This window comes from Ornithodoros turicata, chromosome 1 (assembly GCF_037126465.1).
Source record: "Ornithodoros turicata isolate Travis chromosome 1, ASM3712646v1, whole genome shotgun sequence".
NCBI lineage: Eukaryota > Metazoa > Arthropoda > Arachnida > Ixodida > Argasidae > Ornithodoros > Ornithodoros turicata.
The window spans coordinates 96,695,195-96,767,283 of NC_088201.1; the positions used below are offsets into that span (position 1 = coordinate 96,695,195).

General features: G+C 45.4%; 1 protein-coding gene and 5 long non-coding RNA genes across 6 annotated transcripts in view; 1 reads left to right on the forward strand and 5 right to left on the reverse strand.

Moving 5' to 3' along the window:
* Window positions 1–12,756: 12,756 nt before the first annotated feature.
* Window positions 12,757–20,161, reverse strand: LOC135366801 (uncharacterized). Its single transcript, XM_064599723.1, has 4 exons — window positions 20,108–20,161; window positions 18,996–19,201; window positions 16,415–16,574; window positions 12,757–13,346 (listed from the first exon to the last, which is right to left on the reverse strand). The coding sequence occupies exons 1-4, from the start codon at window positions 20,118–20,120 to the stop codon at window positions 13,204–13,206; spliced, it is 522 nt and encodes a 173-aa protein (XP_064455793.1). The 5' UTR covers window positions 20,121–20,161; the 3' UTR covers window positions 12,757–13,203.
* A 154-nt stretch (window positions 20,162–20,315) lies between these two features.
* Window positions 20,316–22,870, reverse strand: LOC135366813 (uncharacterized). Its single transcript, XR_010414290.1, has 3 exons — window positions 22,852–22,870; window positions 21,054–21,185; window positions 20,316–20,391 (listed from the first exon to the last, which is right to left on the reverse strand). It is a non-coding gene; the product is annotated as an uncharacterized LOC135366813 (long non-coding RNA).
* On the reverse strand, window positions 22,861–26,133 carry LOC135366809 (uncharacterized). Its single transcript, XR_010414289.1, has 4 exons — window positions 26,052–26,133; window positions 23,663–24,068; window positions 22,990–23,133; window positions 22,861–22,929 (listed from the first exon to the last, which is right to left on the reverse strand). It is a non-coding gene; the product is annotated as an uncharacterized LOC135366809 (long non-coding RNA).
* Window positions 26,134–65,093: 38,960 nt separating this feature from the next.
* LOC135366832 (uncharacterized) lies at window positions 65,094–65,928 on the forward strand. Its single transcript, XR_010414292.1, has 4 exons — window positions 65,094–65,185; window positions 65,468–65,500; window positions 65,766–65,822; window positions 65,900–65,928. It is a non-coding gene; the product is annotated as an uncharacterized LOC135366832 (long non-coding RNA).
* Window positions 65,929–66,694: 766 nt separating this feature from the next.
* LOC135366839 (uncharacterized) lies at window positions 66,695–68,019 on the reverse strand. The gene is made up of 2 exons (XR_010414295.1): window positions 67,670–68,019; window positions 66,695–67,370 (listed from the first exon to the last, which is right to left on the reverse strand). It is a non-coding gene; the product is annotated as an uncharacterized LOC135366839 (long non-coding RNA).
* Window positions 68,020–71,091: 3,072 nt separating this feature from the next.
* Window positions 71,092–72,089, reverse strand: part of LOC135366843 (uncharacterized) — a 1,340-nt gene continuing 342 nt past the window's right edge. Inside the window, exon 3 of the long non-coding RNA XR_010414297.1 lies at window positions 71,092–71,553. This is a non-coding gene — a long non-coding RNA (uncharacterized LOC135366843). The remainder of the gene's footprint in view (window positions 71,554–72,089) is intronic.

Genomic DNA, 72,089 nt, shown 5'->3' on the forward strand with positions numbered 1-72,089 from the left:
CAATATTGGTGTAGAAATACACCAATACACAAAGGGTGTATTTTCTTCGAGGGTGTTGCTATACACCTTAAAGGGAGTCAGTTAAAATACCATGGAATTACACCCAAAAGGGAGTTTTTCACTTTACAGTGTGTACTTATCAAGGAAAAGTAAGGTGTAAACAGTATTGGATTTCTTTGGCAGATAATTAAACAGTGCTACCCCTGTAACGCTAATGCAGGTAAAATGGTTAAAAAGCAAGCAACCTGGTGACTAAGTTACATGATGAAGAAACTTGAGACAGGGTAGAAGACGAAAAACACCCTAGTAGAACCAGTTTTCTTTTTTGTGATTATTGTTCAGTGCGGCCCCTTGGGGAACAGCACATCCAGGGGCGGATCCGGGAGGGGTGGGTCCGCTGTGGGCTAGTGCCAGGTGCATGCTGGAATTGGTGCCTTGAGCCCCACATTACAGTCAGGAATCGAGCGGGGTGTCAGGACATCCGGACCCCACTCCACTGAATCCACCCCTGAGTACATTCCTGCCGCCTGGTGGTGATAGCTACCAATTTTCAGCATCTGTTTTTATTGCAAACCTTTTAACCTGCCATAAACATGCAAATTTCATAAAATGTATAGAGTTGACACTCGTTATTAGGGTGCTTGTTAGTATTGTAGAGGAGGTGATGTCCCTCTACAGGAGTCCCGACCGGCGGTGATGGTATGCCACGGAGAGGCGATGACGGTGGCCTGTCTCCATGGTCGCGCCGGTGGAACTGAGGCAGGTGCTCCAGGCGCGTGGCCATCTTCGTCGTTGTCCACGGCCCACTACAGTGCTCCCCCCTCAGACGCGGAGCGGCGATAAGAAAGATAGAAGAATCACTTCGGTACCGGAGGGAGAGTGCAAGAGTGACCGTGGATGACGCGCACTGCTCGACATGTCCACGGGCGGCACAGCACACGTTGCAGGCAGAGGTCGATGAGTGAGGCGGGAGCGGCAGCGATGAGGTTGGCTAGAGATGAACGTCGAAGACGTGGTCTTGCGTGGAAGTCGTGGCCTGGGGCGCCGCGACCGGCACGGGAGCGAGATCTCGTAGGGGAGATTCCAGGAAGAGCGAGGCTGCGTTAGCCGTGTCGGCTGCCGAGACGCCGGCTGAAAACGTGCCGTGGCGTCGGCTGCCGCGACTGCAGAAACCGGTAGGCGAGCACGTTGCTCTGGTGTCGCGGCCGGCAGGGGATGAGCGTGGAGATGCATGAAATGAAGCAGTGCGTCGTTAGTGTGCCGGAGGCCGTGGATAGCGCAGATCGGTCCCTGGAAGCCGTGAAGCGATGGTCGGTGGGCGGATGCGATGATCAGTGAGCGGTCGGGTCGTTGCGGGTCGGTCGGTCGAGCGGTGCGGGTCGGAAGCGGGACTGGAGCGGTCCGCGTGTTCATCGAGAGGCGAGCAGAGGTCGTGATGTCGTTGTAATGAGTCGAGTAATGGCGGTGGCTTCCAGGGATAGCGTGCCGTGGTAGTGCTAGTCGATGGTGTCGTCAGAAATTTGGGATGGTGAAGGGCCGAATTGCTCCGAACTTGATGATCAAGTTCGGGTCACCAAATGTAGAGGAGGTGATGTCCCTCTACAGGAGTCCCGACCTGCGGTGATGGTATGCCACGGAGAGGCGTGACGGTGGCCTGTCTCCATGGCCGCGTCGGTGGAACTGAGGCAGGTGCTCCAGGCGCGTGGCCATCTTCGTCGTTGTCCACGGCCTACTACAGTATGACATCCTTGCTTTATGACCAAATGACAGAATCAAAGTTCGACTGCTTCCGGTTGAACCCGATGACTACCCGCAAAACTGTCCGTACGCTAGGCATCTCAGTGCAGCAACAGACTAATCTTTCACAAAATATGCAGCTGACCTCTTCTTCTAACGCACTTCTAAAACTCCGCATAAATGGTACGACAGACGTTAATTCTATAATGAAACCCGATTCTTCCCCGAATTCAGTCCGATAACAATTTTGCCACCTGAATTTGCATGAGTTTATGACATGAAGCTGTCAGTCCGGTTTTTGCTCCCGAATTTGAAAAATAAAAAAAATTAGACCCGAAAGCTTCAGGGTGTAAACATAGCCCCTGTGTAAATGCGCCTGGTTATTATCAAAACTCGCTAATCCTACTACGACCAAAATTGTTTTGCCTAGACGGACAAGTTGTATTCTTCCGTCGTTGCTACGACTGACTGCCGCGTACCGTGTCACTCTTTTGACCTATAGATGTGCCCATACAAGCTGGACTGTTTATATATCTGCCATAACAATAAGATCCAAAGGACTTTCAAAATAACAAAGCATATTAGAAAGAAGACTACGCAGGACCTAGGCACATAAATAACGCATGTCTATGTACCTACGGTGAGGCAATGAACTCGTACCGTTCACAAATTACCAAGTTTCCCTCATGATGCATTTCCTCAAATTGAGGCAGCATTGACGAGAAATAAAACCTGTGCATTCTTCTGTGATCCAGCTTCATGTAGTCATTGTCATAAGGAACAATCACGAGCACAGTACTTTTTTGTGACCAAACGTAAAAATAGCACAGCTCCCTTTGCGTACATAGCATCTGGTATTGAACTTGCTGATAGTATCCATTACGTCCATTTTTTTTTTAACATGTAGCCCTCCCCATCTCTCTGCACATCGTATTTCCCACCTTCGATAAGTTTTTTGCAGTCCTCAACCACTGGACATTTTATTTCTAGGATTGCATGCTCTGATGGAATTATACCATCTGGAGAGGCTGACAGCCAGGGGTGGTCTGGACACACAACCGTACCTGGGGGTGCGACGTTGAAACCGGTCTCTTCCACAAATGCTGCACGTACAACAGGCTCATATTTTGCGCCGTACGCTGTGTTAATGTTCCCACGATAGGTTGGGCAAACCAGTGCGCAGACTGCTTTGTCTGTTGCAGTTTTCTCACTTTTTGGCACCCGCTTTACATTGGATGCTGTCAGCCGCAACCGCCTTGACAGGTGCCGCAACCTTGAAACTTGCGTTCTTGTTTCTTCTTCAAGCCTTTGTGCACCCACAGGAGACAGTTCAATGTATTTGCTATAAAACGCCTGGCAAGGAGGGCAACCTGCAGGAAGTGTCTCGGGAACAGTGTGGTCATTATGCGGTTGGGGATGGCTTCTGTCCAACAACTGGTTAAGGTGCCGTGAGGGTAACCTGCATTAGTGTTCCTGTGTGCAAACAAAGATGTCTGCTGCTAAATTTCAATGCATCAACTTGCTTGTGTGCAATTATTATCCAGCCTACAGGCCATTGCATCTTTACTCCCTACTATATGTATACAGTAAACAGGAAACTGAAGTGACTCGCCAACAAATATTGCGCACTTCTATCCCAAATGTATGCTTAGGCAACAATGATTTCCTGTGTGTCAGCAGCATCACATATATGTTTCCTGCTAGCTGTAACTTTTTTTTTAATTCAGTGTTAGAAGCCGTGAAGCAACTGCGGCTATGAGCGGATGACAGATGTGGACGGATGGAGACAGGACAGCAGGGAGGAGTGGGGAGACAAGGGGGTTATTATGCGTCCTGGGCCGACTTTCACCGACCTGAGGCGGGAACTGTGCCGACATTAATGCCTGAAAGTGTGAGGGACACACAGGAAAAACCCCAGATAGCACAGCCAGCGGTGGGATTCAAACCCGCACCGCCTCCCAGTGTTAACTGTAATTGATATATTGCTGGTTAAGTAGTGACTTATGCATAGCTAACACACCCTTTGGTAAATGGGGCAGGAAACACAGAAGCGACACAGCGCAAAGCCTCACTAGTGTCCAAGACAATCCAACAAAGCAAAAAAAAATTGCTATGCACCAGAACGAATATTACGGTGAACCCCCTTAGGCCCAGATTGGATAAGTTGAAATCTATGCTAAACTAAATTAGCTCTCCTGTTACGTATACACTTTAGCTTGAATATTTCTGTATGCAAACTAACCTGAACCTAGGACCCACCATGGATCTTGAAGAGATCGGGAAATGGAGAGCTTTCATGAAGCGCTCTCAGTTCGTCGTCATCTTTGAAGCAGCGAATTTTCTGCTCAGTTACAGGAACGCTTGGCTCGTCCACGTGCGCCCTTTTCATCCTGAAGGATATTTCTTCCAGCCAGAGGCGGAGAGTTTTCATTTTCCCGGGGGGGGGGGGGGCAAGGGCGCACCGCGAAGTAATTACTCTGGCGGGGGGGGGGGGGGGGGTTCTTCGCTCTTTTGACCCGGGCGCGCCGGGCCCCAAAGGTTGGTGTCAGTCTCTTAGCGGGACTTCCCGGGGGAGGCGGCGCCCCCCCCCCAGTTCATGTTCCGGGGGCGAAGGGCTCCCGCGCCCCCCCGCAGTCGGTGCCTATGCTTCCAGCAGTGCTGGCTGTACATTCCTTTTTGTTCCACGGTTCCACTGGGCCGAAGTGTCCGTACATTCCACCCCACAAAGTCTGTGTTCACAGGCTATATCGATTTTCCACAAGGCAGCCCCCACATGGTTACAAACTCTGGCACGTCACGCCATACATGAACAACCTCCTGTGACGACTTCCCCACTGTTCTTGGCACATACCCATACCTTATGTGGCTGTTTATTAACAGCTTCAGATGGGGTCACTGTTCCTTTTATGAGTGCCATGTCCGCACTGACTTTATGCGCAAATAACGTTCCCACTCAACCGCTTTGAAGGTAATTGTAAGAGTCCAGGCTCTTGTAGGCCTTGGCACTTTGCATGTCGCACGCTTTGCTCTCCACAAGGTAGAGAACAATGCCCGGTCCACGGACACAGGGCCACAGTTTTGTGTTTTCAGTCCAGTCCGATATTTTATCTGGATGTGTGTAGAAATTCCCTCCTGCAGTAAAAAAAAGTATCATATGTTCAGAGAGGATAGACACTCAATATGCCATCATGCATCCTATTTTCTGAGCATGGCAGAATCAAAATAAATGTGATAGAGCTCTAAAAACACACACGTTAAGCTGGCTGTTTTAATTATAAGCCAAACTAATCTTACCCACTCTTCTACTTTGTAGGTCTAAGTCGTAATAAAGTCTCACTGAAAAAGAAGCACAACCATGCGTTTTCCTAACGTGATTTATGCCATTTACTTTCACTCATTTATGACAGGGAATGTGTAAGAAGGGTCGGGACAACAAAGAAAAATGGGACGTTCCCCAGCTGTGCTTGAGGAACACTGTGGACGTCACTACATGCAGCTCAGGCCATCAGGATCGTAATTAAATGGTTCACAAGCTCCGTCCAAGCAAAAGTCGTGTCAGATAAGCTCAACGGGTAGAGCATCGGATAGGTAATTCTGAAGGTTGCAGGATCGCACCACGTTCCTGCCTGACCTTTCAACCACTGCCATTTTTCCAGTTGCAAACTTTGCCTGTTTGAAGACAAAAGGGATTGAAAGGGGATTGAAATGGTGCCAAATTAAACTCTTCTGCGAGGTAAAGTAATCCAACTGCGAGTGCCATTTTAGGCTTTTAGAGAGCAAGAATAAACTCCTGGGCGGGCAACATAAAACGTGCGGGAGGAAGTAAAATTTAGTGCTGCGGTAGCGGACTTCTCGCAGCAGCGTTAAGCTCCTTCAAATGTGTCTAAAGATGAGAGAATAACAAAATACACATCCACGTGAGTGTACTGAAGGAGTCCGCAGAGTTTGCACACGGGAGGAAGTGTAACATTGGCTTCAACACCCTTCCAACTCCTTTATTTTTCATAGCAATACAAAGATCTCACCAAGCACAGGAGCGTTGCGCGGCAAAACCGAAACCATGTGCGAAAAACCTGTACTTACCACCAATATATATGGTGTCAGCAGTTTATTGCGTGTCCACTGCGTCGTCCGATGCCATTTGAATGCAACAGTGGCAATTTTACAGTCGATGCATAGTTATCAAATTAGATATTTGAAGAAATTGGCCCGCCATCCGTGACGCGCCTGCCTTCCCTACGGACGAAAGTGGAGCGGCACAGTCCAACGCTTGGCGGCGCTTCCGAGTACGGCAATATGGCGGCGCCCACTCGGAAAAGGTGTATATGCTGGCCTCTCAAGGGAAATTATCACCTTCGTCATCTGCAGTGCGTGCCATTAAAGGGACTATCGCATCCGGGAACGTATGTATGATACCGATAGGATAATGTTCGTCACCGTTTCAGAGTCAAGTTTGCCAAATTTCTCTTCCGAAAACAACTTAAATATTAAGTAATCGAGTTTTAAAGGTCCGCATTCCATCTGCAGCCAACAAGATGATGACGTAAGCCAGGCACACGAATAGGAGCGCAGCGCAGGCGATTGTCTCCGAGATCGTCTGCTTGGCGTTCGCATCGCACTATACTAAGTGAAAACTCCTCGGTAAATACGCAGGCTTTCGCTTACCAGTGTGAGTGCAGACGTAACCATGTTACGTGAAACAAGGCGTTACGCTCCTGACTGTACGAACACGTTCGACACTAACCAGAAACAACGTTCCGCGAGCCGGTAACAGAGAAGACGCCGTTCCCTAGCATTCCGCCTCGCTCGCCCGCCCGGCCGCCTGTCTGTCGGTTGCCAAGGCTACCAAGGTCCCTCCGGCCGCTCCGTGATTGGTATTCTCCATGTCATAGGGCGCGCAGTGATTGGCCTCGTCCGTGTGACGTTTCCGGAGAGGGAACCCCGGAATGCGTCGTCTGCTCTTGCGAAGTTTTATATCAAACTACACAGGAACAACGCTGCCAATTCGCGTCGGGTTTTCGGCGTTATTATCAGTGATGAACGCGGAGTAAAACGGCACTACAGTTTCGGAATCGACTGAGATGGATGCGATAGTCCCTTTAAAGCCAAACTATTCTGCAATATAGTTAACATGTACACAGTATCCTAGCGAAAATCGCATTTCAACTATCGTCATTCAGGTGGCCTGATACTTGTCAAAATTGCTATAGCGGAGTTCCTTTAGAACACCACAAAAAGGTACTTCTAAGCTTATGAAAAGAAAGAAACTCTCAACCATATATATTTGTGAACAAAGTACAGGCCAACGTCTACCGTTTTTTGTTAGCAGTGTCCCCGAAGCGGATCTTCCTTTCAAAGCAACGTATATGTGTATGTACGTATCACAGGACGCACACTTACCTTGAGTACATAGTGGTAGGACACGCAGCTATATGACTTGCAGTCGTCGCATTCATTACACCTCAGTACGCTGAAAAACGTTCTTGTTGGAAGAAATATAATTCGCGGTCCCATAGACCGTTAACAAGTCTCCGCACGACAAGCAGAGACAAACGCACACAAAGCTCAAACGCTCAAACTCAACGGCCTCGATATCAGTGTTGCTAGACTGCGAAATGACAAGGAGGAAAACTGTCCAAGAATATGCAGATGCGTCGCGCTTAACTCCCGCTATGGAGTCAAGCGCAGGTTGAAGGGAGTTGTTAAAGCATCAAAACATAGAAACGCACAAACAGGGAGTTTCAAGGGTGTTTGGTAAGAGCTCACCCGCAGCAGGGGGTGTAAAATTGCTTAATACTTTCGACTCCCTTTGTTTTTAGAGTGTGCTCAGGTATAAGTACTCAACTCATATCTGCTTCAGAAAAGCATCTACATAGATACAGTAGAATGGATAAGCCACTCTGAGTGCTTGGGGCATCATTTTTCGGCATAGCAGCTGCACAAGTTCAATTGTGAAGGGACAACCAGACGCCTACACAAGCAGCAAAGAGATATGGACATGTTCTCTGTCATGCTGGATCTTTGAATGTGTGTGCCTGTGTAGCCAATATACTGTTGTTCTACTGTGAAATCTTCCACATGAGAAATCATCAGTGAATGCAAAGTTGCTTCGGCATATCACTCGAACTTCTGAAACGATGTTCATGTCATGTTTGTGTTTGGCGCAGCTACAGCAGACTGCATATTTGTGATTTGGAAATACCTATCCCAAAAAATAAAGCACTTTGTGTAACAGAAACAGCCAACGCATCCGTATTTTATTATTTATTTCACTCGACGCCAACGAAAATCCACAGCCACCGAGAACCGCCAAAGCGGGGGAGAGGGAGAGAACAGATGAGAAAGGGAAAGCATCGCCGGCGTCACAGGTCACCCAGGGAGACAAAAAAAAAAAAAAAGAAGCAAAGCAAAAATCTACTCAACTGTCATCCAACGATAGGCCCAAAGCTAGAGGTCAGGTGAGTTTTTCCCAACAATAGAAATATACTACACGTTCATCCCCCTGGTTCGGCCGACCGGTCGGATCAGCCTCCACAGCTCCCCACCTTCTCGCATGGAGGAAGCAAACACAGGAGCGGCCCTTCCAACTTTTTGCCATTGGGACGGGCGTGCCAGCCTTCGCATTGCATTCTGGGATGCTCCTGTCTACCATGTGACCGCTCACGTGACCCCAAGAGCATGCGCAGGCCAGCTGCCAAAGGAGACGACGGGAGTCGTGATTTTCTTGCAGTTCAGATATCTGAACGTTCCCAGGCAGCACAGCGCGACGACCCAACGTGGGTGCGCCGGCGGCGACCGACCCGACCGGGTCGGCTCCCGACCATGGTTCGGCATACGGTTTGCAACACGGGGATGTTAATGGTCCGTTGTCGGCAGCCTGTATTGTATCCCAACGATTCCCCGAGGTGCAGCCAATGCACACTTACGGGTACATCCTTCCCCCACACGAGAATTAATTTGCGCGATTTTTAACAACAAAATCAATATGCCATTGTAGAAAACTCTTTATTGCATCATAGTCACCAGCTACATGGGTTCTTTATGGCATCACTTCACCAGCAATGAAAAAATGAGTGTTACATTGAAAGAATACAATCACCAGTCCCGCATATGTACTATTTACTTCACAAATATTCACTTAACAGAGGTTGTATGGAACAGAGATAGAAGTTGGAAGTCGTTGAAAGTTAAGTTAGACTGTTGAAAGATGGAAGTCACTGAAAAGGTTAGCCAGAACATAATTGTCTCAAGTTATACTGTGCAAGAACTGTAGGCTGGCTTCAAGTCAGCTCAGACATGGAGGTCCCATGGACCTCCTGGATTTTCTTATGTATATATATATATATAAATTGAGAAGCTCATCGTACATGATGATCAACATGGGTAAAATTAATCATTTCCACCGAATACTTTCCGTGCAAAAAAATCCAGAAATCCAGCCCTGAATTTGAGTGTTGTAGTTTTGCTGTGTTTGTACGTGTATACCTCCTGAGTTTTAAAAGATAACGTAGTGAAATTTTTTTATGCTTCTGTATACCTACAGGCCAGCAGTCCGAGCGCAAATTTTGGCGCACAGGTGCAACACTGTGTTGTATAAAATGTGGCGAGCATGCTCTCTCACGCAGTTTTCTTCCAACTTCGACGGTTCTTGCTCTGGCTCTAGATGTCTCCGACACGTTCGTACGCAGAGTAGGGGCGCGTTTTAACGCGCTAATCACCAGTATGCACCTTTTGAAGCTGAATTTTTTGCGTTAAATGAAATGCCGAACATCGAGCCATGTCCTGGCAAAATATAAATGAAATTAAGAGGGACCTTTTTGAGAAATATACGCCCAAAATCCATGTTTTTTCGAAATATGCCTAAACACATGCCTATTTCAGCAATACCGCTAGGAGGAATATGCAGGATAGATATATCAGATGAAAGAGCATTAAAAGCTGAGTGAGCTGACACCAAGTATGGCAATCAGGGACATCTATAGCCAGAGAAATCGCGCGTCGAAATTCGGACAAAACTGCGCGACAGGGCATGTTCGCCATTTTTTATAGCAGACAGCGTTGCACCTGCGCGCCAAAATTTGCGCTCCGACAGCTGGCCTGTAGGCATAATAAAGCATCAAAAAATTTCACGACAATATCTTTTAACACCCGGAGATATACGATTTCAAGACGTTTCAAAATACCCAGGGAGCACATGATGGGCTAGTAGACATCTAAATGACGTCTAAAAAAAGAGATAACGAATGTCTATAGAATGTCTAGCCACTAGACCAAATGTCAAGTATCCGTCCACTAGACGTCAAATAACACGTCTAACGTTACGCCACCTAGCCATCTAGCCCTAGACATCCGATGTTTATGTACCTAGCCGAGATTTAGACATTCTTTTCACCTGGATGTCTGGAACAGGGTCAGACACTTAACCATGTATTAGACATGAAGTCTACAGCTAGACCAATTTTATCCCTCCATTCAGGCGATAGGTCTAGGGTTATACATTTCCTGTACCTTAATTTAGCCACCCTTAGACCTCTTTAGACCATGACTAGTCCTGCTACCGTCCTGGCATGCATTCATGCAGAAATGTGATATAATTGATAGCAACATGGATCTCAGCATGAACATTTATTCACAGTAAACCACACACGAAGTCTATTGTACACAACTCAGTATAAAACTGGATTGACTTTGCTGCCAAGCAGCACAACCAAGGCACATCTTGAGGACGTCCATAAGATATCACCAACCGGATCATCAGACGTCCATAAAATATCCCGAATAGTCCGACTGACGTACTACGGGACATCATTCGTACTGTCATTGCAACAGCCTGGGACTTGGTTTGGGCAATCCTCGTGACGTCGTTTATGACATTTTCAGGACGATTTTCTGGGTGTTTCAGGATGTTTTCCTGGGCATTCCAGGACGTTAATGTAGTATGCCCCCTCCCCCCTATGCTATATATACACCTTATAATGCAAGCTGCTCCATCACACATGCCTGTTCACAGTGACTAGAAATTTTATTCAGTATTCTATGCTTCCATACAAAAGTTAACAAGGGTTACTCATAAGGCAAGCCTGCCCAGACACTTCAGTACACAAAAAATAGAACTGCTTCCATCTTATCAGGATATCACAGGGTAGTGTAAAGGATAGCACAAACACTAACTGCCACCAAGCAATGTTGAGGCATATTGCCGAAGCACATTTCCCATAAACTGTATAATGCAATGACAACTACTGCCTAAGCGACAAGAAACAATGGCACTCTTGATACCTCATTGCATTTGATGCTATCTGTTTCATCACAGCTTGTGAAATACTTCAGAGGTCCTACTCTTGTCAATACACTTGAATGTCAGGCACTTCAGTAGACAAAAATAGAACTGCTCCCATCTTAACATCAGGATATCACAGGGTAGTGTAAAGGGTAGCACAAACACTAACTGCCACCAAGCAATGTGGAGGCATATTTTAGGCAGGCAATAGTACCGAAGCGCATTTCCCATGAATTGTATAATGCAATGAAAACTATACTGCCTAAGCGACAGGAAACAATTGCACTTTTGATACCTCATTGCGTATGATGCAGTCTGTTTTATCACAGCTTGTGAAGTACTTCAGAGGTCCTACTCTTGTCAATGCACCATACACGAGGAGGAGGAGGAGGAGTGTCGTTGGGAGGAACCCGAGAGGTCTGCCTGCCTGATTAGGCGGCATGTTTCTCGGGAAGGGAAAGGTGGTGGAGAGGAGGAGAGGAAAGGGTGAAGAGGAAGACCGAGCGGAATCCGCTCGGGGGGAGGATAGCTGCGTCCATGGGCCGACTTCAGGGAACTGTGCCGGCATACGCCTATTACGCATCTGAGGGAAACCCAGGAAAAACCCCAGACGGCACAGCCGGCCCGCGGATTCGAACCGCGGACCTCCCAGTCTCCAAGCGCACGCGTTACCGCTGCGCCACCGGAGCTGGTGCACCATACACATTGTGCTTATTTCAAGCATTCTGAACGCAGTTACCTCAAAATACCATACATGGGATGAAATAAGTCAGTAAGTCTAAATGTTCATCACAAAGTAGTCAAAAAATTGAAGATTGAACTGCACATGGTAGTCATCAGGAACGAGGCCTAGCAGGCTAATGAACTGTTATACTTTAAGTAACAACTAAATTAATTATTGCATGTACGGGGCATGTTTTATAATGCTACTTATGTCAGTCTGAATATTCAGTGCAGCTAGAGGAAACACCCTGTACAGCTGCATTAAAAGCACTTTGAACACGTTTCGTTTAACAAAGCCTCGCAAAATATATGCTCCATAAATGTTCAAAAATATCACAGGTAAAATGGCTTAGGAGTAGCCGCAATAGAGGTAAAAGATAAATATGTTGAAAAAGTCCTCAAGCTAAGTTCACTTAAGAAGCTCAATGAAAAAAAGAAAAACACCAGCCAATGTTCGCGCCAGAGGGTCACGACATTTCCAAGCCTACTGGCTCCTCCTTGTGGGCCACGATTCGAAGCTAGGGAGAATTGCTCACACTTATACATGAGTGGTCATTGTTTTCTATTTTCACTTTCTATGCGGAGGTTTTTGAGCTACAGTCTGTGTAGTGTTCCTATTGACAGTTGAATGTTTGCGTGTTGAATGTGCCACAACTCAATGAGCAGTCGCCGATACTGGCATTCCCAAAATCAATGACGTGGTTTCCACCTGACAGTGTTAAGCTAAGGCGCTTTGCTTCATGTCATACTTCCTGGCGTTGTTTATGTAATCTTTGCGAGAAGTTCTTAGCATACCCGATATAAGCAGCAGCACATTCTGCACATGGAGTCTCAATGGAATCGTGGAACAGATAATGCTGTGGGCTACAGCACAAAAACAGTGTGACATGAAACGAAGTGCATTAGCTGAACACTGTCGAACGAAAGATAATGTTATTGATTTCAGGAACGCCAATATCACTGAGCTTGAGACGAACCTCAGGCTGCGGCTGCTCACTGGGTCCTGGCACGTTCAATCGACCCTTGGTTGCACTGCCTGTCTATGTTAATGGCCTGGGCCATGTGATAGAAAAAACGGTGAATACTCTTGTATGAAAGTCTCTCTGGCTTCAAATGTCACCCCTGAGAAAGGAGCCAGTAGACTTAGAAACGGCAGTACCTCTCTTGATTGAACTTTAGTTGGTGTTAGTCTTTTTCCTCCCATTGAGTTTATCCCAACCAGACACATTTGTGCCAAACATGTTCACCTTCAAGTCGTTACACTTATGAAGTTCTCCACACTGGCTTAGGTGAAACTGTCTCGTTTCAAACTGTGTGCTTCAAAATCAGTTCAAACTCTCAAACATCGCAAAGGAATGTGGCCAGACTAGAAGTAAAACCAGACGTTGATACAACTAAAACCTAAAAATGAATGCCATGTACGAAAAACTGCACTTTCACAGGTACGTTTTTTTGTAGCTCACTCAGTCCTGTTGTGAAGGTGCATGGTCAGTCAGTGCTCGCTTACTGGTGCAGCGTTCTTTTGCGTGACGGAGCCACGTCTTGATCACGCTCTCCACTTCATATCTAGTGGCTGCAGAGAGCCTGATGTTCTTCCTCACGGCACCTGAAAAATGACAACCAGTTCAACGCCTAAAACGAAGACCAATAGCTAAAACACCTGGAATTCTATTGCGTAAAATAATTCCGCAAACTCAAGTTAAGAACTGTGCATGTGTTCACAAGCAAGAAACAAGACATATGCCCACATCTGCAACCAAAGACATATAGCAAGTATGCTTTCAGCATCTTTTCACGAAGCGCAGGAGCATCAACACTGTCTGCTCTTCAGAGGGGAGGTGCCACGCGGATGCTTGTCCATAGCCTCCTATTTACTTCCATGCCTGCCCAGTCGAGGCAGAACGGCCATTCAGCGCACTATGCGGCGACGGCACCACATGCCAGAGGTTGTGATGATCATATTGCTGCGCTTGCTGGCTCGTGATGATTGACTTGATACCTCAAATTAAACGAACAGCCTAGAAATTTACCGGTTTACATCTATAGTGACAGACTTGCAAGCAGTTGAGAGTATAGGTTGACACCAGACAGACAGAACAAGCTGGCAGGCAGACGACACTGCAGTCACACGTGAAACAGAAACATCACGCGCCAGAAAACAGAGCGATATGATCATCATACCCTGTGTATGTGGCGCCACCACAGTGGTCAGCCGGTTTGCGTGGGTTCCGCTTCGACTGGGCAGGCATTGAAGTATACAGGAGGCTATGGCTTGTCAAACTGCGGGTTTCCAAGCAAACGATGTGGCTGTCCTCCGCTAGCAACTGCTCCATTTCCTAAAAGACGAGTGGCCTGCCATCGTCCAGCGAATAATGCAATTAAGCAAGCATTCAAACATGTCCCATTATATGCGAGCAGTAAAAATTTGAGTGAGAAGTGGAGAAGCATACGAAGAACTGTGCCTCTGTTACTGGTGGTGGTTTGAAAGATAAATATAGCCCTGATTTGGGAACCCAATTGTGCTGACACACATTACCTTCGTGTTCTGGATTAACTGGTGGGTAATTTCATGCAGAATCAGGCAGGGCGGCCCGGTCGACCTCTCGAATTTCTTTCTTTCAACCATATATTAAAGCCTTGTCCCTAGGAGGCATATTGGCGCTTAAAGTAGTTGAAAATAATTGGTGGTTATTTTTTTATGAATCATAATTCTGATATGGGCATTTCGACCATTGCGCTTCCTACGAAGTTTGAATTTTTTTTTTTTCACATTATCAGGGGTGGATAGCATTGCTTCCTAAGTTCCGAGGATTCTAACGTTTGTCTTTGAGGAGATCTTGAAGCTGCCTCATCAGTAAAATATGGCATATTTTGAGAACATCACTGGTCCTCTCCCAGTTGTGATACCCAAAGTAATCTACAACATTGTGTTCATCTCGAAGTGCCCTTTATCATAGCAAGTACATCGTATTGTGATTTGGGGCAAGTCTTTTTGTGAGGGGTGTCTATCAAAAATGCGTACATTCGACAGCGCGCATCCCATATATTCCCACTCGTGACATCGTTCATTTTACTCACAAATGTTCTTCATGACGACTTAAAACACAAAAATTTAGCTTCAGAGAGAGTTGAAGTTACATTCGTAACTCAACATCATTCACAGCATAACTTCGACCATCTCTAAAGCAATTGTTGATGTGCTGTTTTGAGTCGTCATGTGGAACGTTTGTGAGTAACACGAACAATGTCATGAGTGGGGAAATAGGGGATGCGTTCTGTCGAATTTATGCAGTTTCGGTAGATACCGTCACAAAAAACTGTTGAGTACGTCGCACCAAACCCCAATACGATGTACTTGATATGATAAGAAAGGGCATTTTGAGACGAACACAATGATGTAGATTACTTTTGGTTATCACAACTGGGAGACGACTAGTCAGGTTCCCAAAATGTACCATATTTTACACATCAGGCAACTTTGTGATTTTTATCTCCTCAAAGGCAAACCTTAGAATATTCGAGACTTAGGATACAAAGCTGCCCCTACCTGACAGTACGTGGAAATTCAGCTGGATATATAGCATAGTTATGAAGACACTCGTTGTTAAACTTTGTAGGAAGCGCAATGGTCGAAATGCCCACATCTGAATGATGATTTATTAAAAATAACCACCAATTATTTTCAACTACTCTCAGCCCCAATATGCCTCCTAGGGACAAGGCTTTAATATATGTTTGAAAGAAAAAAAAGTGGAGAGGTAGATTGGTCCACCCTGCCTGGTTCGGCGGTAAATCACACTGGTACAGCATGTGACATTGCTTGTCTGGAATCGACTGCTTGTGGTTTATCCTGTCTGAAACCTACAGGTGGTGCAAGAAAAATTCTCCTGACTAATAGACACGTACGGCATGCTTCCCAGTAAGTGTATATTAGCCGAAAGAAACAATCTTGCTATGCCTGGAGATTCCAGGCCAGATAAACAGCAAACTGTCGATTCCAGACAAGTATGTTGCAAGCCCTACACTACTATGAAATCTGACACAGCAAGGCTGGCAGACTTATTTTCAGCATGCTTCTGGACAGTTTCAGATCAACTGACACTGCGAAAGCAGTGTGCCGCACCAGTACCTCAAAATAACGCCTGTCTTATTTGGCTTCCTTTAAGTGTATCTTTTTTGCATTGTGCATGCGAAAAGAAAAGAAAAGCCATTTGGAGAACAGACAGCAGCAGGACTAGACCGCTTCATAAGTGTGGACGTTGTTTACAGGTGATCATCCATTTCTCTCGCTAAACGGAGGACAGGGCCACCAAAAACGTCAATGCAGACATCAGCAGTATCGATCAGTATTCGATTTTTGGCACAGCGGAACGTGAACTCAACAGCAACAAAGTCCAAGTAACGCGAACCCAAACCCGTATTTTTTGCTGTTCTACAATCTGATTTGAACAAGGATCAAAGGAACCCTGAACTTTAATTTAACAGTTAATTCTGCTTCACTAAAGGTACTGATTGTCAGTAAAACATTCATCACATCAACTAACGTTTGCAAAACAAAATTCACTTCAGTTTTAGCGACCCCTGATCTGGGTTCCACGACCTAACTGGGCCTAACTTTTCTAAAACCACTGGTATTCCTTATGTTGCATGTACTCCATGGAGTAATATACTCACGGATGATAAGCTGTGGAAGTTTCAGCTGTTCAAATTTCCGCTTGCCCTTCTGACCTAACCAGCTGAATTCAGCTGCAACGTAGTCTGTCAGGAGATACTCAAGTATCTTTCTCGTTGATTGCCTCACTTCGCTGCCCCCAAGCTGAGCAAGCTCTTCAACCTGAAAGTAGAAAATGTTTCAAAGGCTCTAACACAAAAAAAATTATTACTGACTTAACACAACACAAAACTGAGACTTTACGTGTCCTATGCAAAAGACTGTGTTCTTGCGGGCTACATTTTCTGCATATATTTAGGGCCTGACTTTTTTCGGGTTTTATTTTTCAGGAAAATGTAGTAAATATCGGGTAATATTTTGCTTCAATAATTTGGCTGTAATTGGGCTTAACTGAACCCGATTCAGCCCAATTCATGTTGAATCGGACAGAACCAGGCATAAGTCTGATTTAGTCAGCATAATACCAGTAGACAGAGTCCATGCATGTAGACGCAGCAGGGTCTCTTGTTTGACCATTTGTATGTGCATATTTATGAATTTACAAAGGTTTCCAAAGTTCTGTGTTAGCTGTGATGACTTCAGATCCCCCTGGTCCAGCAGTTTTTGGTGAAATATCAGGTAAAACCCTGTTCTTGCAAATTTGATTCGGGGGTAAATATCGGGCGTAGTCTGGTGTACCCCCAAGAAGTCAGGCCCTACATATATATTTAGGTTTGCCTTTGTTAAGCTGGAGACGTCTTATGAATGATCTGTTGTTATTGTATAAGCAGGTCCATAGCCATATTATCTGCTCTCACCTACTATCTACGCTACATTTTTATTGTACTATTCGTCTTAGTAGAAAGCTCGTATTATTCTACCCACCAGTTAATGAGGAAATGATCCTTACGTTTCGTATCCTGTTTCTCTTATGGCTTTAACCAGGGTGTCGAACCGAACCCGAACCGAAATTTTCGGAACACTGCTGAACCCGAACCGGAGCAGAACCATAAAAAATAATAGCGGTAACCGGTTCGCAACAAAACGGTTCGGACATAGAAGTCAGCACAAGAGTTCCTCTTTATCCCCGAACGAAGACACATCGGTATCATCATCACGCGCCTATATCATGGATTTCACAAATTTTCACCACCTTTTATGGAACATATAAAACGGAAGCGTTGAACCGGTTTGCGAACCGGTTCGGTTTTTGGCGTGGCCGAAGCTGAACTGAACCGGAACGAAATCAAAACAACGCGAACCCGAACCGAACCCGTATTTTTTGCGGTTCGACACCCTGGCTTTAACCATCTCGACACTGATATTTCCATGAATCTTCATCAATACAAATGTTCTGCCCATTGTCTATTTTGCAACTGATTATGTCCGATTATCTCCCGATTGTTATTTTGTTTAATCCTGCATTGATATTCAGCTGCTATTTCAGCTGGTTGTACGTTCTTCATTTCTTATGAATTGCATATATTTTTGTAGTGCACTGCCCAGTGGGCTGTTGTCAGCCATTGGTAGGCACGATACAAATAAATCAAAACAAACAAACAATATGTTCTATTCACCATGAGCAGAGCCTGAAGGTTTAGGGTTCACCTGATTATTCCCTGAATTTGCACCCAACATTGAAGGTTGCCTCTTCAGGGTGAAACTTGAGTTTACCAAGAAAATTGTATTCGCTGAAACCTACAGATACTGAACTGGAAAACGTGGAACTGAAAAGATGCACACTGGCTTGTTTTGCAGCAAACACAACTATACCACACTTTGTATCAAACCATCACTGTTCATTGAATTTCTGCCAAAATTTAGCATAAAGGAAGGTTTCTACCTGGAATCTGCATCAATTTACAGCATATTCTTATTTCTCCTATTTTACACCCAAGTGCAGAAAAATTACTTCTCACAATCATTTGGCTTGTGAGATAAGCTCATGTATTGATACTAATAGTTTTTGCAGTTTCTGCATAAGTAGCAAAAATGCCTGACAGAAATAATTCACTAGTACCCACAATGCTCGTAGGATTATAGAGCTAAAAAGAAACTATGCAATCCATAGTAGTATTTTCAAAACTGTGTACACAGAACATAAGCATTTCATGCATTATTGCATCATGCAAAATGTTGGGAATTGAACACATTTTAAGAGCTATGAATGGTGCATGACTACAGCATTTACACACAGCTCGGATACAACTCCTTGTTGTATTAACGAAGAGCTAGGGAATGTTAACAGAACTGGTCCCAGGAAGAGCATACTGCTGAACTGTGGTTTGCCATGGAAAGCTAAACACATATAGCATGCTATGCTATGGTATGCTATGCTATTAGAGTCCTTCACTAATTTTTTGGGCATGCCCGATTATTCAGACAAGTTCACGGACGGGAACAGCGCCCGTGAGTTAATGTATAATAACTTTCAAAATTTCGGTCGCCGCACAGCCCCAACACTCGATATTTCGGACTTTCTTTGTCCAACCAGCAAGAGTCCCGAAGGGTCACCAGCCCACGACATGTGCATGATGCAATGCAAAGGTCAAGGTATATCACATATATTCCTTGTGACCCACTGACATCACATGATCTACATACCAAACGTGTCTCCATATGCTCATTAAGTGAGTCGTTGAAGTCCACCAGAGCTTCACAGGATGCAAATGGAGTTGGTACTAGAGGGGCTTCAGCAACAATGGGGTCTGAATGCACAAGTTGCCTAGACACTTCATGAAGGAGATCGCCTTGCTCCTGCTGTGCAAGTCGCATGATGTGAAGAATCCGCAAAACTTGTCTCTGGAAATCTAGTGCAGTATATGAAAAGAAAATTGTGAAACAGCTCTGATGTACATTACACACAAGGGAAGGAACAATCTATCCCATCAATTACTTCCACAGTTATAGCAACCAGTTAGTTCAGCACCAAATACTTATTCTTAGTTGCTGCCACTGTTCGTGTCTTTTATGGTACTATCACTAGTTTGCATCAATTGGTTAGCTCTAATTGGTAGTTGGCTACATGCACAACGTCAAGGCAATGTAAAGTAACCGGTTGCAAACAAGAAGGGCCAACACCAATAAGATAGTGTTCATGCAGTCGACTGCTGACAGTTCCGATATGCTGACACAGCTATAGCTTGGCTTTTCAGGCCTACGAAACTCACTATCACAATCATTTGATAAGGTGTGAGTTCGGGCCCTGATACGAGCTCAAGCGAAGGTCGACATGGCGTGTCGGTGAGCTCGATCATTCCACATATACGTTATTTGATGAGTGCACCAACATCCGGCATGATCGAGCTCACTGACACGCCATGTCGACCTTCACTTGAGCTCGTAGCAGGGCCCGAACTCACGCCTTATCAGATGATTGTGATCGTGAGTTTCGAAGGCCAGAAACGCCGAGCCATGGACACAGCAAGACCGGCCAGAATCAGTGCATGCACAAGCCAAAGTAGTTGACAAAAACAAAAGTGGTCAGAAATCTAATCAATAGCCCTTCTACACTTTTAGTATTGCAATCCAGAGGCACACAACTGGAAGGACGAATGGCAGCATAGTGACACCCTCATTGCCAAATTTAGTTCTACACTTCATTTTCATTGCAGAAGAGCGTGTATGTAATGCAGGGTCTAAAGTCACATGCATGAAACATTTGCTTACACTTGCGATGCCCTTTGGATTAAGCAATTACTTTGGAGGTCACATACCTGACTGTGGCATGACTTCATGCACGCTCGCTCGTTCAGCTGCTGGTTGTCCTGTTGAGAACCTACCACTTCGTGGGCTGCCGGGGTCTGCAACGTGAAATAAAGGCTTGTAACAATTTACCACAAAGCAGCTGAAATTAGCCACATCCAACAGACGCCATCCAAACACCAGTGAACAGCAGCAGGTCTCTGCTTACAGGAAGAATGTGAAGAAGCTGTTTGTCTTTCCTGCCTTTGGCACTGAATATCTGGTGGCAAGCTTGAACAGTATTCCACCATGCTACCTAAAAATGTGCAAGAGAAATAATATTAGTACTCAGCATTGATTTTAGATTCGGCAGCAATGCATGATATGCTTTAAAGGGGTTGGGACACTTTCATAGATGTGGTGCATTACATTATCGATGCATCGTACTGCACGTCCGAATCAGAATACTGAAGGAAAAAATTACTCTATGTATTTTGCTTAGACAGGTAAAAACCCAAACACACTCCCAAACAAAGTGCTGACAGGGCTGCATCAGTTTGTATTCGCGGCACACATTTTCACCATTTCTATTACTTTTTGTTGTGGAACTTCCAATGCACGTTCATAATGGTACAAAGAACAGTCACCTACTTTCATGTGAGATACTGTCTGTCTTAACACCTTTAAGGTTCAAAAAGCTAAGCCATGAAGAACACAAATCCCACCGATGAGAAAAAAAAAAAAAACTGGCAGCAGTGGGCTTCTATGATGAAAAACAGTAAGTGACACGAGCACAACAGCAGACAGGCTCATACTAGGATCAAGCCAGTCTTAGCTATCCCCATGTGTATTCACTCAGCATTTTTCGACATATCTGTTAACCAACTAGCCCAGCTCTCCATTCCCACTGCGGGCTTGCAATACCATGTTAGAACATTAAAAATTAAGCTGCAGAATGAAACTGCACCACATGCTTACCATGATCTCCATCCAGAGAACCACCAGCAGGGGTAGGGCATGGGAAGTTTGAGGGCACAGGCGGAGCATTCATGATGGTGTCTATGTCATCATCAGATTCTGGTGGCAACTGTCTTGGCTTCTTCTTTTTGGCTGCCATCATGTATTGTGCAAAAGTTATACAGGGTGTCCCAGAAAACTTGTCATTGAATCATAATAAAGAGCTACATCACCTAGAATCATGTGGTCAACGACATTTGTTCTTACTAGGTTTTTGCCACCTCCTGATGGGAATCTCATCTAACTTAAGTTTTATTATGTAAAATTTTACAAACGGACCTCTAAAGTTGGATAAGTAAAGCCCACTTTTTTACCCAACCAATGTGAAGTACCTGCCAAATGTAACCTAACTTATGCTAATTATTAGGAACCGAACTCAAAAATTTGCCAACCATAGGTCAAGCGAATGCCAAATTTACCCAAATTCATGATAAATAACAAGGGCATTGAGCAGATATACCAGCTGAAAAAAAAAAAAAAAGGAAGACGAACATCATGCATTTTGGAGCGCCCAGAGCATAGCACTCAATGAATTCTTAGGGAGCCTTGTGCAGTTCGATGGAAGGACGCTGCTAAACCCAGCCCATAAAGCGATAGTAGAAAAAAAAATTCATTTTTGAAATTGAGAGAAGAAAAGCATGATTCCGGTGGAAGCCGAATGCAATAGGCCATCCCTGTCTTATCTCTTTGTACTATGCCTGTGTGGGCTGAGCATAACCTCCTTTCATTGGGCTTAAAACAAAGGTACATAAAGACTCCGCACAAATGCTCCGAAAAGCATGGTGTTGAGCTATTTTTTCCCCCATGAAGTAGCTCTTCAATATCAGTGTCAATTACCATGAACTTGAGTAAACTTGACATGCACTTGATATTGGCAGGATTAAAAAAAGACCTTGTCAAATTTTTCAGTTCAGTTTATAAAAATTGATACAAAACTTCATGTTATACATTCATGCCAGGATGTGGCAAAAACCTAGTAAAAACAAATGCTGTTGACCACGTAACTCCAGATGGCACAGCCTTCTCAACAATGGTACATAATTCAATGTCACGTTTTCTGGGACATACGGCTAACAGTACTGTGTCATTGGTAACACTGACTATACAAATAACAGTGGGAAGAAGGCTGCTGAATTGCAGCAGCAGGAAACTAGCAAACATGCATCTTGCACATACACATGAGGCCACTTTAAAGGAACTACGAAAGCTTAATTAGAAAGAGCTTGAGAGAAACAAGTGTGTGGGGGTCGTTCCGTACGTTGCAGCTCTCAAAGACACGGCGATACATTTTCCGACGAAGCAGCAGCTCAGAGAGGAAAAAGTGCTCCAGTAATAGTAGTGACGATCAACAGCCGCATTACACTTTCAGTAGGCTTAATTGTCAGCAGTCAAATGCCATCTTAGCTCCAAGTCAAATATAATATAATAAAGTTTTCAAGCCACTTATAGATTTTCAAATTTGGTCGCATATGACCATCCGCCAATCGGCAAAATAACCAGTGTTTGACGCCACGGCCAGATTGCCTTCGTGCCCTGTCATAGCAGCTGCAGTTCACAGCATGGTTAATACAGAATATTTTTGCTACCTGAACGATTTTGTACATACTACACAGGATGAATTCTTCAATACAGACGTAAGTGGTCATGCTTTTGTGAAATATCTCTTCATGGTCCCTTTAAATATTATTATTTATAACGGTTATTTCTGACCCGTCAGCTTCCAAAACTAAGCAAATGAGTGTACACTTTGCAAAATTACCCTTCCTTGCTTCATGTGACTTCAAAAAGTCCTGGTCCACATGTTGGGATGATGAAAGGTGTGAATGCTTGTCTGTTTCTGTAAAAATGTGAATTTGTGAAGAAAGAAGAAACATTCAGAATTCAAGATGGTATTTACCTTGCATGAGCTCCTCAGAGTCGTCTTCAATAAAGCGTTTTGGTGGGAAGCGGTTCCGCTTTCTTCCATCCCCTTCACAATCAGAGTTAACATCAGAGGTGTATTGCAGGTCATTAAGTTTACTCCGGGCATCTGAATACATTGCTGAAAAACCAAGCAAACTTATAAAACTAAAGTTTAGAAAATTTGACATCCAGACTCACAGATGTAGAATACATGCACAGCTATTGTCTACAGCAACTCAACAAACCCTTCCAAACACTTCGTACATTGAATGGAAACATCTCCTTGAGTCCCAGGAGCAACGAAGGGGGGAACTACACAGGACAGACACGAAACAAGAGCCGTCCTGTGTAGTCCCCCCTCCCCCCCCCCCTTCGTTGCTCCTCAGACTCAAGATGTTTCCGCTCAATCGTATATACCAGCTCGCTTGTCTACTCTACTTATGTTCAACTTAGTACATTGCTCAGCACATGCTTGTACCACGTAGGATTGACTGGGAAAGCCAAATGAAACTAGAACATGCAATCACCTTTGCAGTGACAAAATGCACTGCTGCAAAACAATTAAACATTGTCTTTTCTTGAGAACGTGATTTTCTGAGTTGATGTTCTGTGCATGTCTAAAGCATGACAAGCTACCATGCAGACCGACATCCAGCTGAGGTACTTACAGTAAATTCCACGTACAATGACTTTGTACACATCCCATGATTCCTCAGGAGGTGCTGACTTCATGACCAACTTTTTGGCCTTGTCCGATGAAACCTTTGGCCACTTGCATGTTGTACCAGTTACCCAAGATGCAGGAACAACCTCAATTTCATTCTCTACCGTGAAGTGTGCAATTGCAAACATTGTGGCACGGACCCTCACCAAAAGCATACATCAGTGGAGGAATGGCACAACCACGTGACGGCCCTTGAAAGGCAATTTCACCAATTTTTTCACATCAGTTAGTCGCCACCATTTCAGGCCAGAGAGCTTGGAAACAATGTGGATGCCAAGGCGTGATGATTCAAATGGAAGCACATACAAATCTTCTTTGTGGCAGAATTCTCGTCCAACCACCACCACCTCCTGCGTAGAGTGCAAAGTTGCAAAGTTGAATATCACAACAATGTGACCTCCCACTACACAGCAGTTATCCCCTTCATTTATACTCAGAGTATATCCACAGTGTTTAATAGATTTATACTGTGGGCTTGTGCACCCTGTGGGAACTGGACCACTAGAGTGAGGCTGACACATCTTGTTTTGCTCGACAGCCTTTTCCTGCGACAAGGTGCTCTGGCGTTCTGTGAACCGATTGTACAGCTGCTCCAAGGGCAACTCATGTTTTCGAAGCAGTCGTTTTAAGAATTTCATATTGTTCTCAAATGGAAATGCGCTAAAGGTTTCAAGATTTCCGTGCTTCTCTACGTCTTTAGCCAAATGTATGCAGCAGTGCACATTGAATGATACCTGATGGTCACCGTAAAGTGCAGCAAACCGGCTCACAAAGAATCGCAGTAGAGTTTCCGCATACGAGCAATGGACCTGGCATAGCTCTGGGCTGGCAAGAATATATATTGCGGAGTGGAGGGTGACAAAATTGCTGTAGAGGTCATCAGGCAGGTGATCTTTGAAAACACAGGGTCCAGTGTACAAGAGTATCAACATAAACTCTGTCGCCTTCCAGCGATCCAGTTCATCCAGTGCCCTTGGCTTCCTGCTAAATTCTGACGGCATGTGCTTAATAAGAGATACGTTCATCTCTGATATCATCCCTCTATCAGCGGGCCCAACTGCATGGCGGTGACCACGCGTCCACAACATTAGCAACTTCTTCATCACGCCTAAGCAGATCAAGTGCATATAGTCAAGAGGCACTGACAATATGCAATCAATGTTAAGTTCAGTGAAAACTGAAGTCCCTCTGTGGTGTTCCATATCGTGTTGCTCACGGAAAGTTGTGTCCGTTCTTAGGGGTGCATTCATGTTTAGGAAACACATTCTGTTGGTTTTGTACTCGCCCTCAACTGTGCACTTGGGGCACCCTGAACGAGCATTGTGGCCCTTTGTCAACATGACAAACGCTCGTGCTGGTGCATCACATACGATGCTGTTAACTTCTACATCATGATGTTTGCCATTGACCCTTATTCCATCAGCACAAAGCTGTTTCGCCTCGCTGACAAAAGGCCGCAAGTACTCGTTGGGATCTGTTGGCTTCTCTGTGCCTGCATAAACTCCAACCAGAAACACTCCATTACAGGAGAGCCCTTTCACACAGCACTGGATGGGCCAAAGCTGAAGTTTCGAGCTCTTGCTTATTGGTAGTCCATCAACGTTTACAATTAAAGGCAAGACTCTAGGTACCTCTCGCAAGCGGCACAGCAGAGACTGAAGACCAGGCGCTATACCGAAATGGCAGTATTTCCCACAGCCGAGTGTTGAAACGTTAGTTGATGTACTGCGGGGAGTGTTCAACAGTGTGCGTGCATCGGAAGGGAACTCTGCATGACAGGAATGTGTTCGAAGAATTTTCAGGAGTGCAGTGACAGCTGTTTGCGGTACATTTTGCGTTACGGCCCAGCGTCTAATTTGGTCGAGTAGCGTAGTGCCTTCCGTTGAATGCGTGGGTACTTCTAACTGCGAAATTGCTTCCACAGCTGTAGTACTGAAAGTCTGGGAATCCGTAGCTGCGATACCGGCAACGGTTTGACAAGGCTCGCCAATTACAGAACATACTGACTGCGAGGTATCTTGAGATAGCGAGGCTGGCGAAGAGCAATCGTCATGTTCCGGCGCATCCTCGTTGCTCGAAGATCCTCCTAGCTCAACCGAAAGTTCTGTAGACGTCGAAGGTTCTTGTGAATGTTCAAACCCTTCAGAATAGCTTGCAATAACGCGATTACTCTCTCTGTATGCCCTGTGGTAGATGTAGCGCTTTTTATTCGCTTTAGGCATGGCTCGGCGTTGTAGAACCACTACTACGGGTGATATGCAAGCACTATTGAGAAATCCGCTATGTGCAATGGCAGTGATTGTAATCGTAAACTTTCAAAACGGCAGACGTACCAAAAAAGCAGATGATGTCGAAGATTACCCACGAAACAAAGAAACCATGCAACAACAAAGCACTCACACCGGCGGATGCAAGAACAGAAAAGCGGATGTGGATGGCGACAACGATGCGCCTTCCTGGTTCCTTTGAAGCTTTCAAGCGAAGAAGAGAGAAGAGAGAGCTAAGTTTGAGACTTTGTGTTGTGTCATCTGTTTTTCGTCTTTTTCCCAGTCTCTGGTTTTTCGTCATGGATCTTAGCCACCAGCTCGCTTGCTTTTTAACCATTTTATCTGTATCAGAGAAAGTATTTGCCGTCTTGACGCCAGCTCATCGCAATTGACATCGGCTTACAAGATGGCGGAAATCAGCAGTGTAGCATTTAGCCCATTTAGCATAGCGCATAGCAGAAAAGGAATTCACAGTAGCAGCGTGAGTGCAGGCAGTACTTCCAGGTAATGAAGGTTTTTCTTTCTTCGATTCTTCTGCGGAGTGTATACTACATTGGTGCAGCACATACTGCGATATCATAAAATGGTTAAACGGAGCAAAGTTCGGAACCAGGCTGAGAGGCATGGGCACAGGAGCCTCCCGAAACGCAATAGAGAGTCCAGTAAAGTACGCACAGGAAGCTTTTGCATTTTTTCTCGGAGTACTACGTGCAATATTTACGAAAGTTGTTTGTACTTAAGGAACAGTTTACTTGTGCTGAGTGTGTAGCGGTTTAGTATGAAGCCGTCGTTGCCTGTTATTAGTCATCCATAACGTGTAATTTCATTGTGCAGATATACGTAGCCGTGCGATTTCAGGAATGTCATATCACATATCTAAGTACTACAATGGCACTGGGCATTGCACTTTGCTTATCAGTGTACACTACATGATGCTCACAATACGGTACTTTTTGTCTTTGCTTCTTTCGCCGGTACGCAACGAAATATGTATACCAACCGGACCACCTGCTACTTCATATCGACGTTATAGCTGCACAAAGAAATAGTCTTGATAGGAACAGTGTTGAAATAGCTTTGTGACCTTGTGCTCAAGTTTTCCCTTTTAGTTTTTTTTTTTTCTTTTTAAGAGTATGTATTCTCTCTCAAGCTATGGAATTTGTTCCCGTGTATGGATTATCGTTAAATTAAGTGGTTTAACGTGTACATGGTCTTATTGTTGAATATTTCCTTGTTGGGTTTCTGATGCACAAGGTGCACATTTTTCGACAGATGTGTGACATTGACAGACCACATGCTTTTAGATGTGCACCATCTATGAGACACTCAGTCAAAACGTACAACCGGTTCTCCCGTAACACATTGAATGCTGACCTGCCCCATACAGATCACTGGCATAAAGTACACAGAGCATAGACTATAGTCAGTTAGAATTAAAATTTATTTCTCCATAATTTAGCAGCGCTATATATTTACCTTCTTCAAATTTCAGAATAAAAACAATTAATATACGCTTTGTGCTGTTTGCAGTTACCAGTATGCAGTCAAGTATGGTACATATTTGTGAATACGAAAGGCTATACAGCTACTGACGATTTTCATCGGCCGCAGGAGAAAAGGGGCCGTTGAAATGGGAATGCAAGCGGCTTCACGAGTGGTTCCAGCTGAGCCCAACAGAAAGACAGATCCAGCTCTCGGTAAATAGAGCAGCTTTCGAAGCAGAATGGCTTGCAGAAATTGAGGTTGGTCATTCACGAACGACACATCACTAATCCAGTAGTTGCATACGCAGTCGTACTGGTTATTCATCTGTCTCTATAATCACCTGCTAAAATGGCATCTATTTTGCTCTGCTACTTTTTAAAATAAAAATTATGTAACCAGTGAAAAACAAACACTCTGTATATTACTACATTACAAAGAGGGCACCTAATATATGGCATGTGTGCATGGTCTTTTTCTCTGTATTATTTTTTGTTTAGACATGTCTCTTGCTCATTCGCTGTATATTTTGTGGACTAATTTATCGTTCTTTTGAGGCAGAAGTCAACACAGCACTATGTAGACCAAATAGTTTCGACAGCCTGCTGTACCTGATGCCATGCTATTTTTACTATGTATAGAAAATCAAGATGAGGACACAGGACACTAGGAGTTGACATGTGTGCTGTGAATGGCTCTGCTTAAAGAAAGCAACATGACGGAAGATGCATACTGTCATACACTTACTCTATATCACAATCTGCAGTTCCTGGCCATGGTGGATAGTTCTTATGGCGACATTTACTTCAATGGAAAATGAAGCCACATCCGGAGTCTGTGACAATGGGTCCCACCTGTGATCACCAATCCACTGTAATTATCTGTTCATCGCCTGCAGCAATAACACACCCAGATACAGTGAACTACTTATAAGTCAAACTTGAATAAGTTGAAATAGTGATCAGTCTCTAGTCGATGAGGATACACTGTGGATATATGTTGTACATTGCTGTAGTGATTCTTAAAGTAGCACAAAAGTCATTTTTAACACCCTGTTTTCTTTCTATAAAACTGTGAAGTAGGACAGTAAAATGCACCATGAGAAGTGATTCATCCCACAAGGTCATAATTATCACAGAAATTGATTTTAAAGGCACTCCGATTACTCCGGCACAACGCAACTGTGCGCAACGTTGGTGGAGAGCAGTACCAGCTCGTAACATGGCATTAACGATACAGACTCCACGCTCGCCGATTGGTTCTGAGTGATTGTCGTCTGCTAGTCAGCTGTTCAGGGCTCTGAAGAAGCATTCCCCACAGGGAAACACCTGTGAGACAATGAAATCGTCCACGCCCGCAGTCACCTTTTCAATTCCTAATGCCTCGGGGAACAGGTGTGACAACTACAAAGAAAGCCCTCGCACACAAAAAGAAAGAAGCAGGCACTGCGTAAATGCTATGCAATCATAGGTAGTCCTTCTCCCCTTTGCTACACCCGGGGGGTAAGTCGAGAGTGAACAAGCACGACTGTTGAACAATAGATAAACTGATGATTGATGAACGACTGATGGACAAGCACGACTGTGTTTGTACACCTAGGAAAAAAAACATAGCATGCATCAAAACCTCTTGAGCTGTTAGGTAAATTGACGGATATACTTTCATCAGATGTCTTAAGCTGAAAATATTTTGGATGGCCATCTGTAGTCGTTTAAGTCCATATTCTTAGTCAAACAAATCCTGCAGATAATTGCGGGGTTGCCTTATCAGTTGACACTATACGCACAGAAATAGTGTGTTGGAGAAAATAAACAGCTACAGAAACCAAACAAAGGGCAACGACTGCATTATTTGAATTCCCCCCAGTGGCAGTGCAAAATTGAAGTCATTTGATATTCAAGCTCTCTAACTGTACTGAAGCGTCCTTGACATCTAGTTTGTTTCACCTTACACAATCCGCTAGCAGTGAGTCTCCTCAATCCCTGTGTAACTTCGACTTGTCTGCTCTTACGTTGGCGCACAAATCTTGCAGTGAAATTTGCCAAAAAACTACAACCACAGTCCGTACGATGATGCTCTGGACATTAACCATTTTAATATACTGTTGTACATTTGGTTTTATGTTCTGTTCTGTACTATTTGGAACTACACATAATTAGCCTAAAGTGATTGATTAGTGGGATCCAATTGAGGCAAGACTCCCTGCTTCATACCTTACATATATACTTGTGTCTTTGAGCATCTCAGTGTCCCAGAGAGTATGTATCATCCAACATATCCACATGTGCGGGTATGTAAAATCGTATAGGAAATAAAATGAGTTTTGGCTTATTACTAAAATATTTTTGTAGTATGTCAAATAGAGGCTAGACATTATGTAGCACATACAATTTATTTTGCCGATCAATTTCATTTATTCAAGCTGTTTTGCTATAATGCTAATATGCGCATTGTTTTATTTGTATTTATTTTTTAATTCAGCGTTAGCGCCACGAAGCAACTGTGGCTTTCAGTGGCGTTCAGATGTGGACAGATGCAGAGAGGACACCAGGAAGGAGGGGGACAGGAGGCGGGGCATTTGCGTCCTGGGCGTCACATTGTTTTATTAACGTGGCATGCATGTCTGAAGAGAATTACACCTACCACGTACTTAGGGAATCCATCCCACATGACTTTACACGGAAGTTCTGATTTGACACGAGACGTGAGCCACAGGATGACGGCAGGATATCTGCAGGACGTATGGTCTTATTGTCCCTCCGGACATCGCAAGTAGACATCCACAGGACATCCTATTTATGTCACTTTTTGACGAAGACATTCTGACCATTTCAGGACGTCATCCGGACATCAGTGGTTGTGTGGGTAGGGGGTCTTGTGTTTTGACTGGTGAGTGTTGAACTGGCAGCAGGGTGTTGAAGGCCACCTCATTCCTTTCTTCCAATTAGTGATTGTTGGTGCTGCAGCACTGCCTCCAACGACTCACTGTGGCTAGAAAATAGAACAAAACATGTCAGAAAGCATTATGTAGCCTGCTAGTTCTAACTAGTTTGTTTAGTGGCTATGCACACTCTTTCACGGGATGCTTGTCTCGCCACATAAGAGCAAAAACTGTATCAACACTGACCTGAGAGACACATAAAGAAAAGAAGCTGCACGTACAAAAATCACAGAACTGTTACAGTTACACAACACGAATTGCAGCAACAGCTGAAAATCTGTTTGTGCGTGACTACCTGATGTGGACGCTAGAGCCCTGCACCATCCGCGGATGGAAGCGGATATCCGCAAGATACTTGCGGATTTGGATGAAAATTTATCACTTTCTGCGGTGTGCGGATGGGATGGCTCGAGGTCGGATGCGAGGGCAGCGGATCGGATGCGGATATACCGCATGCTGTAATTTTTCTACTAGCAATTTATTTGGATTGCGCGCTGACAGCGAGCCCATGCCTAGGTTCACCTTTGACCATGCACGACCAAGACGGGAGAGAAGGCATTCTGGCGTCCACACGAGCACCGGCGAGGTAGCATTCCACGCGTTCCAGAAGTCTCTCCATGTCGCGTTTGTTGAAAGGTTTACGTTTGCTTGTCGTCGTGAGTCCTTCCGTGAGAGCATGGAGGCATCCGAAATTATACCAACATTCTTCCGGCGGTGTTTACGCGTCCTTCGGAACTTGCGGATCGGATGTAAACGGTTGTGTATGCAGCGGTGCGGATCGGATAACGTGTGCGCGGATGCGGGTCAGATGCTAAAAATCTTATTCGCGCAGGGCTCTAGCGGACGCTGCCAGGATCTCAGGGAAATGAGGATGTAACAGCTGTCGCTGTGAAAGTACATCAGTGTGACAGGCGTTTTCTCGTGGCACACGACCTTACCTGGTCGAGCAGGCGACTGCGAAGCACTCCATGATTGGCGCAGCACTTCCATCACTGCATTATGCTAAAACAACATCTGTGCTCTCATAACTTTGGTGCAAAAATTCTGTACGGGATAAAAATAAACACTGTGTATATTATAAAAGACAATACAAAGCAAGAGCTGTATCACCACGTCAAATATTATAAGGTTTATTCACATGACGTCATCCGCAGGAGACTGCCACTGTCGCTGGCAAGCTGATTTGCTGCCATCGGCCTTTGTAGATCTCGGCCCTATTGTAGATTTCAGTCACGCTGTTACCCATATTATACTCACCGTATATCTGGTGTTTAAACCTTGTTGCTCTGTGATTTGTAGAATATCCAAGCAATTTCCATGTTTTTGGTGTTAATCGTCACATAAAAAGCATAATGCAGCGAACAAATACAAGGACTTCACATTGAGGGACCTATAGCATGGCGCTGAGGTGACTTCAGTGAATAAACCTTTTAGGAACTCAAATCTTGCACTACTGCTAGATCGCTGTTTGGGTGAAGTAAGACGGAATGACATAGTCACGCTGTTCTCCATACAATACCAAGGATGTTTCAAAACGACTAAGCACACAAATACTAGTTTTGTACCGTTGGATGAATATTTTGTCTGCTGCCCATACATGTTGAGCGGTTCTTTAGCAAGCTTCTGGCAGTCCTTTCTTCTACATCGCACTTCCCTACTGACTTTCACCGCATCTGAAAAAAAGTTCGGTTTCGTTAACCACACGACAACCATGTAAATGGAAAGCAGTTAGAGCCTTCCACCAACTCTATTTACAATACTTTGTTGACAAAAAATTTAAAGAGTCTCCCTGTAGAGTAAGATTAGGGGACACATCGAACATCAGGTACATTGGAGGACAACACAGTCAAACGTCAGAGACAACTGCTTCCCCTCACCTCACAGGGAACTGTTAAGCTTATGTGCAAATAGATGTTTCGTAGGGTAGGTTACCACTATTTTCATACCCACTGATGCAAGATAGTCCAAGCACCTATAAAAAGAAAAATGCAGTTGCTATGAAACCATGATATGCAAACAAAAGTACTTGTACAAAAGTACAGAAGTTTCACTACCAGCGAAAAATTCAACAACCGTAGACGGGCTGACATGACAATGAACTAACCAGCATTTATGTTGGCGTGTCCGTCCTGCAAACCGTAACTGTCGACTTTCGTTTACTCAAGACTTCAACAGTCATCGAAAACTGATGAATCTCGATGGTTAATTAGTGATACCGTATTTGTTTTAGTACCAAGACGAACTAAGGCACTTACTGAAACGTTGTACTGCCGAACATACAACGTTACTCACTACTTTGAATGCAAGTGCAGTCAGGTCAACCCACACTTCCAATGTGCTTCAATCGGTGATACGAAGCCGAAATAAATAAAGGAAGCGATATTCCGATATTATGCCACGCATCTCTATACTACATGCGATTTGGTGCACAGAAACAGGCACATACTTTTAATGAAGAGTGAACTCACCCCTTAAACTTGAAAGCCAGAGAACAAAGAAACGCTGTCCACCACAGTGCTCTAGGAGCTCTGCTGCGCTCAACAGTTTTTATCACTGGACAGCACGGCGTACGTACATATTTAATTTCCGTAGCCGTTCATTATAATTGGGTGGTGGAGGTTAAATGTTAAATAACAGAGATGCCAATCCAGCGGAAGTGACACCAACATCATGGCCACCGCCATCGTTGTTGCAGCGACGAGTGTCGTATCGTATTTTGTGCTGTGTGTGTTGAAAATCGCTGTTCTTTTTGCAAACATTTTATCGGTGCCTTTGCTACTGAGCTACAGGTGTGCCTAATATGTAGCGTATTGCCTGTTCAGCGGTTTCAAAGAGATACCATGGGCAGTTTCAAGATTTTTTTAAGGGTCCTGAAATCCCTGAGTTACTTCAGATTCCGTTTTACTGCTGCAGCTGTGTAGCTTGTGGAAAATGTTATGTGCAGTAAACAAACATCTGCCATCTGCTGCCCACAGTACGTGCAAAGTGCTTCTGTGTTTGTGGAGCTATGGTTTATAGTGCTGCGCTGCACGATTCGTCGGAGTCGTCGACTTTTTTATTGACGTTTCAGTGATTCAATAATCTAGTTGCTGATTTCTTTAAGTTGGTGTAGCGTAGTATTCTGCAGGGGAGTTACTGACGTACAAAATTTACATTTACGAGCAACGGTAACGCCATCAGGAACGCTAGTCCAAGAAACATTGCCCCGAACAAATGCGGGCTTTCGTTAAGAAAAAAGATATATATTCAGTAAAATAAAATATTACTTCACAGCACTTAGATTCTGGTAATGTCTTCTAGTTGTGGATGCTATATGTATATGCATGTCAGTGAGCCAAAAAGCTCGGATTATCATATGTATGGACATTATTTAAATTATCTATGTACCTCAGTCAGACTGCCTTCATCTGACTGATCTTTTGTTACAATATATGGGCATACAACTCACAGAGCATGAAAGAGTACATACTATCCATTTGGTCATAATATAATTGAACAAAGTTAATGTGGTCCAGTCATGCATAGTCTCTGAAAGTTATTGCAGAGTCCAGTTTTATTACCTCAGTATGATCATTTGCAAACAGATTGTACTTGCTGCTTCACAAACGTGTGATGGAAAGTAGGAGAATAAGGAATTTCCTTCATGTATGAGGATCATCCAACAAAAGTTCCTCTGCTGTGAACAAAATAATAAATCTATAGCATAACATTAAAAAAATTTATGTTCAGATTAGAGCTCAACGTTACTCCCTAATGTAGTCACTTTATTTAGCTGAACAAATATTTGATACTGTGATACCACGTATTCAATACATTGTCTGTGCCATGCTATGTCCTGTTTACAAAGTGAGCCATTCACTTTGCATTTCACCTGATCAATTTGTGTTTCATGATCACTTGCGAATTGGTGACTGCCGAGGGGCGCTTTGAGAGGAAGATGGAACAGCAAATTGGGCAAATTTTCATTGAAGTTGGAATCATCACCTTGAGCACAAGGAGAACGAAGTATACAGGGAGCTCACGAAAAGGAAATTCACGCTTGTGAGTCTCCTGTATACTTCATTCCCCTCATGCTCAAGGTGATGCTTCCTACTTCTGCGTTGCATCAGCTCACTTGTGTACTCTTTCTCTCTTTGGCAAATTTCCAGATGAATTTCTGTAATAAATCCAGAGTCTTCGAAGACGAGTGCAGACAGCGTTGACGTGGTACGCTACACCCTTCCCTTCCAAGTCCTGTGCGTTTTTGTTTCATTGTAGTTTGAAGCTTACCCAGGATCTCGCAGTACATCTGCATTTACTGTGATTGTGCGTGTGAGGTAATCTACAAGTTGCACACAACGATAGTCCTAAAACACTGTCGGCATAGCCTTTCCAGACGAAAACGCGAGTTTGACCTCCTTCAGAATGCTTTCACTGGGCACCCACCATGACTTCCTATGGTATTTTGTCTCAGCACTTGCATAATGCACCCACGTTTCATTAATAATAATTGTTCCAAGAAATTCGTCTGGACCGTCTTGATACCATTGAAGGAAAATGCAAGCTGCGTTCATTCGTTGCTCTTTACGAACGTTACCGAGCAAATGTGGCCCCCATCTTGCATAACTTTCGTTGACCAAGCTGAAGGAAATTTGTTCCCATGAGTATCAGAGTGCAGTACCAGTGACCCGCCAGTCTCCGTTAACAATTCTCGGAATTTCAGAAAAGAAACGTTGTTTCGTGGTGCTATAGCTGATCGCCCATTGTACTGTTCATTGTGCAGATTTTCACGACCCTGTATAGATGACACACCATTTCAATGCCTGTAAAGTGTTTTGTAACTGTTAGTGGATATTATCTAAAGCACTCTTTTTTTCTTTAACGAAAAGTAGGATAGCTCTTACGTACTAGGATAGTCAGACGTACTCGGAAATATTACATCCATACTTGAATGACTGACACATAGGTGAACGGCACTCCATTAACCAACGTTTGCAGTGCCGGGATGTCACACCCAACTACTACACCATTCAGTTTGCCCTAGTGGTGTTTCCTTTGAATAACAAATATCGGGAAAACTTATTTTTGGATGACCCTCCTAATTCCAGTTCTCTTTCTGCATTTGGCTACATTTTTTAGATTTCTTGTGGTGACTCTTATGGACAGGTACCAGCATGGAAGACTTAATAATAATTGGGGTTTACATTGCGAGACAACTGAGATCATGAGCGACGCCACAGCAGTCGATCTGTGGATAGCCCACCTGAGTGTCCTTAAATGTGCAATGAAAGCTCACCACAGAACACACCGTATTTAATGTCCCTTGTGGAAGGTGGCATGTCTAAGCAACTTGTATCCTGGCACTAAGTTGCTGGTGTTTTTGGCCGGGTTCGAACCAGCGATCTCGGGATGAGAAGGCGAACACACTACAGACTCAGCCACCAAGGCCGGCTCACGGACAACTTGAACAACACAATTATGTTAACTCTGCCATCAAGTAATTCAGTTTCCTGCATATGTTTTGTAACAATTGAACTTCAGTTTTGTAAGCCTGAAGGCTAAGCTAAGAACCACCTCTTATAATTTAGTGACTCTATTTGATGTGTGAATGTGTTCACACCTCTTAAAAACCTAATAAGACAAAATCTTGATGATTTCTAATATGTGGTATATACAAGGCCAGCTACAAGACGTCTACAATTAGACGTCAATTACTAAATGCCTACCAGATGTCTAGTAAATCACTAATTTTAGACGTCTAAATAATAGTAAGACTTTTAGACGTCTAGTCAACGTCTAGTTTGGGCACTATCCCTAAAGTCTAGGGTTAGAACAGGTCTGGATGTCTAGTGGACTACCATGTGTTCCCTGGGTAGTCTTGATATACAAAAACGTTATCAATATCAGCTACGACGAAATAAGCCTACATTTATAGGCTTCTCTTTAGGAAGGTATTTGATGATTTTGATCTCGTAATAAGGTAAATGAAAGGACCACAAAGCAAGTTTATGCTCTATGCCCTACGCACATATCGTAGAACCATGCCAAGTTTTAACCCTACTACACAATGCCCTCTATTATTATGAATACACTGCTTATCGTTAAGATGCGCGACACCTGAGCTTCCTAATGCACGGCTAAAATATAATTTGTAACGTTCACCGTCTAACAACTGGTAGTGGCGCAACATGACATTCTGAATAAAAGATCAGGATAGCTTTCATTCACTCACAATTTGAAACAAATTGACATATCATGCGTCGATCATATTACGTAAACGGATTAGAGCGGAATAATTTATTCACTTCGGAAGATTTTTTTTTCTGTTTATTTAGAATGACTACAACAGCGAACCTTGAGCTGAAGTCCTCCAGCATTCCAGTTTTGTAGGCACGCAGGAGTTGCACAGCTGCAGTACGCAGTTGTCCTGAGAAATGGTTATATTTGGTTTGATGTCAAATACACAATACATACGATTCCACACTTTAGTGAACCATATTTTCACCAAAACGTGGTCGATTATTCTAAAAGCAACGCAAAAACCACAATCGATCACTGAAATCGAAACTATGTCATGCTGCGCTGCTAAGTTTCAAGAGAAGCCTTCTAGAACGGTGTCATTCATGTTGAAAAGCATCTATGAGTAACGTTTATCAATGTGAGGAATACCACAAGAAGAAATAGCACTTACCCCTCGATGAATCGCTTAGAAATGTCGGAATTCCTCGAACGTTTCGAGAGCACGGCCGGTTACATTCGCTACTCACAGCGAGGGCGACGGGGACTCTGACAGTGCAAACACGGCTGGATGATCGAGGAACATCATTGGCCAAATTCGAAACTGTCGGTCACGTGATTGCAACGCTCGGCGCCTGACAGTCTGGGAAGATAAATCCGTTGCTGCACCCCGGTCATGTGACTGAATATCGTAAAGTGATCAGGTCAGCATCGGGGAGCGATCCTATGTTTTGGTCACATGACCAAGATCAGTTCAGACCGGGAAATGATCAGAGCAGCATCGGCGAGCGATCCCATATTATTGTTTACATGACCAAAAGCAGACCAGACCGGGAAATGATTAGGGCACCGTCGGGGGACGACATTATCTTCTCTTGCACTAGAACCACTTGGAACCAGTCGGGCACTATCGCCCGTTCAGGAGCCGGAGCCCCCATTGCGTTCCCATTCTTTTCCCGAGGGTTTGTGCTGCCTAGGTTTATTTGTGTGTGTTCAGAACATGGAGGAAGGAAACACAGGAGCGGTCGTTTCGAACAGATTTCCGTGGGACCCCTCTGGCGGTCGCTCCTGTCAAAACGGCCATTACTTCCTGTCCACCACGTGATCCTCTCTAAAGTTTCGATTTCGCACCGTTCACCAGAAATCAGCTCTGTAACGGGAATAGCCTTTCACTCGTACGTACGTACTTGATCGGTTGTTTCGTACTCCTGTCTGTGAGAGTCATCTTGAATCGTTCCTTTACAAACTGGCGCTGTGCTATAGCTGCAGATTCATTTGATTTCCTCCATTGTTGTACAAGTTTGAATACTGGCATGATTTACCACTTCAGCAACAAACACACAAAACGTGGCCACGTCGTCACACAAAGGTAGCTGCCAGGAATGATGTTTCTGGTCCTGCAGACAGCGACCGCTCGTGTAGTGGAAGTGTAAACTGAGAGTATTCTTCCGAACACATATAAATAAAACTGGACGCGCGGCGTTCATCACAATGCAGATGTCTGAACTGCAAGACAATCACGACTCCCGTCGTCTGCTTCGAGAGCTGGCCTGCGCATGCTCTTGGGGGTCACGTGAGCGGTCACATGGTAGACAGGAGCATCCCAGAATGCAATGCGAAGCTGGAAGGGCCGCTCCTGTGTTTCCTTCCTCCATGGTTCAGAGGTTTACTCTTGGTTTATACCCTTCTACTACAAGACCGATTACGGTCTACAGGACAAGAACGCAGGACTAGAAACATGATTCGTGGCAGCGACGTTTGTGTGATGACGTACCACGTTTTGTGTGTGTGTGTTTTTTTTTTTTTTTTTTTTGCTGCAGTGGTAAAGCATGCCAGTAATCAAACTTGTACAACAATGGAGGAAATCACATGAATCTGCAGCTGTAACACAGCGCCAGCTTGCAAACGAACGATATAAGATGACTCTCTCACAGACAAGGGTACGAAACAACCGATCAAGTACGCATTCCTATTGGAAAAAGGTCTAATGGTCCATAAGAAATTTTCGATGGTACCTGAAGGCCACTTGATGGTCATTGGGGCATGCTGATGGTCCCATCACGACCCCTTGGTGGGTCCTGATGCCACCACACCCCATCAGGACATCCTGATGGGCTCTTGATGGCCATGTCAAAAACCGACAAGTCAAAGGCCGACGGGAGAATCTGAAGGGAGCACGCCGTGCATGTTTTTGCATGCTCAATCATTAAGAGACGTACTTTGTACAAGCTTTCATTATGTATAGTTCATAGCCCCACGTGGCGCACGTGCATATATTGAGGGTGATTCACGAATGGCTGACCGGAGCGCGCTTCACAATGAGAGCATTAAAGGGACCATGAAATAACTTTCGCGAATTCCGAATACGCTACAGGAAACCGTTCTCATGATCCCTCACTATCGTACGCACATCGACTTTTAACCGTATACAGTACAGCGGGGATGCAGTTACCAGACAAAAGTTGCAGGGTATGACCATCGGATATATTCCCTCGAAGCGGGCTTACGTCATCGCCATCCAATTCCCTCAGCCAACGGTGAACGACGAGGAGGACACACCCCGCAGGACCATGTGGGTGTATGCTTTCGGTTTGGACAACAACAACGTTCGGTTTGCCCCGAACGTGTCTGGTCTTCACACGTGGAAAGGCTGTGGTGGAATCCGGCCCAATCCATAATATCGATCATGGCGCCTACAGGACTTGCCCGATCGAAAAATCCATCAGAGCCAATCCTAATGGAACCATTAGGCCGATAGACTAATAAGACTAACGGTTTAACAGTTTGATGGGACCATTAGGACCTAAGGGTCCAATATGAGCTATTCCATATCTTATATTATATCTTAATCTTATATATTATATCTTATTATATATATTATATCTTATATGCTATTCCATATCTCTGATGTCCCGTTAGGGGCCCCTGATCTACAATAAGGCATCACCTGTTCGATCGCAATGCCTCGTTGACGTACCATTAAGTTCCACAAAAGTAAAAAAAAAGGAAAAAATAAAATTTGTTTATTTCTTTTTTCGACCCCTGTCATGACAGAATTTAATTTCTCTTGCTTTAATTCCTTCTTTGTTTCCAAGACTTGTCAAAATATACAATGCGTGCAGCATTTCAAGAAGTGAACAGAAAAAGTAAAAAATAAAATAAAACAAACGCTCTCCAGCACTTAGGATGGCAGTGTCCATTTCCTTTGATCAAAGCGGAAGTGGACGCAGACAGCACATATACTATAGTTATAGCTTGTCTTCCGTGATTTGGCGAATCCGATAGCCCTGCTTGCTGCCGCCGTTAAACAGAAGGGTTGAGGTGTCTAAATCTATGTAATTTACTCACACACGCAACATTGAAGTGAGGAATGGCTTGGGGTATTAACTCAAGATTACCACAACGTCTGTGTTTCTTACTCATTTTAGTTTAGACATTCTGTAGATCCATCGAGAATCCATCTTCTGCAATTCAATCGCGCGTTTTTTTTCTCTCGCAGCAGTCCATTCCATCAGAGAATTCCGCCAAGACTACGAACATTTTTGAAACTGCCGACACGCGACATCCGGCGGCTATACGGAAAGCGATGTCCACCTACCTCTGCAGCCAGCAACACCCTTTCTGCAAGGTTACCATTTTACACCCTCAAGCCTGCCTAGTGCCTTTATCTTTTCGAAAGTACAGGACTTAGGAGTTGCTAACAGGAGGGGCTTTTGATAAGTATTGTGCTTTCGAAAAGGTAAAGTTACTGGGCAGGCTTGAGGGTGTAAAAGGGTAACCTTGCAGAAAAGAGCGTTGCTGGGTCAGGTTATTTAAGAAGCAGGTCTGTCAATAAAAATCTTGTTCTTCTGTCTGTGATGTGTGTTGTGTCGTCTTTTTGTTTGTTTGCCGGCACGAGGCTTTTAATACCTTGTATAGGCTGCGAGAGTCGCGCGATGCTCAATCGCCTGTACACGCTGAGGCGTTCGCAGCTTGAGTCTCTGAGAGTTGATCAGTTTTAGGGATCTTTTAAGGGGGTCACATATCACGAATGACTGCATCTTGAAGAAATATTAGAATATTCCAAGTTGTAATGAGTAAGACGGTACAAAAATTTGTAGTCTGACGGTCAGAGCTCTATCGGCATGTCAGGACAATGCGAGCTGCCATATTGAATACTGGAAGAACGTCGGCTACAGCTTTGCTTATTTTTTATAACAGCTAGGACATTCGACACAAGGAAACACTAAAGGACAAAAGTAGGACGGGACAGGACGCAGGTTCCGTCATAGCTTTTGCAGTTCTGTCCTTTACGGCGTCCTGCATGGAGTGTTTTGGCGATTATATGCTATTCCATATCTCTGATGTCCCGTTAGGGGCCCCTGATCTACAATGAGGCATCACCTGTTCGATCGCAATGCCTCGTTGACGTACCATTAAGTTCTCCTGTGGGGTCACTAAGCTCACCTGATAGGCAGTTAGATACCCTTTATTGGGCCGTCAGGGGCCCTGTGGTACCATCAGGCCTTTTTGTGGGGCTATTTGGCCCACCTGACGGGTTGTGGGACAGCATTTGTCGGACCGCTAACAGCCCTGTTGGACCACTAGGAGTTGTTAATGTGCCGACAAGCTGCTTTGATGGTCCATCAGAATATTCTAATGGACCATTAGAATTTCTGATGGAGTCTTGATGGATTTTTCGATCGGGTGGACATTGGGAGAGGGTCTTGCCTCCGTACAACTCATTTGCTCTCCCCCATCACTCTCTCTCCCAGCTTTTCTTTTAGCCTTTCTACTTATGATTTCTATGATTGTAATAGAGACGGCGCATGTAGCACCAGTTTGAACGACGCTTTGACGAAATAATGCAACTAGTTTTCACAGCTCTGAATTGGTGTTATGTCTTTTGTGGAATTGATTTCCCTGCAGTTCGAAGCATCTTTGGCATAAATAACCATTCCATGCCTCGAGTAAAGCCTGTTATGTTTCATATCAATCGAGAAAGAATCTCACATAGAGCCGAATGCAGTGAGTAAAAATGTTATTTGACTAAAGTGACTTAAAGATGCTATTTTATGCATACTGAGGTCGCCGGCATCGTGCCTCCGAGGAAGACAGAAAATGCATCCTGTCCCATAACCACCATAACCGCCGACGCAGAAAGGAGACTCCTCTCGTAGGTTCCAATGCATCACACGTTTCCAAAACCGCATGGTTTTGATCAGTTTGCACCATAGCTATTCCACAAAGGAGGATGACCAGGGAAGGAGGTACGAACTGATAATCGAATACAAGCAAAAACAGTAATAGGGAGGAGAAAGATACGCTATTGGTGGTCGCGCAGTGGCTTAGGCAAATCTGGCGACGGGGGGAGGGGGGCACCCACTCGCTCAGACTCCTCTCCTCGCCCGACGTGTAAGTGTCGCCTGATGGAAATAGGTACGTTTCTCGTGCGCATTCTCAGTCAGAAAATTCTGTCCTACGGATATCCATGGGATATACTTTCACGGAGATACGGATATCCCAGAATAATGAAATTCCTTCAGCGGATGTACTACGGAGATCCACTTGGCCGGGTTTCGAACTTCCTACGAACGTCCACTTTGCGAACATAACCAAGAGATGCGGACATAAACAGGAGCCCTCTGCGATGTAGCGTGTATCTCGAGCGCGTTTTTTTTTTTCAGACGTCAGTATACGCTTTGTAAAATATAAAGCCTGTTTCCGCCATTTTTTAACATCTGCCATCTTCGCCGGTCGTTTCACTTTCTCTTGCTCCGCTTTGCTTCCCATAAGGGAAAATCAGCGCGGCGTTTCAAAAAAAAAAAAGAAAGAAGAAGAAACAGCAACAAGAGAGTGGGCCACTCTGCCGAAATGCTTTGTATCGCCAACTGTAGGATGGGACAAGCGTTAGCTTGCCCCATGTTAGCCCCATGTTAGCTTGCCCACATCACGTTTCAAAAATAGACCACAAAACAGCTTAGGAACAGCTTAGGTGTTCTCGCGAGCTTCTACACATTCGAGAGCCTTGTTCGCCTGTGAGTCGCAATGAATGGTGAGCTGTCTAAGTTTAATTCAGTTGTGTGCACAAACAAAGGCCAAATTAGAAATTGTTTTTGCGTATTAAGTCGGCGTAGAGGTAATGTCTCTGTTTCTTACTCATGTAGTTTGAGAAAGTTAGTTGGTTCATGGAAAGTCGAATTTCTGCAGTGCTACATCGTCCCGCGTTTCCCTCTCTCTCTTCAAATACATGATCCGTACAGCATCCCATCACGGAGCTGATTCGGACAATCCGTGAAACAGCCGCAACAGGACCTCCTGCGGATATACAGCTACGGATATCCCTTCATAAATATCCGAGGAGAGTCCCACGGAGGGCAGTTTTCGGATATGGTCATTGGGATCTATTTCGGACGTCCGTAGGAGATGATCTTCTGTCTGGGTTGCGATTCCGTTTAGTTACGCTCTTCCATTTCGTCAAATTCTATTGGGGTGACGAACACAATAGACTGCCAGCCAGCCGTGTTTGTGGATACTTCATTGTCTACAGCGAAGCAGCGTGTTTGTTGCGTGTCTACACTCTTGGATATGGAACATATCGTTCGCGACCGAGCTTTAATACGACTTCATGACTTTCCTGTTGGGGGAGGGAGGCCAGCAGTGTATGTGTTGGTCATGGTGTTTCCTTTTTTCTTTTTTGCATGACAAAGTTATGCAGAATTATGTAGTGCGACTCAATGGGACACCTGTATTTTGTGTACACTTCTAGGTGATCTGGAGCATGAGTTCTGCGTAATCCGTTTTGTGTACGTTTACCAGTTACTGTTTGCAATTTTTTACTACCTGCCAGTCTACCTTCAATAATCCGAGTTGCACCAATTTCTTGTGTTCTTTCAATATTTAATTCTGGAAAGATTGGTACATTGAAGCACTGACATCAAATGTGTGGGATTTAGGGGTCGTATCTTCAAGCAGAAGCTATCTAGGAGGTGATGTCCAAGTGGACGGCGTTAGTCTCAAAACTAAAGCTAAACTCGCACTTGGAAACTCACTTATTCAGGCTCTAACAATAGACGATTTCAGAAATTGCATGAATGGCCCGCCAGAGAGCGCCGTGTTGCGAAAGCCCCGCTGCACCTTGGGATTAAGTTTTCATGACTCAGACAGAAGAAGAAGAGTGCAAACAGTTTCGGTTTTCCCTTCGGTTCCTTCGAACAACAGGCAGGCAAGCACGAATGTAAACCATTTCCCGCGACGCATTGCGCGATGCGCGTGGCTTGGGCGACGGAGGGCCCCCGTGCGGAGCACAAGGGGAATATCTGAAATCGCCTATTCAACGGTGCGTAGAACGGCATGATAGCTAGTGCATTTCACAGTACAGTTCGTTAAACATGAAGGGAGTGAACTATAGTTGCATTTGGGGGACCTTCTTTATCAGTGCTCACTTTTAATTTCGCACCATTGGGTGACACCAGCTCGCTTGCGTTGTCGCTAAAATGTCGTTCGTTAATGCCATGGAGGTAAGGTTAACGCGCGGATGAGCACGCCGCCGATCTGCGCTGAACGACGCCAGCAGCTCGCCGATTCACGCAGCCACCGCCGGCCCAAAATGGACCCAACGCCGCCCACGACAAAAATGGCATCGGCGCACATCTCTATTCGAAACTACAGTGTACTAGAATAGGGGGTAGTGGGTCTTTCGGCGCCGGAGAGGGCGACCACATTCATAGAGTAAAGTATTGCACCCAGGTCCTTTTGAAGCAGGGCGGACGGCTCGGGGGCTGCCACAGGTGCACAAAAGACAACAAAGGAAAAAAAGAGAAAAAGAAAAACGTATGTACAGAGTCCACATGTCCATACAGTATTCACATAAACTCAATGTTGTTGCCGAATCTTCTCTTTCGTTCCCATTTCACCAGATGTTGCTTCAGTCATGTCTGTCCGTCGTTGGTTCTGGTTTCTGTTTCGTAGCTGATTCGTGCCACGTTGTTTTCTGTGTTTCCGGTGGTTATTTCTGTCCACTCAGTTTCAGTGCGAAGTTTGTTGCATTCTAATAGAATGTTTCTCAGCGTCTCGGGAGCTGATATGCACAATGGGCATGTTCGGTCGGTACCCTCGAAAGGTAGGCTTCTTCGGTGGTTTGTTAAGAAGGAGCCCGTTCGTGCCTGGAAGAGCAGTGCGCTCCCCCTGTCCCCCTTGTAGGCTGCATATGGTGCTGGTTCTTGTTTGTATTGGCTGTAAAGTTTTAGGCTCTCCTTCTTGGCACCTTCTTTCTCCATTTGTCCGTGTCAATCTTGGTGATTTCTCGTGTCGTAATTCTTGTCCATCCCCTTTCGTTGGCCACGGTTTGCCTTTTCGTTCCCGGGCCATACTTTCTGTCATACTGGGCAATTGTCTTAAGGCGGAGTGACCCCAATATATTCTCTATGGGCATTGCTTTCCCCAGTTCATCTCGAAAACCACTGCAGTAATGAAGCAGTACGCCGAACTGGTAATACTTGGGTAAATTCTGCACGTCCTGACATATTCTTATCTGGATACAGCAAATAGGCGAATTTATAGGATTTTTTGTTTCTCTGAATGCAAATACATGGAGTCCTATGGGAGCAGTAGAAAACACTTCCTCAGATCTTTCAGCGACGAAATAAACGCCTGAAAAATATGTCAGGACGTGCATCTGTGTCCTCTGATGACAGTACAAGCTAAGTTCCAACGTAAACCTTCGTATTATTCAAGATGAACTGGACAAAAGTGTGGACATTTGTCGTCTGCTTGCATGGACTGCATTGTGCTGCCACCGCAATGGACTTCCGCTCCGGGAGAGAGGGATACATTGAGATGGGAGGGGCGAGAGCGAGAGGGCAACTGCGGTAAGCAGCAGCAAAGGCCAACGGCTCGGAGGCTCGGAGCATTGCGCGAGGTTGTTGCAGAGGAGGCACAGTAAGCGGGTTTCGCCGCCGCGAAAATAGTGTCGCCGCTGGCATTTCCCGCCAAATTCCGGCTACTTACTTTTCATTGGCTCCGGTGCCCCATGTGACCTTTCTCGATCATGATTGGCCGTTTAGTCGTGACACTGCCCGCACTTTGCGTGGCCAACTACGGCAAGGGGTACTCGATATCACCACCACCACCTCCGAGGCGCCAACCCGTCTGACCGTTGTGCAGCTGGCGTCTATGTGGGCAGACTGTAATTTCGTTTCGTGAATTTCGAATATGTTCGTTACGACAAAGGACGGCCTATCGATAGGTGGGTAGGATGCTACCTTTCGCTGTCAACTTCGTCGTCGTCGCTCTTTCAAGATGGCGGCTTCTCACCAGTCATTCGTAGAGTGCATGGACTTTATCGACTTTGCTTTCCGAGCTAGTGAGTTATTATGCCGCCGAGATGACGACTGGAATGTTTCTTCGAACCGCCGTCAGTTGCTGGATCGGGAAAACCCTATGGAGCTTTATTCGAACGTAGAGTTTCTGCAGCGATTCCGGTTCACGAAGAACGCCGTGCTCTCCATATACTGAGCCAGCTGTCCCTCCCAGACGTTACGGACTGTGAGAGCCAAACTGTTCAATTCGGCCTCACCGTCATCGTCATAAGCCAGCAGTGGCGCCGCTACATGCTTATAAGCGCGCGCCACGTGCTGTTCTGAGTTCTTTCATTGTACGACGTTCATCAACATACGTCGTTAGTCTGTTGGATCCTCGCTTTAGCTCATTCGGCCCTTCATCACCCAAATTGCTAGGTATATCTTTATTGTATTTCATTGTATGTATCATACCAGAGTGTTAGTAAACTGTCTGTGTGTTATCCAAATGCCGTATTCCTGAATCTTACTTTTGAGTTTGGCAGATAGCCAGGGACATCGGGTCCATCACCCGCGTTAACACCTTTCTTCACCCCTTTCCCTTGGTCTATCTTGCCTCACATGGCGCAGTCGACAGGATACGACAAGTGATTCTTCAGACTTTTCACTTCTGGTTGACACTGTATTAATTTTTGCAAGTACTTCGACTTCGAAGTCTTACGCTTTTGACGTAGTTCGAAAGGCTTCTTCGATTTAGGCTTAGTCTCGTCATTCGAACGCATTGCATAGCATCTTTCGAACAGTTCTATCCCTTCGTAACATCTAGTTCTTTTTGGGTCACGCATTAATTGCGTCTTCCGTTTTTCCTTGCATTTGTGCATCTTTCAGTTGTTCGCAATTTCGAACGCGACGTTCGACGTTCGTTAGGTTCAGCTGGTAACACTTATCTGGAACATGGTGCAGTATTGTTTCCGTCTCTCGTTTTTCGTTGTGTCTTAACAAATATCGTCTTTTGAGTTTGTTCTTTCATGGACAGTCCAAAGGTGTTGAGACTTCTTTTGCGTCCAGCACAAGAGTTATTTGAAGAGTGCGTCTCACGTAATCTCACACTCCCAGAGAACGCTGATCCTCGTCAAGCAGCAATTCTCATCATGGAAGACGACGAAAGGAGGAAACATGCATCTACGAGTGCTATTCCCACCAAAGACAACGAGGAATACCAAACATCGGAAGAATGCGAATCATCCGAAGATGAACATCAGGATGAACAAGCCTCACCAACAAACAAAACAAGTAAGAAGACACCTACCGCGAGTTCATCTGCTCCGATCACCATCGATCAGTTAGCTGAGATTTTCAAACCGGTGGTTTCCACACCACAGAGGATAGTAACCACCCCGGACCTTAGTCAGACATTGAAGTTCTTTTATGGCCGGCCCAACGATGATTTTCGCGCATGGCTTTCATCAATTGATGTGTTACGTATCCAGTACGGTTGGGACGATTATACCGCCTTAGCCATTGCAAAGAGTAAGCTTCGTGGTGCGGCCAAGGATTGGGACGATGGATCCGGAAGAAGTTGTGTCACATGGCAAGACTGGGTCAAAGGTTTGAAAGAGCAATTTGATTATGATCCAGATCTACCAGATTGGAATCGCGATTGTGAAGCTAGAGTACAGAAAAGAATCCATTTCTGACTATATTCACGCAAAGATCAAAATACTCTGCAAGTGCCCTTATCAGCTCAAGGAACGTGACAAGATCCGTTACATCACCATGGGTCTACAGAGCGAGGCAACGAGGACAAGTCTCACTTCCTACTACATGTCTACTGGATGTGACTGTCTCACTCTGATCAAGCTGGCACGACAGATCGAACCTTCTCAGAAACACCGTGATCCAAACTGGCGTCAACAAGGAGCCAAGCCAAAGGACTACACGAAGAAGGAACATCAACGTCAGCAAGGCTTTTCGTCCACATCACAGCCTAAGTATTCATCTCGGCAAAATGGTGAGAAACATTCTCCTACTTCCACCAAAACATCGGACAAATCAAGCCTAAAATACAAAGACCCAAATGACTACTCCAAACATCAAGACAAAGACAAGAAACACAGCTACACTGCTTCAATAAGACACGACTTACCATCTAGACACCCCGTGAGACCCGTCATTGAGATTCTTGTAAACAACACACCGGTCGACGCCTTGGTTGACACGGGTGCAGACATCTCAATTTTAAGAAAACAGGAAGCAGAGCTTTGGGGTATTAACATAAAACCATGGAGTGACTCAGCAATGATCGCCGTCGATAACGAGTCCATGCCGTTCGGCGAAGCCGTCGTGGAAGTGAAGTTAGCGAACACAACTGTTTCTCTTCAAGTTGCTATCGTCACTAACATCATATATCCTTTCATACTTGGTAGCGACTGGCGCACATCTGCCAAGCTTGGAATCACTGTTTGGCCTAATGGACACGTCTCCATCCAGTCACCTCCAAAGTCCCACCAGGAGAACATCTTCAACAGCATGTTCTTAAAGAAAGACTTCCTCCAGGAACTTTCTCCATCTCACGCTGAAGAATTTCAACCCATACAGGAAAGGATCTTCTACAACACGACATCCAAGGATCAAGACACTTCGACAGACATCAAAACACATCACATCCTTCACGCTTCCAACAACGTGCAAGTAAACAACAACAAAGCCTCGACATCAACGTGTTCATCAACACAACGTAAATCTACACCAAGGAACTGTCCATTCCCACTTCTCCCTGGCACCAACATCGTGGCACCCCAGGACGGCCCCAACATCGTGGCATCCCAGGACAAGGTGAAGATACCATCTCGTCAAGCAACATCAGTCTCCGCAAGAACAAGTTCGTCAAACAGTTTTCCGGCGAACAGCAGTGTTTGTGAACGTGTTAGTGAATTCCGCAATGTTGTCGACCTTCATAGAACACAGCCATAACAGGTATGTGAAAATGTCATGTTGCATAACGACGAAAAGGATGAGTCATCTGACCTCTTGCTTGTGAATACCGTACAAGTCAATGACATCATTCCTTTGGATAGGGTTGTTGTACGAGAGTCAGATGCAAAAACCGAAGTACAGCATGCTGAAATCTTGAACTACTTAGGCAAACTTAAAGACAAAGTAACCTCAGACATAAATGACACACAGCTTAAGAAACTCCATGACATCATTCTTAAGCACGCGAACGTGTTTTCTAAGCAAAAGTATGACATCGGATTTTGTCCAAAGACCGAACATTGCATCGATCTCTCTGACAGCATTCCTGTTCGCGTAAAGTCTTACCGCTACTCATGGAATGACAGAAAATTCATCAAAGAAGAAATCGACAACTGGCTTAAATTAGGTCTTGTTCGAAAATCTGAGTCTCATTACGCTTCCCCAGTTTTCGTTGTTGATCAACCATTCCATCCGTCAACACCACGCAGACTTGTTGTTGACTACCGTAAGCTAAATGGGAAAACCGTCAAAAGAGTGTATAGTATGCCTCGAATTGATGATACTGTTGACAGAGTAGGGAAAGGCAAATACTTTTCCACTATGGACATAAAGAAAGGTTACCTAAACATCAAAATAAGGGAATCTGACCAGCATAAGACAGCTTTCATTACACCTGACGGTCTTTACGAATTCGTTCGAATGCCTTTTGGTCCAACTGGTGCTCCCGCCACTTGGCAAGCAGTAATGGATGAAGCCTTTCATTCCCTCAAGTGGAAGGACGTTGTAATTGTCTATTTCGATGACATCTGTATCTACACTTCCACCATAGACGAACATCTCGATGTTCTTGAGCAATCTATGTCCATACTGGAAAATTATGGTTTCAAAATCGAGATCAATAAGTGTCAGTTCATTCAGACCCATATAAAGTTTCTGGGTTACATTGTATCTCATGAGGGTAAACTGCCAGATCCGGAGAGGTCAGCTGCCGTTGACAAATACCCCGATACATTGAACACAATACAAGACGTAAAGAGATTTTTGGGCTTTGCTTCTTACTTTCGCAAATTCATCAAAGGTTTTGCTGAAATTGCGCGACCTCTATCACTCCTCTTGCGAAACAAGCAACAGTCCAAAAGCACTGGCAAAACCAACATTACGTCAGAATGGACACCTACACACACTGAGGCTGTACGTAACCTCAAATCTCTTTTAAAATCTCCACCTATTTTGGCTCATTTTGATCCAGACAGAGAAACTCATGTCTATGTTGACGCTTCAGCGAAACATCTAGGATCGTTCATCTCACAGAAACACGATGGAAAAGAGTATGTTGTTGAGTATGCCAGCAGAGCAACCAACACAACAGAGGTAAAACTGCATTCAAACATGCTCGAATGCATTGCTCTTCATTTGGCACTCACAGACAAATTTCGTATTTATGTGTACGGGTTGCCTATCGTCCATGTTTGGACAGACAACTACAGTGTCTCCTTAATGACCAATGCACAGCAAATCAATAGAAAATTTGCTCGCATGGTTCTCGATCTTCAAGAACTTCCTCTGAAGATTCACCATCGTTCGGGAAAAACCAATGTTGTCGCTGATGCTCTATCACGCATCCCACAACCTTTGGTTGCGTCACTAATTCTCACTGCCGAGAATTCTCATCTCTCCAATCACCAACAGTCAGATCCGTCGTTATTAGAGATTTTTGAAGTCCTCAAAAATCCTAATATTTCTTCTCGCAAAGCTGAGAACATGCGGAATACAAATGTTCATGTTGTCAAATGGCATACTCTGCCACAAAACCACTCAACAAAACGGACTGACAAAAACAAGGATTGTCATACCAGAATCTCTTAGGAAAGAGATACTGCTTAAGTTTCACGATAAACGTGGTCACATGGACAAATTCAAGACCAAAAGCAGTATTCTGAGTAAATACTGGTGGTCGTCCATTAATAAGGACGTCAAAGAGTACGTACAGGGTTGTAACATTTGTCAGCGCTTCAACAGACAAACATCGAAGCCCGTGGGATACTTACATCCTCGACCAATTCCCACACAACCTTTCACCACAATATCCCTCGATCACATTGGTCCACTTCCGGAAACAGGAAATGGAAACAAGTACATCATTGTATGTGTTGACCACACTACACGCTTTGTAGTAACTCAGGCTGTGAAATCAACAGCATCGTCACATATCATACAGTTCATTAAGGAAAAGATCAACACAACTTTTGGTATTCCTATGACAATTGTTTCTGACCAAGGTTCAGGTTTCATGAGTCAGAACATGGAAAAATTCCTAACCACAACAGGAATTGAACACTGTCCACTGTCCACAACTTCTTGTCCTTATTTCCATCAGGCAAATGGTCTCGTGGAAAGATCTGTAGCCACCATAAAGAATATTCTCAAAAATATTGCTTTGAGAATCCGTCAAAATGGGACCAATACATTGCAAACACCACTTCTTTCATAAACACTTCCACATTTCCTTCTCTTTGGATTTGAACCTCGTATTGAAAACGAGATTCAGGTTGGTGTAATCGTTGACGACATGTCGCGACTTCAGAGCATTGAAATGCTACACGACATACGTGCAGAAGCACGGGAAAACCTAGGAAAAGCTCTATCCTCTCAGAAGAGACGTTACGACTACGGTCGAAACCCATCGCAGTTCTCTGCGGGTGACTTAGTTTGGATAGAATCCTTTTCAACTTCACCTTTTGATCCTAAGTACAAGGACAAGGTATTCAAAGTTATTTCCACTCATCCCCATGACATTTGTACTGTTCAAAGTCTGGATGAAGGAATAACAAAAACAGTTCATGTTTCACAAATGAAACTGTTCAAGGATCAGCCAGATTGGGATCCTAACATTACGTTTCATGATATACACAGTGACGAGAATGTCTCTGTTCATCAAGACAGTTCTTCAGAATCCGAAGAAACACTTAGTCCACCTTACACGACAAGGTATGGACGCGTCACCAAACAAAGGGTACCATTACATGCGTACGACCTTGTTTGACTGTTTCAAAGTACACACATTCCATAGGGACGCCTTGGTGAATGTCGTCCATTCATGGACAGGGGACGCTCTGGTCCATAAATGACTTTGTACTACATTGCTTTAAATGTATCCAGTGTCTGCAATATGAATTTTTGCGGTCATTTTTGTGCTTTTCGCTTTGGGTTACTTCCACATTTCTTAGTTACTCACGCACACAGCCACACTCAAACACACGCTTACATTGTTGCTGTTTAGCATTTCCCTTCTACTGACCTCTTCAGATCAACTTTCTGCATTTCGAATTCAGTGTTTCGAATTTAGTGTTTCGAATTTAGTGTTTCGAATTTAGTCACTACTTCACACTAGTTCTCTTCATTTTCGTATCACTGCATGTACTGTGTATGTACTGCATGTCACAATGCTACTCATGCTATGCTGTGCTATATCATGTACTACGAACTTTGAACTACGAACTTTCTTCTTCAACGTTATCAAATTCACAATGTGTTTAGAATCGGGAGATTCTACTACTTCATTTGAGGGTGGATTATTAAACCCTCTTAAATCTAGGTTGTTCTGCATTTCAGGACAAAAGATGCTGCATGCTTCTGCCAAGGGCCCTGGCATGAATCATGTTCTCTTTTTTTTTTTTATCCTGTTTCAGAACAGCTTCGATTTTAAACTGTTAAATTTCTGCATTACCGCTATTGTAGCGTTTCATTTTTCCTCACTGTAATAACGAAATGAGGACATTTCATTTTTTTGTTAGAGGTGGGCGTGTGAGAGCCAAACTGTTCAATTCGGCCTCACCGTCATCGTCATAAGCCAGCAGTGGCGCCGCTACATGCTTATAAGCGCGCGCCACGTGCTGTTCTGAGTTCTTTCATTGTACGACGTTCATCAACATACGTCGTTAGTCTGTTGGATCCTCGCTTTAGCTCATTCGGCCCTTCATCACCCAAATTGCTAGGTATATCTTTATTGTATTTCATTGTATGTATCATACCAGAGTGTTAGTAAACTGTCTGTGTGTTATCCAAATGCCGTATTCCTGAATCTTACTTTTGAGTTTCGCAGATAGCCAGGGACATCGGGTCCATCACCCGCGTTAACACCTTTCTTCACCCCTTTCCCTTGGTCTATCTTGCCTCACAGGACAACAGAGGTCACCCCCTGCCACCAATGCTGAAACTGTTGGTGACTCTTCGGTTTTACGGTGCTGGGGCATTTCAGACCGTTATCGGTGATCTCGTCAAAATATCGCAGCCAGCTACATGTAATGCAATTTGGACAGTGACGAGGAGCATCACTTCGGACCTTTACCCAAAATACGTGAAATTCCCTTCTGCGTCCGAAGCACCGTCAGTTATGGCTCGATTTCACTCCATCGCAGGATTTCAAAGGGTGACAGGCTGTATTGAATGCACTCATGTACCCATAAACAGCCCTGGAGGAAGTGACCTGTCGTCCTGTGACGTCGGACCTGTTGCCAGTCAAGCGCACTATTGTAGTATGTGCGCAACCTGTAGGTATAACACGAGTCACATAAAAACACGCAACTCCGTGGAAAGAGCGTTCGGAGTTTGGAAAAGGAGGTTCCCGTGTCTCCGTATGAAGTTGCAAAACAAGATAGAGAGATTTGCTGCTATCGTCTGCGCTTGCGCAGCGCTCCACAACGTCGCCTGCGCGCTGAATGACCCGTGCCAGGATGATGGAACCGATGCATCGGAAGACGACTTCAGTGTTCCTGCCAATCACGGAGATAGCCTCTTCGGAGCGCAGATACGACGTAGACTTATACAGACCGATTTTTCTGGTGTGCTCCAGAGCAATCTGGATATTGCTTGATCACACCATGCTGACATAAAACTTTATTTTTGAACAGTGCATTTTATTTTCACTTTTTCACGTCTGATGAGCCGAATCACCACGGGTCAACTGCTGTTCGAGTTTTTTCTGTTTCAACCGTAGCACCTTGAGTTTTTCCCTTTCGCATTTGACTTGCAGTCTATGCAAAATGCGCATGTTACGTATTTTCGTCTCATGCTCTTCTTGCATCAGTTTCCTTTTCAAGACATGCTCCTTTTCCTTTCGTGTGCAGTCCTCTTGCATGGCCTGCTTTCGAGCCTCCAATTCTGCAGAGAGAGGAGACTCAAGAACAGCGTTTCTGCCTCTATAAGGTCTCACTCTCCGCCCAGTCGACGTACTCTGAATAGCGCCTGTTGGCAGTACGACGTTGCTAGATACGCGGTTTGATTGCGCAGGAATCTGCGACGTCGAGGTGTCGGCAGGAGGCTCCTCATGGTGCACATCAGCGAGATCATTCTGAGAAGCACGCTGCTCTTGACCGTCACAACAGAACTCGTCAGTAGATTCACTGTTGGCGTACGTTTCCTGCGGGTGCCCTGCATACAAGTGCGTGGTTAGTTAATGGGTGCGAGTGCTTCAACGATGAAACGGAAATAAAAGTAGAAAATTCAGGGAAGCAATGTGGCTGTGAGGACAAGACCGAGTATTTGCCATGTTCAATATCTCCTTCGTCGCGACGTGATTGCACCATGGGGAGCTGAAGGTCATCTACCTCAGCAGACTGGCGGTCCCCATCGTAAGGGTTATGCACCCTTGTTGCAATATAGGGGACCAAAGACTGTACCTGCTCCAAAAGCGGGTCCATTGGTGAGGGAGGGCCACCACCACCTGAAGAAAACAAAAACAAAAGAGAACCGAAAAGTTGGATGAATGGCAGGTCCTAATCGCGAAAAAAGCGTACACAGCTCCCCAGTTGACATAGTTTTTCTGACGCCCTCTGCCGTCTTCTTCTTCCACTTGGTCTTTAAATTGTCCCAGGCTTTCCGAAGCTGCTTTGAATTTCTGCGGACAACGCCGGGCATGCTGTTGAACTGGGACGTAAGCCTTTCCCAGGTGTCCTGTTTGCCTTCGTTGACACACTATCTGTCTTCTTGTTTTCAAGTACTCCCTTGTACCTCCCAATCAACTCCATTAAGATAGCCGTCTCATCGGCCGACATGTACGGCGTCCGTTTAGACATATTGGCAACGAAAACCACGTGTAACCGAAAAGTATCCAAGGGCGGGGAAGGAAGACACGCATGTGACATAGTTCAGACGTTATTCTCCTGAGAATACATTAGCACATATTCAAAGGGACGAAGAAGTAGAAGAACATAGAAAGCGTAAGGCGCGTTCAAAAATTGCCAAGAAGGCTTCCTTTCTGGGAAGGTCTCTTTCGGGCTACCTACGGAAAGGAAAGGAATGGAAAGAAGGAAACGAGAGTTCAAAAATTCGGGCTCAAAATTAGCGACAGGCGGCCTTTCGAAAGGAAAGGGGAACAGGAAAGGAAAGTAGAGTTCAAAAATTCGCCCCCGCCGGAATGAAAGGTAAGCAGACAAACGTATGATGCATGCCAGTGATCAGACGTTTAATACTGCCGCCTAACAGTGTGCATACCTGAGGTACGCCTTGTCCCGTATTACATCACTTTCTGCCGGTTATCAGTCATGACCTGGTTGATGTGCTATTCTGTTTGGCGTTGCTAGTTGCGTTTTGTTTCAATATTTGAATGTGTCTGATGTGTAATACACTGGTGTGATGAAAAGGAAAACATCATGTATCGCGTACGTCGGACTCCTCGAATTTTGTCATTAGTCGACATGTCGGCGCGCAACGATAGCATGTCTTACATAACGTATTAAGCCAATTAACGTTGCCTATGCTCTGGCTTACCATATCATTAACAGGTTCCTTTTTTCTTTTTTTTTTTTTTATTCAGACACCGACAGCTGTTCGTGGCCTTGCGATTCCCGAGCATGTGGCCCCTGTCACCTGAAAATTCTACAGTTGTGCTAGGATGAAGCAAATGCCTCCAGCGTCTCATTACGTGCCATATATGTGTATAATAATATCTACTTTATCCAAACCGAATAGGTTCCCTTAAAGATTGTATAATATTGTGAGGAAGAAGATGGTTGGTTCAACCAGGCGCTGTATGCACGCGATATATTAAAACCTTCCTTTTTTGCCGTTTGCACCCAAACTCACCGGCTGTACTCGTCCTTCTTCCACAACCTAACATTTGTTGGAGGTGCGGTACTATCCCTTCTACCTCTCGCACCGTTAGACGTCGCCATCCTGCATCTCCGGGGCGGAAAAGTCCTCATGTCTCCACCATCAGTGTCCACGCCGGCAGACGGCACAGGACAGCCTGCTCAGCCCGTTCCTGCGCCTCGTTTCTTGGCCCGACAGCGGGACCCACCAGTTTTTGCAGCTACAGAAGATCTCTGCGTCGAAGACTGGCTGGCGCAAGTGGACCGCGTCGCCACGCATAACAACTGGGACGACAGCATGCGGTTGGGGAACATCGTTTTCTACCTAACATCTACCGCGCTACAATGGTTCGAAAACAACGAATCGTCCCTTCCCACCTGGGACACTTTTAAGACTGCTATTACAAACGCTTTCGGCAGGACAGAAGAGCGGAAGCAAGATGCTATCCGAAAGTTGAGCACGCGCCAACAAGGATTCCAGGAAGCTTTCACGACTTATATGGAGGACGTGCTCTTCCTCTGCCGTCGAGTGGATCCCAAAATGCCGGAACCTGACAAGATCCACCATCTGCTGAAGGGTCTGGCGGAGCATTTGTTTAGCGGCATTGCTTCGCAAGTTTTTACATCTGTAGGCCAACTCGGCCAAGCGTGCAGACGATTGGAGGACTTGCGCGGTCATCGGATCTACGCTTCAGTTCCTGGTGTAGCACTGGGAAGCACAACGCGGTTTCCGAGTAACGACTTCGATGCGGAGTCACTGTCCATACTTGTTCGGAAGATTGTTCGAGAAGAGTTTGCGGCCCTCGGTCACGACCTGGGCACGGACACTCCATTTCAGCCTCGTTCTGCGGGAACCTGTGACGACATGGCAGTGCGTCGCCTGGTACAAGATGAGTTACAAACTCTGTCTTCACACGTTGCTGCTTCACCTAGGACGTACGCCCACGTCTGTGGCTCACCTCCTGTTTCGCAACCACGTGCGCTTGAAATCCCCCAGCCTTCAGGAGTGGTCACTGCACCACTTGTGGCGCGGCGGCCACCGCGTCGCTACTCGGGCCCTGTGCAAGACCGGCGGCCTCGCTACAGCGCTCCTCCAGTTTGTTTTTATTGTCACACACCCGGCCACATCGCCCGTTACTGCATCCGCCGCCTACAAGACATGAGAAGGCAGCGTTTTGGGACTCCCCCTAGGAGGTACTACGGCCAGCGATTCCCTACTTACTATGATTCAGCGCCAAGTACGGAATGGGAGCAGAAGCCGTTCGGAAGCGATCGTTTTGGGGCTGATGATTCCAGCGAGACCTCGTGGTACGGGGAACAAGCAAGAAGCAGGATGCCACGGTCACCATCTCCCCACCCTCGACGCCGGTCTAGATCTCCCTTACACCAAACGGCGCCAAAGTCGTATGCGGCTCCAAACTGAGCGCCGCAGCCTGCGATACTGTTGAGGGTCAGGTTGCGAACTCAAGATTGTCCAAAAGCCCTCCAAGTGTTACAAATTACGTTACCCTAAATTTTGACTCTTGTAGACTAGAAGGACTTGTTGACACTGGTGCTACGGTGTCCTGTATTTCAGAATCTCTGCGGCGACGCATGCGAAAGGCATTGACTCCTATCACTGAAGGCCATTGTGTGCAACTTGGCGACAACAGTGCCGTTCAACCGCTGGGATATTGTACTGCAAGGGTAACTATTGCAAATGAACTTTATGCAATCAAGTTTCTGGTGCTGCCGCGCTGCATCTGCGACATCGTCCTCGGCTGGGATTTCCTGAGTACTTCTAAGGCTGTCATCGACTGTTCGCGAAATGTACTGGATCTTGCCGTAGATACGCTCAGTGACGAAGCCGCAGTTGATTCGGATGAAATCCCCGTATCTGTGTTGAAGACGTCCAGAATTCCGGCTGATACGATGATGGCCGTACAAGTGGAAATCAAAACTACCCTCCCATGTGTGGAAGGGATGTTCTCCTACAAAACGGATCTTCTCCTGCAGACGTCTCTTTGCTCCCCATGCTCACTGCTCACGTTTGAGGACGGCCACAGTACTGTTTGGGTGACGAATCCTTCTCGCGAAGATCGTGTCATTGCATCGGGGACTCGCATCGGGACCTTCTCATTTGGCGATCTCTCGCTCTCCGCGCTGGTGCCTTCTGCGCCGGAGACACTTCACGACTGTACGGCCCAACGTCTGCCCGGCAGTCTTGACTTGGCTGGGAGAGTATCCTCGGACCTATCATCCCACGACAAAGGGCGGTTTGTTGATCTCTTGTCAGAATTCTCCGACATCTTCGACACAAGCGGGGCGCCACTCGGTTGCTGTACGTCCGTGAAACACACCATTCAAACAGGAAACTCTCCTCCAGTTCATAGCCGACCATATCGCGTGTCCCAGGCTGAGCGTCGTGTCATCCAGGACCATGTGCGCGACATGCTTACCAAAGGCATAATACAGGAATCGAACAGTCCTTGGTCGTCACCTGTAGTCCTCGTCTGGAAGAAAGACTTAACTTGGCGATTTTGTGTTGATTACCGAAGGCTTAATAGGATCACCACTAAGGACGTCTATCCTCTTCCCCGCATCGACGACACACTCGACTCTCTCCACGGTGCTCGGTACTTCTCTTCTATAGATCTTCGGTCTGGCTATTGGCAGATCACCGTTGACGAGCAGGATCGTGAAAAGACTGCGTTCGTGACACCAGATGGTCTCTACGAGTTTCGTGTCATGCCATTTGGCCTATGTAATGCCCCTGCTACATTTCAACGGATGATGGACACGCTCCTTCGTGCCTTTCGTTGGAATTTCTGTCTTTGTTACCTCGATGATGTTGTAGTGTTCTCCTCAAGCATCGATGACCATATCTCTCGCCTAAGAGCTGTTCTGGAATGTTTTCGCGCGGTAGGGCTCCAACTCAATGCAAAGAAGTGCACATTTGGAAGCCAACGAATCAAGATATTGGGCCACGTTGTTGACAGGGATGGCATCCATCCTGATCCCGACAAAATTGCTGCTGTGAGAGACTTCCCTCGTCCCGACAAGCTTAAGTCCCTACGATCGTTTCTTGGACTCTGCTCATACTTTCGACGTTTCATTCAGGGCTTTGCTCATATCGCTGAGCCCCTACAGCAGCTATTGAAAAAGAACGTGCCATTTCTTTGGAGTTCGCGGCACGACGACTCATTCAACAAGCTGAAGGCCGCGCTATCTTCTCCACCAGTCCTCGGACACTTTGACGAAAACGCTCACACGGAAGTTCATACCGACGCGAGCGGCCACGGGCTAGGAGCCGTCCTAGTCCAGCGCATGTCTGGGGCCGAACGGGTCATCGCCTACGCTAGTCGTACTCTGTCCTCTGCAGAACGCAACTACTCCATCACTGAGAAAGAATGCTTGGCCGTTGTGTGGGCACTAGCGAAGTTCCGTCCTTACATTTATGGTCGACAATTCCATGTAGTCACCGATCACCATGCGTTGTGCTGGCTGGCAAACATGAAGAATCCTACAGGCCGGCTCGGTCGTTGGGCGCTAAAGCTCGAAGATTATGACGCGACCATCGTTTATAAGTCCGGTAAGCGGCATTTGGACGCGGACAGCTTGTCGCGAAACCTACCCCCCACTACGACAGATCAGCATCAACCAACCACAGATCAACCATCTATTGTTGCGGCTCTGGAGTTCTCTGATATCGCACGTCAGCAACGCCAAGACAGTACACTTGCTGAAATCTTTCGTAAGCTATCACCTGCCAACGCCGGGACGTGCCGTGAATCCAACCTCTTCGCAATTAAAGATGGCATTCTGTACCGCCAAAATTTCGAACCACAGGGCTCGCCATGATTGCCAGTGGTACCCCGTTCACTCCAACGTGACGTCATCGCGGCCTGTCATGACGATCCCACTGCCGGTCACCTTGGCATCTTCAAGACGTACAGCCGTATCCGCAATAGGTTCTTCTGGACCGGAATGTATCGCTCGGTTTCGAACTACATGAAGTCCTGCGCCCCTTGTCAGCGAAGGAAGCCACCCACGATCTCTCCCGCTGGATATCTACATCCTGTACAACCCGCTGAAGCTCCGTTTCAGCGAATTGGAATAGACCTGCTGGGCCCTTTTCCGCTATCGGCTGCTGGGAAAAAGTGGATAGTTGTGTCTGTTGACTACATGACACGGTATGCGGAAACCAGAGCGACTCCTACCGGCACAGCTTCCGACGTGGCCTCCTTTCTCCTTGAACAAATTATTCTCCGTCACGGTGCGCCACGGACGCTGGTCAGCGATCGCGGGACCTCTTTTCTCTCTGAGACTGTACGCAACGTCCTGGAACTCAGCAACACATTCCACCGCACCACTACGCCCTACCATCCCCAAACTAATGGGCTTACAGAGCGTCTCAACCGGACTATTGCCGAAATGATCTCGATGTATGTCACGGCGGATCATCGAAACTGGGACGCCGTCCTTCCCTATGTTACTTACCCATACAACACCGCTCGTCAAGCAACCACTGGCTTCTCCCCTTACTATTTGCTCTACGGCCGTGAGTCGTCATCCCTCTTGGACTGCCTCCTCCCACGCTGTGTCGATGACAACCCGCTTGACCCACTCTCGGCGGCGGCTATTTGCAATGCCGAAGACGCACGACAACTGGCGCGCTTACGGACGTTGGCCTCTCAGAAACAGCAGGCCATCCGTTACAACGCACGACATCGTCCTGTGTCTTACGCTGCTGGCGACCTCGTGTGGCTCTGGACGCCCACTCATCGTGTTGGACGCTCGGAGAAGCTCCTCCCACGCTACAGTGGCCCTCACCGAGTAGTCCGCCGCATTTCTGATGTTAATTATCAGATCGAGCCTTGTACCGCGCCGTCTACCCGACGGACCCCAGCTCTACAGACGGCTCACGTCATTCGCCTCAAGCCCTACACCGCCCGCCATGAGGACATGGCGGATGCTCCAGCGAAGGGGATATTGTGAGGAAGAAGATGGTTGGTTCAACCAGGCGCTGTATGCACGCGATATATTAAAACCTTCCTTTTTTGCCGTTTGCACCCAAACTCACCGGCTGTACTCGTCCTTCTTCCACAACCTAACAATATGATAGTCACGCATTCTGTTATTCTGCAGTATTTATTCTTTATTTATTCTGCAGTATTCTGTAATAATCGTGTAGATTTACTTACATTCAAATCTTGCTTCTTATTTATATGTTTACCGTGTCAATAAATTTGTGCATGTGAATTCCTTCGTCTTCTGGATTTTCATTTTCTGCTTCCCGTTAATATTAGCAGATGGCCAGGCGAAGCGCCCGGAACAGAAGGGGGAGGGAGAATTCGAGTGAGAGATTGTAGAGAGGGCACGCAGCGCACATGCGCAGTTTGATCAGTCAGCGCGCGCTTTTTGGCGCCGTTTTCCGGCCAGTTCTTCGCGATTCGCTACGGATGATCACGTGGCCAAGGGGGGCGGTAGTTTTCGTGGCGAAACTATGGTGGGCTAGAAGGACTGGTGAGCCGTTCGGCTGTTGTCATATGTACCCGCCGATGTTCCTGCCGAGAGATGGCGTCAAGCGTATCTCGGCGCTAGAGTCACTGTACCCGGGGGAAGAGTATCGCATTCGCTTTCCCCGTGCCGCCGCCTTGCTCATTCGCCGAGGCGCGTCACGTGGTGTGTTTTCCTCCTCTTTGCTTCCAACCTCCCGCCGGGTCTACGGGGAACGCAATAGCTGGGACGCATGTGCGCGTATGTTCGTGTGCCATTCTTGGTTTTTTGTACGTGAAATGGATCTCAGAGAGCTGAGGAACTACGAACAACCATGTCTGGATGTTGGAAGGGAGTTGCCTCAGGACAGAAGCCGCCGATATTTCGAACAGAGACTGTTCTTCTTCTGGGCAGTCTCTGTTCGAAATATCGGCGGCTTCTGTCCTGAGGCAACTCCCTTCCTACATCACTACCGGTTCGCTGGATTTCTACCCATCTATGTCTGGATGTTGTGCTGCAACAGGACAGAGTCAGTCAAAGTATTTTTCTGCATTCCGACGGGCAAAAGTGACGAGACGCGTAGGTCGGCACAGAACCTGCCCGAAGAACTTCGCGCCTACGAATAACATACGTTTGAGCGAGGTAAATTTCGTGGCGTGTTTATTTTTCATTGCAGAACCTTTGCACACAGTATTGAATAACAGTTCAACTGTGCGAAGAACAGCCGGGCGTATCAAAGTAGTGCTTGTTGGATCTTCCCATTGCGTTCCCTGTCCTGCGGTGCTAACAAAACGCCACTATCAGGACCACTTCACACGCGACGACTTCGAGGACAAGGATATTCGAAAGAAGTTGAAGTGGACGGCAGTCCCAAGCAGTTTTGCATACCGGACACCTACGAGGCTGAGGAAGGCTCCTATCCCCCGTTCTTCGCACGCAGTTCTCCGAGGAGTCACCAAAAGCCTTGCACACTGAAGTTGATGACAACATAGTGTAAGATCAAGGGGCAGTGGAGGATGGTAATGCGTCGAAATATATGTAGATATGCACTATGACAATGAGAACTATTGAAACTTATGAAAACCATTCCTAAATATTGAGTTATGAAAACTATTCCTAAATATTGAGCTGTAATTGTGAGTGAATCAACTTTGCAGAGGAAGACAACACCGTCACAAATTTCTGTGACCAGAGCATCGAGGAATATGCACAGGAAAAACCTGCAGACAAGTCATGTGATGGTCCCCTCGACGAGGTCGCAGTCTTAAAAGAAACAAGCAAAGCCTGACACGGAATGTAGTGACTTGAAGCTCACGGTCTACTCCTCATGGAAGATCAACTGCTTGCGTTGGAGCGGGGGATTGGAAGAACAACCCACAGCACTTTACATGCGCGTGAAAAAACGTTGGCATTCACATAGCCATTGAACGTGTGAAATAGAAATTTAATTGCGAAGAGATGAGAATAAAACTGGTGGAGGTTATTTATGTCAATCTGAAGCTGCACACACGAGCACTATAGTTTTATATCCACAAAACAAGTGAACTAAAAGAAAAAAAATACTCATCTATAGAGCGCAAACGAGACTCGACGATGCCTTTTAGAGGCGAACACGCGCCAACGTAATTCGTCTGTTAGCTACAGAATAGAACAAACTATACTGTAGTGACGCTCGTGCCCTGTTTCATTAAGTATTAGCCGAGTCCCACCACTGGAAGTCACAAAATGTTTGGTGCACAGCCGCGAAATCAACGCGATGTAACACTGACTACAGCTATCCTAACACACGATCCGCGGCGGCTTGGAAGCAATATGGCTGCCGGAGCAGACGACGCGGAGCGGTTGCGGTACTCTTCCCCCGGTACAGTGACTCTACTCGGCGCTATGCGATCTAATCGCCTCTCGCGGCTCATTTCAGTGCTACTCGTCACGTGATTACACACCTGCCGTTAACCCATGAGCGTGCCTTTTCTTTGCTCTGCATGCAAAATGCCCCTTGAGTGTCACCTGCAGGAGCAAACGAATGGCACACCCAGATATCAGTGCTGACATTCGTCGGCGCGTCCCTATCAACCCTCGGGTCTGGGACACGTGTACTTTGATAACGATAAAGACGTGTTCGAGCAGCCGGTTCTGCCTTTGGGTAGTGATATTCGTGATATGGTGCTCATCGTTCCCTTCATCTGAGCGACCTTTACCTTCCAGGTTGCGAGGTCCGGTGACGGGGGATTGTGATAGAAATGTTTAAGTCGGTGGTGGGCTATAAGCGTGACATATACCGCAGCTAACCAACGGAAGCGATAGAATTGCTGATTACAGTCTGCATACGAGCAGTCAGTAGAGGGAAGGAATCCGGAAGACAAGGGGAGGACAGGAAAATATAACGATTTATACATTTATTTCAGAATACTGGTCCCAGAAGGGACCTGGGAAGGAGTAGGGAACGTACATTAATTATATAATATATACACATAATACACTCGTATAGTGGCGACAATTCGAAAGAAACCCGCAAAAGAGACGCAGCAAAGGGGTCCCAAGTTACCTTCGCGAACGTGACGATCGGTAACACGAGTGTTCTATATATCGGTAGTCTGACCTAAGCAGTAGCATAATGAAGTGTTCTTCTGAGATAGAAGAGGCTTTCTCTTGACTGTGATGCCTATTAAGCGCACGTGAAAATTCCATCTAAAATCGGACGGGACGGCGACCCCAAGATATTTGTACTAAGCTCCCTTGCAAGTATACTATGATGTTGGCAAAGCCTTTGTTCTACATATAACAGCATAGACACAGTTTTGTCGGTGTTCAAATTGATTTGCAATTTGTAACACCACTCGTTGATGTGTTCTAAAGTGCTTTGCAAAGGTGCGTAACATGAGGCGAGCAAGGTGAGCCATAAGCAAAGCACACAGGAAAAAAAAAAGAAAGAAAAGAGAGAGAGAGAGAGAGAACGATCGGCATATTGAGGACGCACGTTCAGACATACCTATGTTTTTCGGAATATATCGCGCGATATGTTATGCAGTCATCAGCGAATAAACATGCTTTACAATTAATGTTACTTAAAGGGACTGTCGCATCCGGAACCGTGGTTACGAATCCAATACCAACGTGTTCGGTACACTACCACCGAGCTATTTGCCAAATTTTCTCCTTCCAAAACGGACCGGGCGATGAGGAATCGAATTTAAAAGATCCGGTTTCGTTTTGATCCTCGAAAGCGCCAGCGCCAACAACATCGCGTGACGCAAGGTGGAATCTGGCTAATCCGCTAATCCGCTTAGGACGCTGTCGTCTGCCGCCAAGTCTGGGGCTGCTTTGTTTTTTTCCCGACACGTCGCCCGTATTCACATGTGACACTTTCTAGTAATGCGGATACTATCTCTACGCTTGCATCCTTCGCGTGAGATGTCGTTTCGAAACCGACGCAGCGTTCCTGACTCCAGGAAAACTTCCTTCGAAAACCTCGATGTTTGATTTCGCACGCCAAGGACACAGCTACAGCCAGACCCCAGACGAAGCGAAAGTTGGAAGCAGCTACATCACTAGCAGGTATCCAGATGAAGCAAGGAGTGTTCATGCTGTCCGTGTATGCTCCTCGCATTTCACCGATAATGTGTACCTGGATGCGAGAACATCGTGCAAGTGCAACTTGGATTGACACAAAAAAGGAACGAATTGAAACTTGACGCCGTTCCGACAGTGTTCCACGAACAAAGCGAGCCAGCAACTTCGACAGTAAGTCACAATGTCTATGTAGTTTCCCAATCGGATCTGTCACTCTTGCGCGTGAGTAACTTAGCAGCAAAAGACTAAATCGGTACAACGTAAGGTATCCCCTAACCTATGATTAATAACTAGATAAATAAAATACAATAAACAAGTAAAAGAACATGTCATTCATGTGAACGTGTTGGCTTTTCTCGTTGTCGGACGCGTTATCATGAAACTTTGCCTGTTACTGAACCTGTGACTTTTGTGGAATGTGTTAGACATGATTGGTTTTCATGTGTATTACAGCTGCAGGCAGCTCGACAGGGTCAAGCGCAAGTGGTACGTATATTACTTAAATACATATTATGTGTTTACAATTTTTGGACACAGAACAATTCGCAAACTATGAACCCCGAAGGAAGAACTGACGCTGTTTGTGTGCTGGTGTTAGAAACAGTACCTCTGACCGTAACATAAGCGCCATAAACCACTTCCCAGTTTCCTTTTATCTCTCTGTTTGTGAACTGTTTGTGTGCTGTAGGGCGACGGTTTTTGTGGTTGTCGTAGCCAACTTGAGATGCACTTTTGACGTTCTGTGTTATAGAAGGACCAGGTGCTGCTGATCCAAGTCCCATCCATCCATGAAACGGCATCAAACAATGTACGTGTGTGCACGGCAATTTTGCTGAGAGACCTGGTTTTTACACTAATTCCTTTACGACGCCTCTGACAAATTAGGATCTTCCAGAACAGTGCTTTCTTCGTCCAAGTTCAGAAGTAAAGAGAATGACTTTATGGCTTCTACTGACATCTCACAGCTACATGCCAAGACAAAATAACTTGAAAACAGGAAATGAAAAGAAAAAAAAAAGGTCCGTTGCAGGTCCACCCAAATCTTTGTGCAGAGGCTGACAAAAACAACGTTATTGTGAGATGATGAATGATGCTGATGCGGCATTGAGATTAAGCCCTTGTTTCCTTTTTTGCAATGCTATACATTACTGCTGGTTAAATGTAAAATGATGCACCTACCTCCAGACATTAAATGGGCTACCAGAGATGTAGTGTCAATTCAACAGAAAAGCTGCATGTTCTACGAGGCACTGTCACATAAGCATTGGCCAAATTTGCTATCCTGTGAGCTTTGATAGGATATGCCGTAGATAGTAAAGGCCTCTTACCATAAAAGGGAGGTGCATTATTCGAGTAGTGGGGTCTGAGGTACTCTGAGGTCACTTGGTTGTGCCCAGAGATCGATCCAGATCCCCCCCCCCCCCCAACACCCCGAGTTTTTTTCCTGTGTACCACTGTTATAATGAAACCGTCCAATTTACTGTCCAACCGTCCCGTTTTCATTGCAATTGAAGTACTTACGAAACTGTTTATTTTATTTTTGTGACTCCCCGCTTCAGATACCAAGGGACATTGCCAGTGTGGTGCATGCTGATAACTGTCTGTGCATAGCAAATAATAAATATCTGTGCGTGAAGAGTTGGATGTGGACTTGTGCGATGGCTCTTGAATGGACAACACTCAGTCAACACAAAGATTTATTCACATTTGCGTAACTTATTGCCTGTCATTATAATAATAATTATTATAATACATAGACAAGAGGTAATGCTCTGCCAAGGATCTCTGAAGTTACAGTCTTGAAAGCTGTTTTCAAAACAGTGGTGCTAAAAAAATTGGATCAATGGCAGGAATCAAAATTTGATTTGCTGTATCAAGGCAGAACAATCTTCCGTGGGAATGACAAATTGTGGACATTCCCAGACAGATGTATCACTTACAATGATAATGAGGTGTAAGTGTACCATTAGTGAGTTATGAAACGTTACCTGAAATTATTTGACGTGTTATATCCCTCACATGCTATAATACTGCCAATGATAACGAGTATTACACTACCATTAAAAGTATAACTGTCACTTATTGCTCCTGCCTATTCCCCTGCACTTCTCGGGATTACTGTGGTAACACAGATTCTGTTTCACACTTCTCAATTGGAAACTACGCAAGTCTATTATGGTGTAGGTGTGAACAGGAAATGAGGCACACAAAAGATGATAGTCCTGATAGGACCGGGATGGAAAAACGTTGGCGAATCATGCGGACGACACACCCAGGTATCTGTCGTCTCTTTCTCGGTCCAAGGAATCTCCAAACTCAGCTTGTAAACACACAATAAGCAGTGAAAATGACGTAGCTGTAAAAAGAAAGGACACTTTCCTAAACACGTAGCACAGTAATTTCCGATAATCATTCTAATTCTAACCCGGCCCTTGAGTTGCACAGTTGGTTAGAGCCTTCGTAACTTTCATGGGGCATTCGTCGTGTGTGCAAACGTCCACGACAACTACGAAAATAAGGATTGCTCAACGTGCCTATCTGGTACGGGTACAGTAGGCGAAGACTGTGATCCTCGCTGCAATACTGCGGTGGATACACCACCAGAAGTTCTGGCCGAAGACAGAGAGCTGAGAACAAAGTGTGATGCGTGCTTACACTGTACTTCGCCATCATTACACAACTCTGCCACTTCACCAGCACTGCAGCATATAGGTACTCATCCGGTTCCTGGGGAGCACAGACGCCGCACAAACACTTGGATTGTTTCCTGCGTCGTAGTGAATGTCACGGAATTAAGTGTTGAGCACTCCGATCATGAACGTACCTAAAGCAGTGGTCCTGAGGCTCGTTCTGTTGCGCTAACGCAGCTACGGCACGTACATCACCAGTTACTTGCAGAAGAAGCGGATCCGTCGAATATGGGCCGTCATTAAACATGTATATTCGTCACGGGATCTACTACTAAAGGCATTTGAACAGCACGATGCACCACTTCCGCGTTCCGAGTCCGCCCTCCGTATGTGCCTTCGCCTTCGTCTCCCTGACCGAGCTGCAAGCCGCGGGGACTCCTCTGGCTCGCCGCGTTCTTATTGGTCAGATTCCATGTGACGTTGCTAAAGATTCTCAGCAGGGAGTTCCGCTTGACGCCCGCTTCCGTCGTCTGCTGTAGCGCCGCTTACACACGAATTATGCGAAAAGTATTCCGTTGATCGGGATGGGACTTTCGGAGTCATGGTCAGTGAAGGATGGGGAATCTCATTTCACTGTGGTTTCGGAATCGATCTGTGGTCGATGCGACTGTCCCTTTAACATATCGTGCATATAGACAAGAAACAGCAAATGTCTCAAGACTGACTCCTCTCGTATACCCCAGGTGTAGGGGGTTCGATCAGACAGGGAATCAGTCCCGAAGCCAATCCATGATTTTGGTATTAGGTGTCAGCTTTCTATAGGGTACGTACACGGTCAAATGCCTTGGAGAAATGAAGAACCAATATTTCAATTTGTAGGTTATTATATAAAGCAAATGCAAAGTCGTGGATGAAATCAAACAGGGTCATGACAGCGGAGTAGCCCCCACGAAAGATATGCTGCAAGGAATGTTGTTACTTGATCATGATGTTAATATGTTTGGAAAAGATGTGCTTTAGCAATTCACAAAAGCTTGAAAGAAGAGAAAATTCGAAACCAAAGTCGGGACCCCTGCCTTACGTATCGGTTTTATACGAGCGCATTTCCATTCGTTCGGGACAGTCCCTTCGTCCAGCGATATCTGGAAAATAATTTTGAGGAATTGCGCAGCTTACTCGGCGTACCTTCTAAGAAAATCATTCGGAATATTGTGTTGCCCAGAAGACCACAATATCGCGTCCTGGAGTAATCAGTCCCGAGACTTTTTGGACTAGCATATCCATTTTTTTCCTTCGCCAATGTACCCGCAGAAGACTTCTTCATATTTACTTCGCACAGTGGCATAATAAGAAATAGAGATACAAGTGCTGCTTTAAAGTAATGTCATACTAATAATAATTCGGGAGTTGCGACAACGGTGATAGATCTATTAGGAGTTTGCCACATCTTCTATATAATCTGTTCTCTGCTGTGCGTCATTTTGTTCCTCTTGTGCTCGATACTTTGAGTAGTCATATGCCAAATTTGCTGGGAGTACGCAACAAGGACGTAGCTATAATATTTCTTTTTAGTCTCACTTAATTTCCTCATTTCCTCCTTCAGTGCCTTCGTCAAACCTGAAACCAGGGTTAGTTTCCATCGCCGTCTAATTTTGTTTATGCGACGTTTAAGATGCTAAGCTTCGCGTGTGAGCCATGGGGCGCGTTCTTGGCCATCTCATCGCAGCGCAGCCGTCAGCGCTGTTCGTCACCGTCACCGCGACGCTGAGAAAATGACGATATGCACCGAGTAGCCAAGAACGCCCTTCAAACACGTCATCGTCTGCTGCGCTTCCGCTCTCCATATCCGGGACGCTTTCGTGACGCTACTCTCGCTACCCGACGCCTGTTTTTAGCTAGAAAAATTAGAAACACTTATCGATATGATGGTTGTTTCTGCCTGAATTGGATGTCATTTCTTCTGTTGTCAAATGTAGCTGCATTTTACCCACCGATAAAGAGCTGGCACCGTAATTTGGTAACAATAAATCCGCAACTTCACCTCAGCCAATGAGAACTTTCCAAGAATCGTCTGCCATCTCTGTGAAGCCGTTCTCGCCGGATACCCTTTGTTGAAACAAAAACATGCTAGTTCTTTTACACCCTGGTAAATTTACTAATTACATGCGACAGTAAGTATCCAGCCGTGGTATATCGGCTGCTACACCGGCTAAATACGAGAAAAATGTGTTATCAACGTACTTGCAGCTGAAGCGAAATGGTGATATCCGAAGTGCGAAGCGCAGAAAATGCAGCTCCTACCCTATATGGAAGAATTCCCGGACTTGTGAAATAACTGAGAGGGACATACTATTCACGCACCCCACACAAAAGGTATGTGTACTGCTGTGATCGAATAGTATGTGGACAAGGACTAGAGGCACTTGTACTTGGTACCAACTCAGTGCTCATTGTACATTTTTATTTGTATTTAAATAGAGGAACTGAACAAGAATCTACAATGTCGACACGCACATGTGATGCTATACATGTGCTACCCATTTACAACAGATTTACATAAACCATGTCAAATTATGTAACACAGTGCTGTTTTGCAGACCTATCCTCGGCCCACACAGGACATCCTAGGTGAAGATCTCCCTGAAACCACGGTGCAGAGAAAGCGACATATGAAGACCAAGACGAAATTGATAAAATATAGGTTCCAGGAATCTGCTGGGCCAACGCATCAGTGACAAATGTTACTAGACCGCAAACCCCTGCACAAGGATCCTCAGGTGCTGAAACCACAAGAATGTCGCCCCAGCTGCAGGACGGTGCCAGTCCTTGTTGTGGACCAAATCGTTTGCATGCTCATCAATGAGGTGGCACAGCTTTGAGAAGTAAACATATTTATCAATACCATTCTGCTTTTGCTATTTCACTAGACCTTTTAACATAGACCTTTTCCTGGGTCCTGGCTTGTTGTGCACAGTTACTCACACCCTGATCTGTCCAATGACATAATACATTAATTTAATGTAAATAGAGAAATAAGCATGCAATGTATAGAGCTGTGAACTGAAGTCAAAACTGAGTAGTTTGGTATGCAAGGCTATCCAACTCGAACTGAGATGAGGTGCTACCGTGGCTGACATGATGCAACAAAATTCACAATGCATACTGATAGCTAAAGTGTACAACTGCAAAGTTAAACATGGACCCAACGCAACAAAGTAATGGCATAACATATTGACATACATAACAGTAGGTGCAAAAACAAAACACAAGGTGGCGCGACAACCATGAACACAGTTGAACGGCATGTTAGCGAAACAAACAGAAGGCTTTCTAACTTTTTGTGACAACCATAGTTGCGAAAATCAAACGAAAATGGAGAGGCTGTAAAGTGTGAAAAAAGACTTACTGCTCTCAAAGCACACACTAACAATTACAGGTAATGCACAAACGACAAAGCAGTTGTGATGATGTATATACATTTCTTGACAGGCTGCTAGAAGTACCTGTTGACAATTCTCTCACGTACGCGCATTGCCTGTGATATGAAGGAGTCATTTCGACTGATGGGTTCACCCTCCTCGCTGGGTTCGTCCTCAGTCACTGTAACTGTGGCACTGTCATGTTCTGTAGCTGCCGGTTCAGGCTCCTCTGCAGGCTCAGGCAAATTGTATGAAATGCACATATTGTGTAGCACAGCACAAGCAGTGATGATATTGCAGGCTCTGTCTGGTGCAAAGTGAAGGGTGCGGTACCTTTGCAGGCACCGGAATCGCATTTTCAGCACTCCGAAGCATTGCTCGATTCGAACCCTAGTCCTGCTGTGAGCTGCATTATATGCCACTTCTTTGTCTGATGCCGGAGCCCGGAATGGAGTCATCAACCATGGCTCAAGTGGGTAGCCAAGATCTCCTTTGAAGAAAATGATATGTTACATATGTGTGTATGTATGTATGTATATATATAGTACGAAAAGTCAAAAGGGGTCAAAGAGCTTACACGAAAACACAGAGGAATTTATTAACACTGATAGAGATTGGGGTCAATGTTTACCGCTGCCTTCGATCAGTCCTCCTGGACTGTGGCACTGTCTGCCAACACCTCACCCACATCGGTGTTACTAAACTCCCCTTTGTGCTTTTCTGTAAGCTCTTTGTCATCCTCTGACTTTTCCTGCTACATATAGTACATGTATAGGATTATTAAACATGTATAGTGTTCGTGTATCTATTTAACTTGTTACACTATTCAAATATTCCATAACTAGCCTTTGTACCTTGTCTTATCTGACACGTACATTAATGCTAACATTCATTGTAACATCCATCATTGTGTAAAAATAGTAATGCTCAAACTTTCCAGCTATGTCTTTCTAAATGGCGTATATTTCTTTACTGTCTCTACCACTATCCTTTCTTTTAGCAATAAATGTCCCATATTTGTGTACA

Bases quoted from the DNA above. Each gene is read 5' to 3' on its own strand.
- LOC135366801 (XM_064599723.1), bottom strand. The intron at 16,575-18,995 runs GTATGTAGATCA...TTCTACTTTCAG, and splicing joins AGCATATGGAGACACGTTTG to GTTGAAGAGCTTGCTCAGCT. The intron at 13,347-16,414 runs GTGAGTATATTA...GTCATTTTTCAG, and splicing joins ACTTCCACAGCTTATCATCC to GTGCCGTGAGGAAGAACATC.